The 64,820-nt window shown below is 45.5% G+C and overlaps 1 protein-coding gene and 2 long non-coding RNA genes across 4 annotated transcripts; 2 read left to right on the top strand and 1 right to left on the bottom strand.

Annotated features, from left to right (window-relative positions):
* Window positions 1-4,609: 4,609 nt before the first annotated feature.
* Window positions 4,610-12,012, top strand: LOC130683872 (uncharacterized). The gene is made up of 3 exons (XR_008997911.1): window positions 4,610-4,745; window positions 8,149-9,151; window positions 9,392-12,012. It is a non-coding gene; the product is annotated as an uncharacterized LOC130683872 (long non-coding RNA).
* Window positions 12,013-12,076: 64 nt separating this feature from the next.
* Window positions 12,077-20,242, top strand: LOC118932731 (uncharacterized). The gene is made up of 4 exons (XR_005032862.2): window positions 12,077-12,573; window positions 16,313-16,407; window positions 16,662-16,827; window positions 19,651-20,242. It is a non-coding gene; the product is annotated as an uncharacterized LOC118932731 (long non-coding RNA).
* Window positions 19,172-33,610, bottom strand: PDYN (prodynorphin). 2 transcript variants are annotated; one of them, XM_036926445.2, is made up of 4 exons: window positions 33,237-33,610; window positions 31,966-32,024; window positions 22,356-22,499; window positions 19,172-21,343 (listed from the first exon to the last, which is right to left on the bottom strand). In XM_036926445.2, exons 3-4 carry the CDS (start codon window positions 22,482-22,484, stop codon window positions 20,726-20,728), a joined length of 747 nt encoding a protein of 248 aa, XP_036782340.2. In that variant the 5' UTR covers window positions 22,485-22,499; window positions 31,966-32,024; window positions 33,237-33,610; the 3' UTR covers window positions 19,172-20,725. The 2 variants fall into 2 exon arrangements, with proteins under 2 accessions (XP_036782340.2, XP_036782338.2); XM_036926443.2 differs by having other exon boundaries at window positions 22,356-22,502; window positions 33,237-33,609.
* Window positions 33,611-64,820: the final 31,210 nt, after the last annotated feature.

Raw genomic sequence — 64,820 nt, 5'->3', positions numbered from 1 at the left:
ACCGAGGCATCGAGAAGTTAACTTACCCAAGGTTACAGAGCTGTTCAAGGGCAGAACTGGAGGCAAAGCCAGCACTCCCAGAGCCCCTCCTTTGCAATCACAGTTTCACCAGCCATGGGACATGGAACTGTCAGACTAGCCACGCTTGAGCCGCACATCCCATCATCCTTTTCTCATAGGGTTCTGGGCTGACATTGGCCACATGCAACATTTTGCTCAAGGCTTCAAAAGCACAAGTGCCAAAGTTCCCATCATTTTAAGTTCTGAGGGTCAGTGTGGGGCTCTGGGAAGTGGCAGCATTTCCTTGGCATGGGAGTGGCACTCAGATGCACAGAGCCTGCAGCTCCCATCAGACCTCCTTCAGCATCTCTGCGTCCTGGGCCAGGTGCACGTGCAGCTCCTTGGGAAGAGCACCAGCTTCTCCTGTAGGTTGTTGTGACATTGAGGTTGGGGTGGTCACAGATGGTCCCAGGCTCCAGTTCAGCCTTGCTCTCATCCACAGCAGCCCTCCTTCCTGAGCCACAGAGGCTTCCAGCTCGCAGTGACGCAGAGGTGACAGCCTGCACAGACAGCGCCACCAGCTCCCGACTGCAGAGGTCACAGCCCCAGGAATGAAGCCTTCCTTCTAGGTGACTCCGGAAGGCTCTGCTTCTCTGACGGGATCCTCACTGATGCACAGGAGCTTGAATCTGGTTTGCAAAGTGGCCTGCTCCCCTCTATCTGGGTTTGATAGATCTAGCAAATAAAAGTACAGGACTCCCACTTAAATTTAAATTTCACACCAAGAATGAACATTTTACATGTAAATATATCTCATGTGATATTTGGGACATATTCATATTGAAAGCTTATTTGTTGTTTATCTGAAATTCAAATTTCACTGAGCATGGGCATCTGTATTTTATCCAGCCACCCTATTTCCAGTCTGCCAGGTGCCCTTCCAGGGAGCACAGCTGAGTCTCTTCCACTTGCCAGACATGATCCAAAGAACATTCGAGTAAGCACTTGATCAGCCTGTGAGAGCCTCGGAGGATGGAGTAGGGCAGGCTGAGACTCAGGTCCCCCTTCTTGAGCCACATTCCGATGCTGGGGAATCCCCAAGGGACCCTGAGTCCACGCACTGATCATCATCACGTTCAAGATAAAGTCCCAGTTCCTTATGTTCCAGTGAGGCGTTCAGGGGCCCAGCCTGCCACCCCACCTCTCCTCCTGCCCAGCTCACACAACCATCTAGAAGGATTTAATATTCCCCCAAAGACAACCTCCTCTCACCTGTAGGACTTTATCCTCATTCTTCTCTTGCCTGAATGCCTCTCCCTCCTTTGAGTGCTGTTCAAACTCTTATTCATCCTTTCCACCTTTAATGCCACCTCCTCCCAGAAGCTTTCTCTGATCACTGCAGAGAGATGCCTGCCTTCATGTTTCTGTCCTTTCGGGCTTCTTGTACACTTAGATCACAATAGAATCTCAGCTTACACATGTTTAATATGCTCTTAAGACAAAAGAAAAGAGGAAAGAAAGAAAGATGAATAATTAAATAAAGCACCAGTGATGCAGTGGGCGCATGCATGCTCCAAGCAGATGTTTAATACAGCCCAGATCTCTCCCTGGGGCTCAGTCCACTGGAGCTCAAGTCCCCTGGGGCTTCTCATCAGCAAACACCTGAGGACAAGTTTAGACTTCTAAGATTTTTAAAAATAATTAGCAGTAGAGGGGTCAAGAATGAAGGATTTGGTAGACCAGACTTGCTTAAGTTCAGATTCCAGCTCTGCCACTTACTAGCTGGGTAACTTTGAGCAAGTTGCTAACCCATCTGTCGTCAGGCTCCTCATCTGTAAACTAGGTATAAGAAGACTAACGTCATAACGTTGTTGAGAGTATGAAATAAGTTTATAGCGTGTGGAGTGCTCACAGCAATGCCTGATACCCACCACCTATACAATAAAGTATTATACAACGAAGAGTGGTACGGGAAGACCAAGCTGTGCGGGACCCACAGGAGATGTTCTCTAAGCTGGTGCCTCCTGAGGATGTGCCAAGCGTTATTTTTATGATATTGGGTTTTTGCTTTCCAAGCTGACTCAACCTAATAGCACCCTGGGAGGATTATAACCAGCAGACAGTCCTGGGCTAACATCCCGACTCTGCCACTTGTAGTTGTGTGACCTTGAGCAAGTCACTCCAGCCCTGCTCGTTTCACCTGTCAAATGGGACCCTTACCCACCTTCCAGGGCTGGGAGGAGTTCACATCTGTGCTAATACATTTCATACCTGGCTGTCTTTATTATTCTGTGATTCACACAGCTGTTAGCACACTAGGTTTCATTTTTCAGTTCATGTGTGGTTCTCCTCACAACCTGGGGACGCTTGAGGATGAGCATGAGCTCCAATGAGCCCAGGTTTCCAAGGTCAAGTCTGCGCCCGAATCAAGGAGGGAAGGAGAGAAGGAGAGAAGGAGAGAAGGAGGGGCTGAAGAGAGAGAGAGGACCGGAGGCGGAGAAGATGGGCCATTTCTCCTTCAGCCCCAGGCTTGCCCAGCAGTAAGGTCCTGATCAGAGGAATGGATCAGCAGTCCCATTCATTCTCCTATTGCTTTCTGGAATCACAACTTAGGTTCGTAGCTGTCTAATTTATTATTACATGGTACAGTGCAGGGTAATTATATGCTGTGGTATAATTTGGTATAACTTGGGCTGAGGCCTATAACTGTATAATTTATTATTATACAGTACAGTGCTGAATAATATGAAGAGTGTATAATTTATTTCAGGCTTACAAGCCTAACCTGTAATCCAAATGCAGCACGCAGCCTATACATATGAGTTAATATTTCTACAAAAACCTCAACTTAGAGATTTCTTCATTTCTAACTTTCTGCCTTGGGCTTCTCAGAACTCCTGGCTACGAGCTGCCAGGTTCCTGGCACTCGCTCTTTGGAGTGAGGTTGAGACTCCAGGCAGCCCTGGCCCTGGCTGACTGGGGCTTACACATCAGTTCATGGAAGGGGGGAGCCAAAGCTGTCGCCATGCCCAGGTGATGTCAAGAGGACACAGCTCGCCCAGGCAGAGCTGGCAGCAGGTGCAGAGTCATGCTCAAAACCCACTTTCCTGGGTGTCCCTGTGGGACCACCCCCAGTGCTGGCCCTGACTCGTAGCATCTCTATGCATTTATTTGATCACTATTTTTTTGTTCTGTTCTCAGTGCTTAGAATATATCATGGAACCAGAAAAGGTTTCCTCCCATGGAGCTGGCATTCTGGGAATTGAGAGCATATATCTCTCTGGTCTCTCATTTCTCAGAGTGTGGTCCCTGGACTCGCATCACCTGGGAGCAGGTTGGAAGCACAGCCTCTCAGCCACCTTGACCTGCTGAATCAGAATGCAGTTTAGCAAGACCCGCTGGTGATTCATATGCATGCTAGAAGCACTGTTTGAGCTTCTACCTGATTTAAGAAAATGATTTCCTTCTGTATATTCTCTTGCCCTGCAAATATATACCCAATCACTGAGCTTTAAAGCAGAGTTCCTTCTCCCTGGGGACTTTCTGCTTCTTTTTTTTTTTAAGAAGACTTTTTTTTTCTTGGTCACAAATGTTCATTGTGTGACTTTGGGAAATAACAAAAAATCTCACAAAGAAGAAAACCAAAATCACCCCTAATCCCACCACTCAGAGACGCTGCTGCTAATATTTTAATGATTAAATCACTTGACTTTTTTTTTTTTTTTAACAAAACTTTAAGAAAAGGTACAATAGTGTAGCGTGGTGGTTCTCCAAATTCAGCATCCAGCTGGAAACACACGTTGCTGGACACCAACCCCAGAGCTTCTGATCAGAAGGCAAGGAAGGGGTCAAGCCTAAGAATTAGCATTTCCAACAAGGTTTAGGTGATGTGGAGCTGCTGGTCCAGTGACCACATTTTGGGAATTGCTGGTGTGGTTGTTAAAGGTCTTGGAGCCTGGACTTTCGCATCAGGAGTTGGAAGATGGCTCTGCCACCTACCACCTACCTAAGGGGAAGTCAGCTGGCGTCTCCATGCTCCAGCTTCCACATCCACAGGACAGTACCTGCCTCATAAGACTACTGTAAGGACTAAGTGAACTAAGTAGGTAAGTAAAGCACAAAGCAAGTATTAATTATGATTAACATGCATATAATTCTATAATTGAGTTTCCTTAATTCAGCAACTATTCATAAACATTTTTCAAGTCATTATTCTTCTGCATATTTGCCTTCTGAACTGATGCATTTATCAAGTTTCTGGTTTTTGACTAATATAATATTAACCATGCAGCAATAAGCATTCTCATGGATAAATCATGGTGCACCTGTCTGAGTATCTCCTTAGGATAGAACGTTCTAGATGTGAGATTGCTGAGTCAAATCCCACGAACATATTTAAGGCTTTTGATTAGCTTTGTTAAATGGCCCTCCGGAAAAATGATACTGACTTATATTGCTATTAGTAGCATATGAGAGCATCTTTTCCTTGTATTTTCATCAATACTCACATTCTTTGGTTTTATCAATCATGCTAATATCTTGTTGGTTAATTTGAATATTTTTGGGGACCACTGAATTGACAATCTCCCTCCAACAGCTTCGGCCTTACCATTTTTTAAAATCTCCCATAAGTTGTGTTTACCTGAAGCCAAGCAGCCCTTTTCCCCTCCAATGAACCGACTCTGCCTTGAACTGGCATCATTCCACATGCTCGCTCCTGTGGTGGCCGGGACAGCATCTCACAGGTAACAGCTGCCTGTTTAAATCCCACCTGCGCTGTTGCTGACACGCCTCCCACTTAATAGACAGGGGTGGGCAGAGAAGGCAGGAAACATTAAGGAGGAGGGCGGAAGGAGAGAAGTCGTGTGGTCAGCAAAAAATGCCCTCATCATCTCCTGCTGATCGAGGGCTCAGTGTTGGGGGTGGGCAGGGAGAGGCATTCAGTAAACACACACACACAGTGTGAAATGTTAACAGTGCAGATGGGGACAAAGCAACAGGAATCTCATGTGAGACATGGCACTGGCTTTCAAGTCAGAGAATACCCACGTTCAAACCCTGTCTCTCCTGACTCCCAACTTGGGGCAGGTTGCCTAACTTCCTTGAGTCTCCACTTCTGCACCTGTAAAATGGTAAAGACTATTTATTTTGAGGCTCAAACAATTTAAAATAAGTAAGAAAAATCTGGAAACAAGTAGGATATGAATCTCAAAATGGTGCCCCCAGGGCCAAATGTAATCCATTGGTCTTGTTTGGTCCCATCCAGTGTTTTTGAAAAATATTTAAAGAGGAATTAGGATGGCCTAGGTCAATAGAACCCCATCCTAGTTGCCCAACAGAAATACCTGGAGGTATACGGGTTCCTTGAGAGGATCTGGGCTCATTCACTGACTTATCTTCCAGGCATCATAATAACAGGGAATGAGTTTATCCTCTCACCTGAAACAAAGAACTCGCCAAAATAGAGGAAATAATAGTTTCGAGGACACTGGACATCAGACAAGAGAGGTGGTGATCCCTGAGAGATAGAACACCAGTGAGGGGAGCCCTATGCTTGCCCCAGCTTCCTGTCTGGGGAGCGTTGTCAGGCGGAGAGCAGGAGGGAACCTAGGTGGAGCCCACTGGTCCCTCCGAGCTGAGGAGATGCGGCTGGGAGGCCAGGGTAACTGGAGTTTACAGGGCAGAGTGTCGTGGGGAGAAGGCTGTATAACAAGAGGGAGAGAAAGGGGGAGCGAGGGATTGAGAGAAAGAGAGAGGGAGAACGCAGATACGCTCTGGAGATCTGCAGAGGCCCCGCAAGTCTCCTTCTCATCGAGTACTGCTGAGAACATCTGGATTAGCCAGAATTTTCTAGAGAAACAGAACCAACAGGAGATAGATTTAGACCTAAATTATCAGCACAGGCAGGATTTAACCAGGCAGCTGTTAGACCTAGACAGTCATCAATACAGACATTGACATAGATATAGACACATGGAGAAAAGATTTATATGGGAATTGGTTCACGTGGTTATGGAGACCGAGCAGTCCCACCCTCTAGTGTCTTCAAGCTGGAGAAGGTGGAAGCTGGTGGTATATTCAGTCTGAGTCTAAAGGCCTGAGAACCAAGGAGCCAGTGGGGTGAATCCCAGTCCACGTCCCAAACCCCCAACCCAGGCGTGCTGACGTGTGACGTCTGAGGGCAGGAGAAGATGGATGACTCAGCTCCAGCAAAGAGAAAATTCACCCTTCCTCCCCCATTCTGTTCTCGTTAGGGATTCAGTGGGATTATGAGGCCCAGCCACACCGGTGAGGTTATCTTCTTTACTCAGTCTACCCATTCACATGCTGATCTAGTTCAAAAACACCCTCACAGACACACACAGAAATAATGTTTTACCTGCTTTCTGGGCTTTCCTTAGCCCAATCAAGTTGACACAAAAAATCAGCCATCACATCACGCCTGTGAGGAAACTACCCGAGGCCAGCAAAAAACCACTTAAGGAGATTAAAGGAAACAGTGCCCGCGGCCCTCACAGAGCACAGAAGCACCAGTTAGTCGCAGGCAATAGCTGCTGGCCCCTCCAGATGGAGCTCAGCTGCCGCCACCTTCTTCCCCAGGGCCTTCGCTCTGACTGCAGAGTCCAGCTGACAGCCCAGTGGCTGGATCATCTCTGGGGGGCCCATCCCAACCTCAGGACATTGTTCTGCCCATCAGCCTTAGAGACAGGGTGGGCTTCTGGGAACACAAGCCCTGAGAAACCAGTTCCAAATGCCAAGCAATCAGATTGTGCAAAAGCATCCACAGGTGACAAGAGGTGAGCCTTTGTCAAAGGTGCAGAGAGCTGCTGTGATGGCAGGAGAAATAGCTAGGCTCATCACAAATCTCAGAGGACCCAGGAAGAATTATTGGTCTCATCCAGACCCAGGCATCCGTAGAGATAATGTGTTCATTCGTTCATCCTTCCATAGAAGATTTATTGAGCACCCTCTGAATACCAGGCACTGTTCTAGACCTAAGAATGCTGTGAGGACTGTGAAAAGACTCTGCCTCCCTGGGGCTCACAGTCCAGTGGAGGGAGGGAGAAGGATGATAATTCCTTACAATAAAGCATGCTGACTGGTGAAATGGTGGTCCTGACAAGGTAAATGGATCCACCCAGCACATTTTGAAGGATAAGCAGGAGTCTTCGGGGGAAATGAGGCAGGGAAGGCCGTTGTAGTCAAAGGGCTGGCAGTTGCAGGTAAATAGGATCCAGGTATTTGGGAGAGCCTCTGGGGCTTCAGTGAGCATGGAGGTTATAGTGAGGAGATGGGGCCAGGCGAGCAAGGAGAAATGGAATGTGCCAGATGGGAAAAGATTTTGAATGCCTGGATAGGCAATTTGGACTTGACCACCTGGCCTGGAACAAAATGCCCTTGGAGGGTTTTATGCAGGTGGATGACTTGAGGATCTTGAAGTTTCAGAGAGGCCACTCAGAGGCAGGGGAATGGCCATGTGGGGGCTGGGGGAAACCACCAGAGGAAGAGAGACAAGAAAGGGGTCTGGTAAGGAGATGCTGGCAAGAGACAATGGGGGCCTGAATCAGGTAAATGTCAGTCTGTTTAACAAGAAGATGGATGAAGGGGTGAAGTGACAGAGCCTGGAGACCTGTCGGATGTTCAGAAGGTGGGTATTCATGAAATGCTCTTCTACTCAGGCATTTCAATCTTAGCTGAGAGCCCCCTTCATTTATAGTTTATTATTGTTGCTTTCATCATCATCACTATTACTTAATATTTCTCCCAGAGCTTCAGGCAGGGCTAAGTGACAAAATAAGTTGGGCCTGTTTTTATCTTCATTTTAAATTTTGAGTGGAGAACAGATGGGTTGGATGGAGAAAGAAAAGTGCTTTGTTCTTAAGTAAGACTTAAACTTCTGAAAGCCAGTTGCCCAAGCTCACTCTCCACCAGGGCAGATGAGACCTATGGCAAGTCTCATTCCTTTTCTCTGCAGTGAGGAAATTGCTTTTGCTGTTAAAGAGAGAAAACGGTTATAGCACCGAGGAACAGCCGATTTTAATAGGAAGTAAAGAGAAGCCTTCTCGTCTCAAAGCTAACAGCTACCCTTTTATACTAAATAGGCCCCTGAGCTGCCACCTTAAACCCTCACTTACTTCCTGTCTCCAGGAATTTGAACCACAAGACCACCTGGATGATGGGAAGACCTCCCTCAACATGTATTGCATGTCTCGCCACAAGGGGGCGCTCCCAGATCAGACACAGGTGGCTGGTAGCCACCTGTCTCACTGCTGCCACCTACTGTGAATGTAGTATCTTTGCAGACTCACCCAGAAACGCTGCACCAAGGGTGTCCTGCCTGCGTATGATCTCCAGAAAGACCAGACACAGCCCTGAAGGCTGGCACAGGGTCACAACAGAGGAACAGAATGTCCCCAAGACTTCCCTGGGTCACTACAAAAGAGATGGGTCTTCTGGGGAGGCAATGGGAACTAAACTGAGGGCCAACTATGTACCCAAGCTTTACATAACTCAAGTCATTCACTCCACAAACATTGAGGGCCTTGGTGGTGGCTATCCAATATGGGGCGTGTGGATAAAGTGAAGGTTCCTGTGGCCAGGATTCTCACCTGGCCCTGGTCGGCTAGCTCACTGCACACGTGTGGGCAATATATTACTATTGACTACATAAAGAACTCTGCCCAGTGCTCTGCACTGTGCGTTGGCACAGCTGCAAGGCTGCAAGTGAGCAGAGATGCGGCTGGAGTGGTGGCAGCACCAAGGACAGAGACCAAGATGGCTGTGGAGGCAGAGAGGCCCAGAGACAGAGACCGGCTTGCTGCATGCAGACTCACTCTGAGTGGATTGGATTCTAGTGATTGACCTGCCACTGTGGGAATAAGGTTGGGTATAACCCTTTCACTCCAAGAACGTTTCACTGTCATTTCTTTGGTCTCATTGAATCCATAGTGATCTTGTCTGGGGCTGAAACCCATTGGCAAGACCGTGAGGAAGTTGAAGGCCAAGCAGGAGACTTGACCCTCAGATGAGTTTTTTGGCAGTCAATCCCACTTTCTGCAACATGTTGCTAAGCAGGAAAGTGGTCTCAGCTGTGGACTAGCTTCAGCCTGCTCCCACGTGAGCTTTGGAATATGAACTGCAGCCGTATGAGGTGAGGCGCTGGCCTTTTTGCACCCCAGGCCTGGGGTGGGGGAGGGTAGGTTTGCCGGGTACAGCCGGAGGAATGGATTTTCCAGAGAAGGCATCAGCGGTGAGCTAGATTCAGAGCAATGGAGGAAGGAAACACCAGCCAGAAATGAGGATCTGGGTGCCTCTCCTACAGCCTTGACTACAAAAGTTAGGGGTGATTGTTTTCAAATTAGTATTATGTCCAGGATTCCTTTCTTCCCAGGTACAGAGGGAGGAAATGGCTCCGGGGACGCCCTCTCCTCCAGAGCTCTGCCGAGGGCCTCAGCGTCAGCGTTGATTCATTCACGAGGTCTCCCAGGACCTCCTTCCTCTCTCCAAAGGGGGAGTCTCCAGCGAAGATCGCTGTATGAGCTTAGGAGGGCGAGATGAGTAAGACGGGGTGGTGGGGATCCTCTGAGGGGCCCTGGCAGCCTGCACGGGCAGAGGTACACCTGTGCGCGACCTGCAGGCGGTTCATTCTCGATGCCTTTTCTCTTGCCTTCTTCCCATCCAGCCAGGTGCCATTCCTGACAATTCCATCCCCTTAATTTTCCCACCCGGGCTGCCATTGCTGTGTGGACAGGACACAAGCAGGGACTTTGGGATCACCAAAATCCCAACTCAGCTCTCCAGTGAGCTTGAGAATGTCAGTGTTGGAGAGATTTTTGTCTACAGAAAAGGTTCCTTGCAAGAGCTTGTTATTTAATTAACGTTCAATGTATTACAGTAGCTTTAAAAGGAAAAACCTAGTCATTCTTAAGCCTTTAAGTTAAATTTACAAACCATTATTCTATTTCTATACAGGTACTTTCAAGGGGCTTTTGATTAATGGTCAGTCCACTAAAACTCAGTTCAGCGATCCAGCCATTTGCAAAGTTGGTTAATTGAATTATCTTCAACATTTTACACAGGACTTACTAATTTAACACATCCAGTTTCCCTTTTTAAACACTTCCACTGCCTGACCTGACAAGCAAACTTTCCAAAGTACTTAAGCCAATTTGGAAAATCTAATTTAAAGACTTATACATACAGTGAATCTCAAGTTCTCTTACAGTCTTGTATCATTTATAAAATAAGTATAAGAAGGTTTGTATGCGTTTCAACAAAAAATCCCAAGCCTAAAATCAATTATGCATTTTAAATTGGAGTCACAAGGCTAATGTGTTCATACTCTAATATGCCCAAAAAAGTCTCTTCAATGTTATGAATGCTTTAAATATCAAATACACAATGATGTGCATTTGACTCCTAAAACCTTTGCAGGGTTATGGGCATTTGCCTAGTAGAGAAACAGTTCTCCACCCTAAGCGGATTGGGGTGACTTCCTTCAGTGCCTTGTGCCATCTTAGGGGTAAAAGTTTCATACTGTGGCAGAAACTTCTGGGTCCCAATGTGCATGCTCTGCTTCCTCCTTAGAAATAGAACCTCAGATTCTCAATGAGCATTTGGCCACCTGGAATAAAGACACTATCTCCCAGCCTCCCTTGCAGTTAAAAGTGGCCATGTGACTAAGAACTGGCCAGTGAGATATAAGCAGAAATACATGTGGCAATTTCAGAAACCTTTCTGAAAAGACAGCTGGTGTGTGTGTCCTTTCCCCCTTTCTTGTCCATGCCTCCATCTTGCCACCCAATGATTGTGATGGTTGGCATCTAGCTACTCTCTTAAACCTGGAGGACCAGGGCCCTACTCTTGGGGTGGTGGAGTGGTGAGCTGGAAGGATCCTGGGTTTCAGATGACTCCATGGAGTAGAACATTCATTTCAGCCGCTGATAGATTGTTTGGAATGATCTCTCCCATCCCAATGCCCCTTGGCAGTGTGACTTTGCCCTCTTCCTGTCAAGAGCTGAAGTCTGTTTCCCTCCCCTGAATCTGGACTGTTCCAGTGACTTGGTCCGGTCAACCAGGTTGGACAGAATTGGCATTGGGAGACTTCTGAGGCTAGGCTATTAGGGGCCATGTGGTTGTACATTTGCCCTCTTGGCGTGCTGACCCCAGACCCCAGGTGGGGGAACCAGTCCCAGGATCAGGGGAGGGTCCCAGCGAGGGGCACCAGCCACCAGGCACAGAGTGAGGCAACCTCCCAGCCGACTGCAGCTGCTGGGGGAGCCCACGAGCAGCTCAAAGGGAGGGCGCTCCAGCACCACATAGAACAGAAGACATAAACTGTCATCGTTTTCAGCCACTAAGTTTCAGGGCAGTTTGTTTATGCAGCAAAAGCTAAATGGAGCACAGCCTTAGGCTGCCCACCTCTGGCTTCTTCATGAGAAAGAAACTGATCTTGTTTAAGTCATAAATGTTGTGGGGCTTGGGTGAACTGAATCCTGACATACCTGTGGACCAGGGATTCTTGCTGGGACATGATACTCAGCATCCAGGGCTGTTCCTCCAGCTGCTGATAGACATGCTGAGCTCTTTTAACTGGTTGCCATGACAATAAGGGACTCCATTTCCTCTAAAGAGATTGGTCTCATGGGCAATTAGATTCTGGCCATACCCATTACCTAATTCTCCTGTCTGATCTAAAACTACCACCTCCCCCTCTTGCTCCCTGCCCACCCTCTGCCCAGGAGGTCAAACCAGCTTTCTTCACTAGTCTCCTTACAGCCTAATTGAATTCTGAAAGCTGTTTCTTACCCTTGCTGCCTGCTAGGCTGCAACTCACACAGATATTCAGAGGCTTCCTTTTGGATTCTGCATCTCTCTTCTTCCGTGCTCTGCGCTACAACATCCCAGAAGGTGAGGTAGACAGAGACTGTGAGCTTCTCGGGCACTGCACTTTAGTTTCCTGATCTGCAAGTTGTGACTGTGTTCTGAGCTCATGCGGACGCTGGGAGATCCCTGAGACACTGTTCGCAAACACCTTGCAGGTTTCCGCCTCTTCGATCCCTAATTGGAGGCCCAAATGACTTCCCTGGGCACTGGCCATAAAATCTGATGCTCACTGTGGCCTGGGAGCCCGCAGAGCTCTCTACTTCCTCTATTCACACTGGCCTCATGGTGTGTGCAGCACAAAGAGGGAACCCAAATAATGTACCAATATTGGCTCATCAATTACAGCAAACGCATCATGCTAATTAATGCAAGATGACAATAATAGGGGACACTGTATATACCGTGGGGATGGGGGGCGGGGGTATATGGGAACTCTGTACTTCCATTCAATTTTTCAGTAGACCTAAACAATAAAGTCTATTTTTTTTAAAGTTCTTATAGAATTTAACTTACATAAAGTTAAAATGGAGTTTGATTTGTTCATCACTGTCTCATCCTCTAGCCCGTGTACGCCAGGAGAACCAGAAGTGGGCCTGAATCTCCATGGTGAGTGAAGAGTGACTCAGTGAGTCAGTCGGCAGACAGCACAGGGCATGGTACAGAGCGGCTTCCAGTGTGTGGAAACAGGTTATAACCCCACCACTCTCACCCCTGGAGTAAATTCCACACTCATTACCATGCACAAAGCCGTGAGCTGAGGTTACTTCAGCCCTCAACAAACACCATTCGGCAGCTTCACCCCCCAAAACCCCAGGGGGAGAAAGTTTGTGCTCTTTGAAACCTTCTGAGTTTATTGAAGAGAAAGGCTCTGTCTGGTGCCACAGCAGCCCTCTGAGGCTTGCGGATCTTCCTTTTCTCCTGCCTCTAGCAGGCTTCGGCCAGAGCTAGTCCCTCATAATAATGTTCATTGAATTCATTGTTACACCATTTCTATGAATAGAATATAATACTGGCTTTTCACTCATCATAGTAACTTAAAGTTTCCTTCTTAATCACCTCATTCACAGAAGTTTTAAAAAATGTGAGGCAAGTTCAAGAAAAACATTAAGTACGATATAGTGTGGGTAATATGTGTCTGGGCAGGTGGCATGTGGACGTCTGAAGTTTGAGCAACAAAATGAGATGAATTCTGAGGGTCATTTTTAAAGCAAGGACTGCTTGCGACTATGTGGTTTGTTTAAGCTGATTGCCTAAAATATATTCATCACAAATGAATATATTTTTATAAAATGATAATAATATCAATAATATCATGAGCAACTCAAATGCTTATCCTATAGGAAGGGTGTTGGTGTGCTTTTCCATTCAGTACTCTTAAAAGTGAAAGAGGTGCTATTAATAGTGACGCTAGAACAAAGGCACAACCTCGGGAATGTCCCCAGCAAACAGGGATGTTCAGTTCCCAAACACTGGGAAATGTTTGAGTCAATTATGGTTATACCCAATTTGTGAACTACTATGATTATGTAAGTTTACACATAATACTTATGAAAAAAGTGTAAAAACTGCTTAAGATTTATGTTCATTCATCGCAGCTGCCTCCAAGAGGTGGGCTCGAAAGTGGTATTTGGGTTTTTTATTGTAAGTTTACATAAATATTTATGCCTCACCTTGTTCCAGAAAACTCTGATTTGGCACATCTGACCATGCCACTTCTTTGCTTGAAATCCTACACTTGCTTTCCTTGTTCTTGAAATAAAGTCACCACAATACAGCCTGCAGGTCTAGTGTGATCAAGCTCCCTCTCCATGTCCCTGTGTGGCTACCCTGGCTTCCTCTAGACTCTCATGCAGACAATGCTCCTTCCACCTCTGACCTCTGCCCATGCTGGTCCTTCTACTGAAAACCCTCCCTGCGCTCACCCCCAGTCCTCCCAACCTCCCACCCCTAACTCCTGCCCCTCCTTCAGACCTCAGCTTCAAAATCTCCTCTTCAGTCGGCCTCCTCAGTGCCTCCATCAGGCCAGGCAGCAACCTTTGTTACACATTACTCCCCAAAGTAACGGAAGTTAGTGCTCCTTTATTTTTCACAGCTACTTGCTCTACCAGGCCATCCCTGATGAACTGTAAATTCCTTGAGGGCAACAGTTGTGCATGTTCGGATTGCCACTGTGCCTTGGCCCAGGGCAGGGGCTCAGTAAGCCTTTGACATCTGAACTCTGATTGTTGGTTCATTGCACACGAGCCCTCTTGATGCTTTCTTGAATTTTTCAAATGTTTCTAAATGAGCAAGAGACACTTGTGATCTATAAAATCAATAAGAAAATTGAATAGCAATATTCCCCAGAGCATTACAATGCAATTTCATTTGCAAACATTTGATTTATACACTTTCCAATGATGCATCTTTTCCATAAAGCAAGTCCCAATTCAGGGACTTTTCTCCCTGGAAACTTAAAGCTCAGATCACCAAGGCTACATTTTTCAAGGCTGAGATGGGGCAGTGGGGGTGAAGGTTGCTGCCAGCTGGCTTCTGCAGACTGCTTTCCTAAGTACAATCCACACACCACCTCTGGTGGCATTCTGAGGGCCTGCCTGTGCCTGACCGCAGTCCTGATGCCATTGCTGCCTGTTAAAGAGAGAACATTGTGCCTGGAGCCTTGATCCCAAGAAAGAAAGGCTCCCTTGCCATTCCTGGTACCCTGCATCGCTCACATTCACTTTGGAGAGCGCAGTTTGCTAACAGGACTACAGAAGGTCCCCCCACGCTCCCTGCGGCCTGCTCTGCACACAGCAGCCAACCTGATCCTTCTAAATCCATGTCAGAAAATGTCCCTCCTGCACTTAAAGCCCTCCAGTGCCCTTACCTCACCCACACCAAAAGTCAAGGTCTTTCTCATGGCCCATAGATTGAGCGAAAATCTCATGTACTGTCCAAACTAGGGCACTTTGACAGTAAAAGGGGCTCTTGTCATCCCACGGGGTAATGGTGCACATGGGCCAGGGTCTGCTTCTGCAGCCTGTCCTACCTCTGCCGCGCCCCTCCCTGGCTTCCCTGCTCTCCTTTACACCAACAGCCGCCAACCCTACTCTGGGCTTCACACTTGCTGCTCCTCTGCCAGGGATGCTCTCCTGCGACTCTGCACACACACCCTCAAGTGCCCCTCCTACATACCTCTGGCCAAGTATCTGCCCCTCAGAGAGGCCTGTGGGACTCCTCTGAGCACCACCTCCCACCTGCCATCACTCACGCCGGCACCCTTTTATTCTCCTCGTAGTGCTCAGAACCGCTGGGAACTGACCCATTTGCTCATTGATAGGTGACTGGTCTCCCCTAGTAGGGAGTGAGCCTCATGAAGGAGGGACTCTCTGCCTGATCACCATTGAATCCCCTGCCCCCATCCCAGTGCAGGGCACCCACCAGGTGCTTAGTAGGCGATCATCAAGAGATTAGATGGATTTGGGTGGGGAGGGCATTAGTCCTGATAACACAATTTTGAACCAGACAGTGTCCCTATGTCTTCTCATGTGACCTCCATTACCTGCCAGAATAAACTCATCACCCTCACTTTCAGATGAGGAAACCAGAGGTCATTTGCTTTATTCATCACTTATGGGACTCAGTGACTGAGGCAGGGCAGGTATAACATGTCAGCTCTTGAAAGGACAAAGGCCCTTACAATATTATCCATGTCATTTTACAGAAGAGAAATTTGTGTCCAGAATGCAAAGCCCACCATCCATGGCCAGCTAGCAGAGCACGGACCACACTCAAGTCCCCAGTCCCTGGACTCTCAGTCCAGTGCTCCATCTCCAGGCCCAAACACCACACGGCTCTTCCCAGTGGCAGGAAAGCCCTCCCGTATTTCACAAACACGAGGGCAGGTCCTTTCAGAGCTATACCAGCGAAAAGGTGAGTTAAGAGGGAGACAGGTCAGCATTTTTCCAACGGCAAACTTCATGTCAAAGGCAATCAAGGATGCAGCAAGGCCTGGGAACAAAGATAATGGGGCTTGTCTTAAGCTAGATGAAGACAAGACAGGATGGGAGTGCAACTTACATGCAAATTTACATATTAGAAGAGTAATTATCAATCTTTGTTATTAATCTCCACAGCTATAACGCGAGGCCACGTGGACCCGCACATGAATCAAGAATGCCCCAAATGACATCTATTAGGGAACCATTGTTCCTGGCACTGTCATGGGGACTTGTTGCCTTCACTTTGGGGCCTTTAATTAATAGACAAGCCCCATTGCTGGGCTCGTTTGTGTGAAGGGCTTGGAATTGGGGGTGGGGGAGGGGTGATCCACATCTGAGGGATCATTATGATTGTCATGATCATTATAACAAGAGTTTCCTCGCTGGCAATGGTGCGCGGCGTTGTCGTGGAAACGGCGTGCTTATTAGTAACACGCTCTTTTAAGGTTACCGGGATGTTGGCATCCCCTCACCAACGCCTGCTCTGTGATTGCTGCACAGTGGCCTTTGTGACATGGACAAAGAATCAGTATTCCGCAAGGTCTGTGATGTTTTTATTCCAATTCTTCCTCTGGCTTGCTCTCCATCCCCACAAACAGCTCATAAAAAAATGATCGCCCCTCTGGGGTTGCTGAAAATGTTCTATATTGTGATCTGAGTGGTGGTCACATGGGTATATACATATGTAGGAATCCATTGAGCTGCACGCTTAGGATTAAGTGCACTCTGCAAGCAGGTATGTTATGGCTCAATAAACAAACAAAAATTTATATTTCACCCTTTTCTTGCCACTAGGAAAATTTTGTCCTTTCAGTAAACCTGTGTCTCACTCAGCTGACATGTGGAGAAGCACAGCGAGAGGCACTGCCCTTGAGGACAGGCAGCAATTTGTGTCATCCACCTCTCACGTGGTGTCACGTGCATCATAGACTTTAAATCACCGAACCTTCGCTTCCATCTAGTAAGTCGGTGTTTTTCTCCCCATTTGACAGATTGGAAACTGAGGCTCCGTGTAGTGCACTGTCTTGCCCAGAACCACCCGGAGGAGCGGGATCCGCCTAGGTCTCTGGGACCCCTAGCCATACTCTTTCCTTCTTATAGGGGCATGCCTCCTTCACCCAGTGAAATGGGCCCAGAAAAGGGAGTCCAGGGCAACACCACCTGGAATCGATAGCATATGGGGAAAATGTGAAAACCAAAAAAGAAGTGTTTCTCATTAAAAATAAAAAGATTTAGAAAGAAGTCACCAAATACTGGTGAGAAAGGGATGTATCTCATCCCAAACATGTTATTGCTTGCCCCGTTCAGTACTTTTTAAAAATTTACTTGCCTACATGGAAAAAAATGCAAATCCAGATTTCCGTGGCTTCTTGACCATCAATCCTGGCTACTCTGGGCCTACGCTCCCCATGGCACACACACGCCAGTTTGCCCAGCTCCCACCCGGCCACCTTCACTCACTAGGGGAGTGACCACCTACTACTTGGCGGCTGGCATTTGTTTGTTCTCCTCCTGGGAACCACACTCCAATTTTCCTCTCAAAAACCACCCTGCTTCCCATTCCTCGTCCAGCTACGTTGAGTTGGGTTGACTCCATCCCTGGTTCCATGTGGTTCAGTCCTGACCAGAGCATCACATAGGCATTAGTGCAGGATTGGACACTGATCCCATCATAGTCAATGAGAGACAATGAATGTCTATTGGGATTTGCTATGAAAATAGCATGTTATACTTGCATCTGCAGCGTAGAGCCTGGAGCTGCTGCCAGGTATCTTAAAAGCATGTGGAGTCTTAGAATGAATTCAACACGGAGGAGAAAAGAGCCTGGTGGCAGAGAGGTCTTGGTGTTATTGAGCGCCTTGATCAAGCTTTAGATGAAGCTAACTATATTGTATTTTTCACTTATGTGCACTAACAAATTATTTGGTTTGTTGTTTATTTCTTTACCTTACTTGAGAGAGTTTTGAGCCATTTGTTTGCAAGTAACCAAATAGTCTTCCCTAGAGAAGCTCCTGGGATAATAGACAAGCAGCATTAGGAGCCAAGGCATAAAAGTAACAGAAACCTAAATTTCAACCCATCATAAAAATGGAACTTTCCAACCGTGAATCCTTAAGGAGCAGCAATATGTTGTGAAATCCAAGTCAACAAGTGTTCAACAGATGAAAATTTATTATCAGTATGTCAAGTTTGACACAGGTTAAAGGGTTGGAGGAAACAATCCCCACCTTAGGTGCCTTTCAACTTGCTGACTCTGAGCCAAGAATGGAATATTCCTCAAGAAGGATTTCCTAAATACCTTAGGAAGATTCCTCCACTACCCCTATTATCTGTTATTGCTAAGTCCCAATTGTTTCCTTCCCAACAGTTACCACTATTTTAGATTTCATTAAAATTTAACGTTTTTAATTCATTTAAATTTTTATTTTTAATTTTAGATTTATATTTTGGTTTCCTTGTTTATTTATCTCCCCCACTAGACTTCAAGTTCCACAAGACCTGAGACCCTAGGCATTTTATTTTCCTGTACTTCCAGCACCTAGCAAAAGGCCTACCACTTAGTAGGCCTTCAACGAATACTTTGTTGAATGAATGAAGGAATGACTGAAACCTCCCTGACCCTGTGTTTTCTATAAAATCATTCGGAAAGCCCGTGGCCAAATGGAAGCCATGGGGTCTGGTGCCACAGTCTCCTTTAAAGACATCTCATCAGTGTCATTTAGTGAAGGATGTCATTTCAGCAAAGGACGTTCTGTCACCTATTCTCTAGTGTTCTTCATCCCTATCACATTCACCTTTGTCTAGGAACATTTCTGCTTCCCACTGGGTCACCCAGCATAGGAGACAGCCCCTGGGAGTTAGGCAGGGCCCAGCCTTCCTCTGCAGAACCCTCCCTGCTCTCCCCACTGGGTTGCTGGATGCTTGAGCTTTGCCACTGTCCCTTGAGACAACATAGGAAAAGAAACCCTCATTTACTGAGCACATACTATGTACCAGGAGCTTCGCGCCTATGATTGCATCTAATCCTCACATCCACCTTACAAAGTTGGCACTATTAGTCTTTATTTTGCAGAGGGTAAGACTAAGGCTCAAGGAGATCAAATGACTTACCCAAGGTCACACAGATCTCAAATGTAGGGCTGCGGCACTCTGAAGTCTTTGTTCCGTTCTCCTACATTTTGTTTTCTAACATGAACGTGTGTGTGTTTGTGTATTTCTCATTCCCCAGAACCCTTTTCTGCAAATGGTCTCTTCACTGTCTGCGGACTGCGGCGCTCACAGACACACACCCCAAGTCATCCACATCTTTTTTTAAATTTATTGTACTAGAAGAGTAGGAAATAACACAGGCCTGTTGAGGACTAAGCGAATTCCAAGTAAATTGCATAAATGGGGTTTTTTTAAAAGCACACAAAGTAACCCTAAAACAATCTATACATTTCAGGACATTTTGAGAGACGTGGGGCTTGCACATAAAGAGGTGTGCTCAGTGGTGTTTTCTACAAAAACTCATGTCTATTTCTTCTCCTATCCAGCCTCCTGGACCCACAAACAAAACCATAGTGCCTGGGGATGAGTGAGCAAGAGAGCAGGGTGAGAGAGAGCAAACCTGATTGAAACCAAGGCATTGGGAGGTCTCTGCCTCTGATTCTGGGTTATTGGAATCAAGGGAACTCATCTGTCCTCAAGCACTCAATCATTTCATTCCCCTTTCTGGTTTTATTTTGAGACATTAAAAGGAAAAATCATCAGGGGGCTGAAAAGGGTCTTTTTCTCTTTCTAGCTGTTGCTTCTGGATTCCCTCACCCAGTTCCCAGGGCATATGTTTGACCAGATGGCTTGGACTTCTGGTGGCCGACTCAGCTGCTCAAGAACATGGTTGTGCTTAACCTCATCAACTTGACTCAGCTTCAGTTCATCCTGGGGTAGGAGCATGATACTGATCAGTTTAATTAGTTTAATGAGGGCTGAGGGAACTGGTCCAGATTTTGAGTTTGTTGCACAGAACAAATTGGTTTGCCTCCTTCCCTCAATCATTTTAGCATTCGGAGGGAGAACTGCTCTCATTAACCACTTAGGAAAAGGGCTTTACCCTCTTCCTCTCCTTTGAGGACTTGAGCACTGCCCAGGGTAACATGGACTGGAGTCCAGGAACTTAGTTCTTCAAAAGGTGTGTTCCTAAACAAAAGAACTCAGAGTACACCAACTGAACATTTAATCTCCAGAAGACTGAACTCTCTTCCGTAGGAATTTCTACTCCAATAATAGGCAGTGTTTTTGAGCATTTTATCTAAAGCATGGTGTCCAAAGTGGGGTGCACAAGGAGATCCTTTGAGGTTTGGGAATAAATGTTAGGATTCCTTTTTGTTTATTGATCTTGTTTAAATTTCTATCATCTGTATGTTTTTATTATATGTATATGCTAGCTAAATGAATATATCTGCATGGGAGGGGTTCTGCTTGTTTTTCTTCTTCAAGGGGCATGTGATCAATAAAGTTTGGTGATCATAGAGGTAGAGTGAGGAAGAACAAGGCAGTCTGGATTCCTGGAACTGGGGAGTCACATGAAAGGGGTGAAGGGAGTAATGTCAAAAGCTGCTGCTGGCGCTAGTTCTAGAGCTCTAAGATCTGAGGCAACACTAGACCTATTGGAGGGGCGAACCTCCATCCCTCCCCCTCACTGGCCCCAGACACTGCACCCCAGGCAGAAGAGAAAAGTTAGGCTGGGTTTGGATGTTTTTTAGACAAGGCTGAACTGGGCGTGGGAACAGGGGACATAAGGGAGGATGAATGGGGACACTCCAACGTGGAAGGGTGTCAGGGGGAGCTCCTGACTCAACTCCATGTTGGGGGACAGGTTACACATCAAGAAGCTCTCCAGAGTAGGCACTGGGGTCTTCCTGAGACCGAGTTACCACCTTGAACTGGCGCCGGAGAAAACCTCCATAACGCTTCTGGTTGTCCCACTTGAGCTTGGGACGGATGCGCCTCAGGAAGCCCCCATAGCGTTTGTACAAGTCCTCGTGGCCCTCCTGATCCCCGTCCCCCTCCCCAGCCACCTCTGAGCTCCTCTTGGGGTACTTGCGCAAGAAGCCCCCATAGCGTTTGACCTGCTCCTTGGGGTCCTCCTCCTCGGAATCCAGGGCCCCAGCATCCATGGCACCAGCTTTTGGCTGGGGGGCACCCATCAGCTCAGGCTCTGCTCCCTCCCCCAGCCTACCAGAGAGACCCCCAAGCTTCTCTGCCAGGCACCTGCTCAGAGCTTTCTCCTCTGCTGGGGTGCTAAGAAGGAGTCTGTTTTTCTCAAGCTCCTTCAAGAAGGGCCCAGAGCGCTTGGCCAGCTTGCTATAGGGCTCTTCCACGTCTTCCTTGCCATTGAGCCCAAAGGTAAAGGGGGCAGAAAAAGACAGAAGTCCCTGGCATCTCTCCCACTCCTCAGCAGGTAGCAGAGCGGCCTGGCATTCCAGGGAGCAAATCTGCAAAAGACCCAAAAAGCCCACAGTGATAACCTCACCCCCATCAAGCCACATGCAATCCCCTGCCCCAGAGAGCCCCCTGCCCAACATCGGGGAAATCTAAAGTAGCTGCCATTACTAAGCCCTGGGCTGCCCACTTTAATTCGAGCACGTTGCTCACGATGATGACAATAACAATAACCATAGTAATGGCGACAGTGGGAACACTGGACAGTTCTGGAACTTGGATCCAGGCAATCCAATGCCATAAGTCCTCATGCCTAACCACTGTGCTCCCCTGAGATCGTGTATGGGTAGCACCTGGCCCACTGTGTGCATCTCAGTAAAGAGTGGCTGGGATCATATATTTCATACTTTGCATCATTATCTTATAGAATCACTCCTATTTTGTGATGGAAACTGAGGCTCAGAGAAGGGGTTCCAGGGTCATGGAACCAGAAAATGGCAGACTAAAGCCTGTGTTCTGTCCCCACCACCCCTAGTACCTCTACGCCAGCTTAGCTGCTATCATTCAAAGCAAAGCCAGCAAGGCCGAGTCAAGACATGCTAAGACCCAGAGGAGGGGACAAGGCTTGAATCCTGTCAACTGGACCCTGACACTTAGGAGTGGTGGAAAGAGCTCCTTCCACGAAAGTGACTAGATTTGGACCATCAGCCTGGTGGAAGGCAGCCCTGAAAGCTGACTCCCAAAGTCAGTATCACCTCATGAATGACAGTCTGGTTGCCAGGCAACAGGCTCCCCGGCAACCTCAGCGGTCTGTCCCAGCCATGAGTGAGCCCACGGTGGTGAGGTGTGGGTGGGGATGTGAGTTGGGAGATGGAAAACAGAGGCCCCCGGTGCCCAGGCTGACCACAGGGCAGGACACACCCCGTGTAGGTGGAACGAGTCTACAGGGCAGGGGCACAGCTGTCCAGGCCTGCTACCTCCCCTGTCTGGGCTCCACACACAGAAGTTCCCTTCCGCACACTGGCCCCAGGACCTGGGCAGCCAGGAGGCTTGCCTGAAACCTACCAGCGGGTTGATGGGTTTGGGCCCGTGCTGGGTCTTCACAGCACACAGGGCGCACTGGGACACGCAGTCCACTGCAGCAGAGGGGAGCACAAGGAGGCCAGCGGCCAGCAGCAGCCCCTGCCACGCCATTCTGTCTCAGCTTTCCTGCTGGGGAGGGAGAAAGGAGGAGGAGGAGTCTGTAATCGCCTGCTCTGCGGGCAGTGCCCTAAGCCTCCCAAGTCATCCCGCCAGTTCCTGTGGGCAGCACTGCAGGGCAAGCATCCTCATTCCCATGCTCTAGGCAAGAAAAGAGAGACCCAGAGTGGCTCAGTGGGGACCCAAGGCCAAAGGTCAACAGAGGGAATTACCATGCTCTGAGTGCCTGCTGGCTGCTAGAAACTTCCCTCGGTGTTCACATTTAATTTGCACGACAGCGCTGAAGGTGGGTTGTGCTATTTTCATTGGATATGGGATGGGGAGGTTGAGGCTCAGAGAGGGGAAGTGACTGCCCAGACAGCTGGGCAATGGACAAGCCAGGACTTGGCCTCGGTCTGTCAGACTTCAAAACCCACCCACTTTGACTACCCACCATGCCAGAAGACACTTGGCTCTCTGCTTTTCTGAGTTCTCTGGAGCTTCCATCACCAGCTTTTGGGCCCAGCTCCCTATGTTGTCCCTAGAGTCCTTTCTGCTTTGTGAGTTCTCTGGAACTTGCCTTTCCACCCCAGCACTTTCATGTACCCCTGCCAGAGCTCCACCTCCCCTGCCTCCATCACCATGCCAGCTCCCCTGCCTCTGTCCTCCTCTGATCTCTCCTGCCCACCTTGTCATGCCCTTCTCAGCATATCAATTCTGTGATCAGATCCATTGGGCTGGATCAAGCTTGGCCCTTCTCCTAAGTGACAGGGACACCCTCAATTACATCCATATACACTTCAGCTCTGGGTTCCAACCACATCCAGCTACTTGCAATTCCCATAGAGAATAATACATCAGGCCCCACCCCACCTCTGGGCCTTTGTACATGCTGTTCCATCTACCTGGAAAATTCTACCTCTCTTCTTCTGTTATCTGTCATTTAGGTCCTAGATTAGATATCACTTCCTCCATGCAGCTTTGCCTGATCTCCTAGGATGGATTGGATGGTTCTCCTTTGTATTTTCCCAGAAATTTGTGCCTTATCCATTAAAATATTCCACTATTTGGTAATTATCTATGTGCATCTTCAGACTTTGGTTCCATAAAGGCAGGAGCTGTGTCTTGTTTTCATCTCTGAGATACTTTGTGTTCCTTAAACATACCAAGCTTGCTCCTACCTCAGGGCCTTTGCACTTTCTGTTCCTTTGTCTGCAATACTCTGATCTCATATTTTCACATGGCTTGCTTCTTCTTGTAACTAAATGAATTAAATGTCATATCGCAAGGGAGACATTTGCTGTCCCTTGTACTTAATGCAGCTTCCTGGGTCTCTCTCACATCGCCCTGCTTTGTTTGCGTCAGAGCACTCACCTGCTCATTATTTTGATGTTTATTTGATGTTTGTTTGTTACTGTTGCTTGTTATCACCTCCCCTTTAGAATGTTGGCTCCTCAAGGGCACAGATGCTAACTGTCGTAGTCCCTGTGTATCCTGGCACCTGCAGTGCTGACCAGCCCATAGTAGGCACTCATTAATGCTAGGCAGATGAATTAATGCTTCACAGACAGTCTGCTAAAAGCTGTCCCTTTCATAATTAACTCCTTATAAGCCAAATATTAAGAGTCAAAGCCATTCAAATGGGGATGCATTTGTCCAGTTCTCCCAACTGGAAAGGGGAAGTTCCCCTGAGACACCCACCTCAGCAGGAGGCTCCATGCTCTTCCTAGCTGGGTCTTTGTAGCCTAACACCTCTAATTCTATCCACAGGGATGGGCATCCTCTTTCCCTACTCCAAGCTCCCTGTGCCTGCAAAGTGCCCTGTTTGCTCAGGTCTCCAGGGGGCTAAGAAGATTCCACCCACGGTCCCCACGCTGTAGCCCAGAGCCGGGTCTTCCTCCTCACCACACAGGGCAGGTCCCCCCACCAGTCTGCCTAATAGTGATCCCAGCCACCACTTATGGAGCCCTTCTGTGCTTCAGGCCTCAAACTAAGACCCTAAGCCCATCACATCACTTATTCCTCTGCAGTGGGGTGTGGGGCACTGCCAGTTCAGTGAATTGCCCATGACCTACAGTGAGCTGTGAAGCTGGGGCACAAGGCTGTTCTGTTTGACTTCCTGCACTTGTGCCCTTAACTACCAGAATTTCTAGAACAACTTTGGTTCATTAACAGCTGACCCCTCTGAGCCCAGAGGGCCCTATTCATAGGTCCTGTGACTTGTATATTGTTCTCAGTCCACAAGACAGCTGTGAGAGGTGGGCATCTTTATCTCTGCTTTGTAGATGAGAAAACTGGTGCTCAGAGAGGCGTGGTAAATCTGAAGTGACACAGTGATTAAAGGTGAGAACTCAGGTCTCTCTTGAGGCTGGGCAAAGGTCTGCTGCCCTAAGCAGGGAAGTGGACCCATGTCCATCCCATGCCTCTCTGCTCCCTTGAGCTTCTGTCATGCTCCATCAGCCACTGAGCGGATTTGGGTTCCAGGTGAGTAAGTGTTGCCATTTACGTGCAGAGTCAGAGCAGGCAGCTCATGTTTTCTCTGGTATCAGTGATGGCTGGGCCCACCTGTTACAAGATTAGCAGTGAACTCATCCCCCTGGGGAGGGGGAGCTAATTTCTGGTCAGAGGCTACCTGCCCAGCTTGGCTGCCAAGGTAAGAGGGCCCATTTGAGATCTCTTTGTCCTATGCCAAAATACTGCTAGCATCCCTTCCTTTCAGCCATTAGCTTTATATTTAATAATAATAATTCTAGATGATCTGATGGTTATTAAGTACTCATGATGTTCTGAGCAATTCTCATGAATGAACTCATTTATATTCATTAGCAACTCCATAGGGTGGATACTATTGTCATGCCTACTTCACAGATGAGGAAACTGAGTTACAACACCTGCCAAGACCCTAGAGCTAGTAAGTAGCAAAGCTGGGATTTGTGCTCGGCCAGTCTGGCTCTCCACCCCACCTTCTTAGCCACAGTGTACTTGCCCAGGCCCCGCCCACCCCGCTCCTGCCCAGCCCCCAGCTTCTCCCTCCAGGGGTCCACATCAGCCTCCTCCTGGCTCCCGAGCAGCCTCCAATCTTGCCTCTGAGACACTCTCCTCACAGCAGCGAGAGGACTCTCCTGAAATGCCAGTCCGACTGCATCCCTCACCAGCATGCCCTCTCCATGCCTCTAAGAGGACGCCAGCCCCTTAGTGAGGCACTCAAGGGCTTTCTTACTGGGGGCAGCTGACATCGACTAGGTGCCCACTGGGCCCCAGGCTCTGTGCTGAGCCCATCCATGTCTTAATGTTGGGGTCCTCATAACAACCCCACAAGACCCTTCTAATATTCTCCCCACTCTATAGAGGAGGAAATGGAGGCACAGAGAGATCCTGTCATCTGCCCAAGGTGTCCCAGAAAATACACAGCACCTAGCCTGGGCGTGCGCTGCCTGACACAGACCTGATCCACAACGAACGCCCCAGGTATCCTGCCTCCCACGCCTCCACACGGGGAGTTCCGCCTGTGTGGAACACCTCTGTCAGCCTTCCCACCCACTCTCTTCTCCCTCTGACCTGACTCTTATTCGTTCTTTAAAATTCAGCCTCAGTGGCCTCCTCCAGGGAGTCCACCTGGATTAGGCCCCTCCTCTGAGTTCCCATAGTCACCTGTGCTGGCTCTACCACATAAATGCCTCTTATTTTCTGAGTCCCCTACCAGGGGACTTCATAAGTGCAAAGGCCCTAAGGTAAGAAAGTGTGTGGGATATTTGAGGATGACAAAGGAAGGGGGGTGGGGTATAAAAAGCAGACAGGTGGGCAGTGGCCAAATAGTATTACCCTCTAAGGCCAAAGTAGAGCCCCCATGTCTTTCTAATGTGAAGGAAGACCAAGGAGGTTTGAGTGGTTGAAGAATGAACGAATGGTTCCCCCAGGCTCGAATGAGAACAAGAGCTCCCTCCGCCTCTCTCGGAAGCCTCTTTGGAATTCTTCTGGGTCACACCTTCATGCCCCCAGAGAAACCTCACAGGGCTGCAGGTGGCCTAAAACCTGCTAAAGGGAATTCAGCAAATGTTCAGAAAACTGCAGAGAGGGGTGGGTGGAGGAAGTGGCAGGAGAAGAGGGCAGACAGGAAAGGGAGCTCTGAGGGAGGGGGCCGGGCCAGGGGAACAGTGGATAAGGGGCAGGGGAAGAGGGAGAGGGGGAGACCACCAGACAGTCCAAAGAGACAGCGAGGGAGCCGAGGGAGAGGGAGCGAGACTAACGTGAAGAGGCAGGACAAAGGGGGAGACACAGAAGGAGGGGAGGCACTGCGGGCAGAGGGAGAGGGTGTCATTCCTGAGGCAGCTGCTTCCTTCCTGATTTGCTAAAGGCAGTGATCATGAGCTGTGGGTTCCTTGCCTCTAGGAGGAGCTGGGCCACTGAGTCACTGTCTTCTCACAGAGCCCCTCCCACCCTGACGGCCCCCCCACCGTCCAGACTCCACTGCCGGGCTCTCTGGGCCTCAGTGGGTTTCCCAGGAAGGAGAACTGGCAGGAGGGACTTTGAGCAGACAGCCGCCCAGGACGCTCTTCTGATGGAGCGATGGTGGGGAGGTGGGTGGGACAGGGCTCAAGCTGGCCACCTGCAGAAGGGACTCAGCAGGTGGGCCCTGGGTGTTTTGACTTGCATGGGGTTTTTTTTTCTTTAATTTGTTGTCAACATTTTAAAATTGGGAGTTCTACACTTAACAACTCTCAATTTCCAACTTGGCTTTTTAAAAAAAGTCCTGGAGACATCAGGCCGGCATTCCAATATGGCAACAGTCATGGAGCCTGGTCACCACTGTCCCCACCCGGCAGCTACCCCCATGTCCAGTGCTGAAGCTCTTCTTGAGTTTAAAATCTGTGAATTGCCTACTCTTCCAACCTGAAGAAGCATCACAGGGTAGGAAGGTATGGTTGGTAAGAAAGGAGAGGTGAGCCTGCGCTCCTTCCTGAGCCAGAAGCAGGACCACCAAGTGGTTAGTAAGGTAGATTCAGATCCCAGCCCACCACTAATCACCTGTTTGGGAGAATTACTTAATTTTGCTCTGTCCCAGTTTTCTCAGTGATAAAATGGGGCCACTAATAATGCTGCACAGGCTTGGTGTAGCAATTAAATTAGAGGTTATGTATGGGGCATCTGGCATGGTACCTGGCACATAGTAGGTGCTTTAAATAGCAAATGAAGACTCCGTTCCATCTGACTTGGGCTACAGGAGATGGGAAAAGAAAAGGGCAAAAAAGGGTGATAATAGAGAGCCTGGAACCTAGGGAAACTCAAAGAAAAGTCATTGAATGAATTAACTGCCATGCGTGGAGAGCCTGTAGTGTGCCGGGCAGGGTTGTGTGCTCCTTACTCATGGTCACATCGATCCAGTAACAGCCACCATGTCTCAAGAGGTTACTAGGTGCCAGGCTGTGAGCACCACTTTACCCATATTGTTCTAATCCTTCCAACAGCCCAGAGGTGAGTGCCTTTAAACCCGTTGTACAGAGGGCAAGACTGAGGCTGAGAGAGGAGAAACCGCTGGTCTGAGTTCATCTGCCATATAAATGGGAGCGTCAGGCTTCTGGCCAGATCTCTGTGGGTTAAAAGGTGACTCTGATAGAGACACTTCAGCCCTGAGATGTTCCTGAGTGATCCTGTATCCTTCCTCTTGTAGGATAAACAAATTATTGAGTAATGTCAGATGGGTCCTGTGGGGAGCATTTTCAACTTTGCTGTGGGGATTTGCTTGGAAGTCGTACACCTGAGATAATCCTGCCTGGGCATCATCTCCGATTTGGGATGAGCTGGGGAGAAAAGGCACTTGGGCGTCATCAGTGTGAGAAGTGGGAAGCAAGGCCACTTGGTGAGCACAGACCCCAGGGGAGGGCTTGCACGGCTTCCCTGAGGAGAGGCCCGGGTGGGCGGGGGGCCTCCCAGTGGCCCTCCCAAGAGAAGGCCTCAGCGCTTGCAGGTTTGTGGAGCCTTTCTGCAGCCACTACCCCAAGGTGCATGGAAGGCCCCTGGGCAAAGCCTGGCTGGTGGGGAGGAGGGAGGTGAGAGGAAATTTTGAACTCACCAGCCTCCGTATTCACACGATCCAATTCCTTATATTAAATCTCCTCCTCTCTATGTACATATCCTATGGTTCCTGTTTCTCCGGAGAACCCTGACTAATACAATTCCCCTCCAGTTTGTTTGCATGTTGTGGATGGCTGCTTTCATCCTACAGAAGCACAGTGGGGTGTGAAACAGGGACAGGGACCCTAAGTGCTAAAAATACAGGCCACCTGGTCCTTTACAGAGAAAGTTTGCTGACCTCCACTTTCATTAATTTTATAACCATTTTATAATCCTAATTATCCTGAGTGTTTTGAGCTGATTTTCTTGGAAAAATCAGAGGGGAAGCACTCCCGTCTCCAAGCTCAGTCTTCTCATCTGTCCATGGGCTTGTGTCACCTCCGGCCCTGTCTCCCTAGGGACTGCGTGACACAGCTTCACGGAAAGGGCCGCCACGCAGAAGGCCCTTCCTCACCGGGGCCGGAGTTCCTTGAAAGGGGAGGGAGTCCTGGCCCTCTTATCTCCCCAGGATGGCATGGCCTATACTGTAGTCTGAGGGCTCAGAGGAGCAGCAAACATTTTTATTCAAAAAGCCCATACGGAATAATAATGGCTGGATTTAAAACTGCAATTATCTCCTCCAGGACTTCATTGCATATGATTATCCCTAATTGATAGAAGAGGAAATGGGAAAAGGTAGAAACGAAGTCACTTGTTTAAGGTCACATCATGAGTCAGGAGGCAAATGGAGATGGAGCTGGGGCCTCCAACACCCCGGGTGATTTGCACTAAGGAAATGGCGTCGTTTCAAAGACTGTCTGACGGTATACGTCACACAAGCCCAGGAGCCCTGTGCTGCTGCTTGTGCCAGGCCCTCAGCCCCGCGTGGGCCCTACGAGGCAGGTGTTGTCATTACAGGCCGAGGTCCAGGTGGGAAGAGTGAGGGACAAGTGACAAAACGGCCTCAAGGCCCAGAGCCCTATGCGGCAGAGTTGGAATTCTCTGAGTCCATGGAATCCCCTGTTGGGGCGCAGCTATGGGGCCAAGTTCATTGCTGTGCATTTGATCTCAATTATTACATGTTCACCCTGTGGAGAATCCAGTAGGCTGGGCAGTACTAGCCCCATTTTCCAGATGAGGGACAGAGTCTCAGAGAGGCAAGATGACTGATCAAGAACAAGAGGCACAGATGTGGCCGAAGCAGGCTTGAGGTCAGGCTGCGACCCCACGCCACAAACCACCCCTGAGGTTAGGTACGTGTTGAAGGTTCATCAGATCCCCCACCAAACCCACATCCCTGAAGATAAGACGATCTCAGGATTTCATCCCACCCGAAAACATATAAAGTTCATGCCCATGGGTCTCCAGTGGGCTGGCAAAGGGAGACCCCCAAAACTGGAGGACAGTGTTGTTGTTAAGCCTTTAGTGTCATTAACAAGGGACGGGTTATTAGCTTGCGGGGAGTTGACGGGGGTGGATGAGAGGCTCGGGTTCTGGATAGGCAGTGTATGCACCACTTAGTCCAGTAAGAGCTGAAACACGCAACAGGATGCGCGCCCCTCTCTGCTGGGCCATTTGCTGTGCAGAGAGCAGAGAGAATGACAGGCCTGCATCCAGAGCCACAGTGGGCCCAACACCTGCATTTTTAAAAGAATGCTTTTTTAAGAGCAGGATTCACAGGGACCCCCCACTTTTGTCATTTGATGCATTTAAGGGATGGGGAGAAAGGCAAAGGAGGGTGGACCAGAGAGACGGAGATGAAGAGACACAAAAAGAGAGAGCCAGACCAGGAGAGACAGAGAGACAGGGACACAGAGAGAGATGAAAAAGCATGGCGGAGACTCTTACCTATGCAGAGAAAGAGGAAAGACACCTAGAGAAGCAGAGAGAGATGGCAGACTGTGTAGGAAAAGAAAACGGAGACAGGGGGAGAGTGAATGGGAATGAGGGAGAAGATACAAGGAAGAGGAAGAGGAGGCAGAGGACAGGGACTAGAGGAGGGCAGGGAACAAGGTGAGAGAGAGGCGGCAGAAGAAGTGGACTTGGACTCAGGAGGATGCTGTACTACAAGCTAACCAGATCTCTCCTCCCACCCGTGGACCAGGACCCACCCACATAATAACTGCTCAGTAAACCCCTGTCAGGTTGAGTGGACTGTCCCACAATAGGTCAAGGGGCCAGTGGACGAATTTGGCCCCTGGAGAATCTGCCTGCAGCCGACCCCTATGGCCATTGGTCAGCCAGGTGATCTCAGGGATGTGCCTCCTGAGCCTGGGGATGTGCCCCATGCATCTGGGCCATTTACCCTCCTGTCAGGAGCATCATCTGGACCCAGTCTGGGAGGGATGAATGAGGTCCAGCCTCCGAGGACCTAGGGACACCTCTCCATCTCCAGGGCCTGCTCCTGGGCTTATCTGAGCATCTTCAGAAATGCTTGCGGCCTGCCACAAAGGCCAGCTCAGTGAAATCGTTTTATCTGTCTGTCAGACGCAGTGAGATTAACCAACATTTATGGGCCAAGATGGGCAACAAGGGTGAGAGAAATCAACTAGCTGACGGCACTGTCTCAGACATGCGTTGAAATCAGACCACTAACTATTGATCCTGCTTAGAATGATGGAAGACATCTAATAAATACAATTGTGCAAGAATGACCCAAGGAGGTGGACAGCGGGAGGGGGAGTTGGGGAGGATCGATCCAGAAGGGACTTCATGATCCTGAAGCAACAGATGAAGAAATAAAATGTTCTGTTGGTAGGGAGAGAATGGAGTGGGGAGGGGAGAGGAGTACTGGCCCCCCAAACAGAGGGGAGGGGAGAGGAGTACCAGCCCCACAAACAGAAATATTAGACGTTAGTTAGGTCATATGTCCTGGACACAGCACACAGCACGATGGAGTGGGATGACCAAGGATATTATACTAGATGGGTTGTGGGGGGACCCAACTCTGCCACTTTGGACAGCAAAAACTTAAACAATCCCTCTAGCATTTATTGAGCACCTACTAAATGCCAAGCCTATTATAGTGTCCCAAGGAGTCTCACAATCACCTTAGGAAGTGTTACTATTACCTTATTGTACAGGAGAGGAATTAATGCTCAGAGAGGGACAGCTACTGTCCCAAAATCACACAGCAAATGAATGGCGAGACCTAGGACTCAAACTCCAACATTGCCTCAAGTATCATAAGACACAAATTTAGATAATATGTGGAAAATTCCTGGTTCCCAGGGATTTTAATCCCTTTCCATGTGCTTTATGGTGATTGCAAATTTCTCAAACAGCCCCAGAGAGGGTCTCTTTGCTGCTCTGTGCTCCCCAGGAACCACAGTAACATCCCACTCCCAGCTGCCAACGGACATCACACCTCTAGCTCATCTGGGGCAGAGCAGTGTGCTTGAGATCCCATCAGCAAACGCAGCCTCCCCCAGGCAGCATAACTCACCCGCTTGGGCTGCTGCAACAGCTCCCCCACGCAGATCTCAAAGCCTGGAGATAAATGACCTGCAAAAATAGAACAAAAGGCAAGGTGGGGTGGGACTGGGGAGAGAAATGAGGGGAAAACAGAAAGAAGATGCAGTGGTGGGAAGGGCGGTGGACAAGAAAGTGAAGAGAATTGACATTCTGAAATGTTTTGCAATGGATCTGGACTGGAATGCCTGTCAAATTAGAAAGACGAGCCTTGTATACTTTACCAACCCTTGGAAGAAAGATGTTAATGAAGACTTTTGTCTGTGGAAGGGGAGCTGAAATCAGATACAATAACCTGAAGAGCTCGTTCCTCCTGGGAAGCTTGCAGGCTTAATTAAGGAATGTTTGTAAAGCTTGGAGAGTTTATAGATAAAAGACACCTGGGAAAAAGTATGAGGTCTCAGAATTTACTAGTCAACCTTTTTTTTTTTTCCGTGAAGCTCACCAGTTTTTTGCTAGAATCCAACTTTGGGATTCTGTGATACTTTCTTGGAATGTAGATCTCTTTATAGGTGAGCAAATGCCTTTCCCATCTGAGTGTCTTCCTTACCTAACTGGGACTTCTCAGATTGTAATTTACATGAAAGCAACAAGTCCTTTCAAAGCAAAATTGACAAGAAAAATCCTCCTATGCCTGGCATGCTGTCACTCTCTTTCCCCAATCTCTCCCAACAATACAACCCCAAACTTCATTTCTGCATCAAATTACATCTGAGGAAGCCCTCAAGCCAGCACCCTGTCAGCAATTAAACAGGATCTAAAGAAAATGAAAAGGCTGAACTTGGTTGTACATTGATGTACATGATACGTGGTAAATGCCAGAGTCCCAAATCTCATTAATGTACCCAAGCCCTTGTTCTCTTAAGTCCGATGAGAATCACTGACCTTTAAAATCACCCTGTTCAGCTAAGCCTCTCACTGCTTCCGTCCAGGGCAACCGCTCACGAGGGGGCACACTGCACAGGGAAGACGATCCTGGAGCTGAACCTGAGGGGTGGTCCTCTCAGGAGAGAGCTACCCACCTGCTTCAGCCGTGGCTTCACAGAGAGGGAAATTCCAAAGGGCAGTCTGCCTCGCGCTGATCTGGTGTTTGTAAACGGGCCCCGTAACTGCAACCTCCTCTGCCAGATACTCAGACCCAAACCTGAAATCTCCCCTCCCGAGCTGCCGCCACCTCCAGCACCAGAGGACCCAGAAAAATTAATAAAACCAAGAGAGAGAGTCCAGTGCCTTTCTGGATGTTACCTGGGCTCTTCTTTGTCCCTGAGCAGCCTCCGGTCCAGCAGGTTGGAGGGGTGGTGGCAGGTGGCCGGTCCAAGACTCAGGGGCCTGCCTGACTCCGGTTCGGCAGGAGGCGCCACCGAAGCCCCTCGGAATGGCAGTTCTGGTGCCTCGCCCCCCCTTTTATGGACTACCGCCTCCCCCTGCCGCTGAGCCCGTGCCGAGCACAAGCTGCCGGGAGCCAATGGGGAAGTAGCTCAGAGCAGTCAGAGGCGCGGACCCCGGGCACTTCAACTCCAACTCCCTGGGCCCGACACAATAGGCTTCTCTTCCTGACGGGATGTGGAGGAGGCAGGCAGCCGGGCTGGAAGGGGGGGGATTCTGGGTGTAGTGCTGTTTGTCACTTGAAATCTGGCCACTTCAGTCTTTGATGCATTTCCAGTAGAGTGTCTCAGAAAAAAGGAGAGAGAGGTAGGGAAGGACAGAGGCAGAAAGAGTTAGAGGAAGACAGACAGATGCAGAAAGAGAGTCAGAGAGACAGACAGAGAGATATGGGAAAAGAGACAGAAAGAGAGCATGTCAGATAAAGAGAAAGATGGAGATAGGTAGATGTGGAGACAGAGACAGAGTCTCAGACAGATATAGAAACTGATGGAGACAGAGAATCAAAGAAACAGAGTGAAACAGAAGATTAAGAGAGAATCAGAAAGAGAAAGAGACAATGTCAAAGAGATAGGAAGAGAATACAGACAAAGCATGGAAGAGGCAGAAAAGCAGGCAGAAAGAGTGTCAGAGACAGGGCAACCCAGAGACACCGGCAGAAATAGAGAGAGTCAGAGAAAGAGAGATAAGGAACCCAGAAAACAAACTCAGAACCTGCGTGGAAACAACAGACCTCGAGACAGACGGGGGCTGAGAGTCCCACCGCAAGGGGAGGCATCGGAAGCAGAAGAGGCAGAGGACGCCAGCGTGCACTGCCCGTGTTGTGTGCTGGGATGGTGCATGCGTGTGTCGGAATGTTTTTGCACATACATTTGCCTGCAACTGACAGTTGGCTCTGGGACATGCCTGAGTTGGTGCCAGGCACAACCATCCCTGGCAGAAGCAGAGCTCTTCCCCGGCAGCCAGGAGCCGCAGTTTACTTTTCTCTGGCAGCAACACAAAACGAGTATCATGAAATCCCCCTCAAAATATGGGCTGCGATGTGCCTTTGCATGCAGTCCGGATGGGGGGGCATGCCCACCTCATGTGTACCCTTGGCCAGTGCCAGCAGCAGCTTGAAGGCTGCACTTGTCATGGCTACAAATACCTTCCAGAACCTTGGGGGCGTGGAGGGTGAGGGGAGCTTTGATTTGGAAGAGAACATGCTTCTCTCCTCAGTCAGCAGGAGACTCAGTCAAGCAGTTTATGGTGGGAGGCACAATTATTTCAGAAGGCTGGCAGGGGCACCTAGGCTGCACCAGGCAGTTAGCCAAATTGAGGGGTTTCATCCTCACAACGTGGCCAGCTGGTGAATATTATCCCCATTTTCCAGATGAGGAAAAAGAGGCTTGAGAACTGAGAAATTTACACAAAAACATGCAGCAATTTAAGTCATCAAGCCAGGATCCAGATCCCAGGTTATCTGACCCCAAAGTCTCCATTCATTCCTTCACCCCTCTGGGGCAGGAAGCCTTGAATCTGCCCAGGTGAGGGATGGGGGCCAGGAGCCTCCTCCTCTGGGACTCCTCTCCTCCTCGTAGGAAAGGGCTGCGCCTAATTATATTTAAGATGTGGGTTTGGGTCCCAGCTCTGCCACTCACCAGTGGGGAGACCTTAGACAAGTTTTCAACTTCAGTTTCAGTTTGCTTATCTGTAAAATGGGGATATTAGTGCTTAGCTCATCAGGCTCCTGTGAGGTTGGAAAAGAGGGCGTGGGCAGCCGGCACTTAATGAGCACTCCCTGCCATCTGCCCGTGTGATGAATCACATCACTGTTGCTCTGACGCACCAGGATTCTCTGGGGCATTGTTCCATGCCTGCACCTGGCCCATTGCAAGGAGGAAGACGCAAGGGACCGTTTGCTGGGCACCTGCTATGGTTCAGACACTTCCAAGTCACTGTGTCCTCACAACAAGTAAATGTGCGGTGTGGATTTCACAGTGTATCCTTGAACTGATAAGGCAGCTGAAGTTCAGGCTTGCCCCAGAAACACAGGAAGGAGGAGGAGCCAAACCCAGTCCCTCTGGCCCTAAAGCTCAGCCCCTGCCATCCCCTCCAGCCTTGACATGGGGTCTCCTCCCTCCCTCTCACAGAGGACTCTTCGGTACCTGAGTGGTGCCTCCGTCTCCTCCTTGTCCCTCTTCTCAGGCAGCATGTTGGGTCTGACCAGCAGGTGCAAATGACTTGGGCGCCTTTGTGGAAGTCCCCCTAGCCCCAGAGTCTGATGGCTGTAGCCCAGGTTCAACGAGGGCTTGGCCACACCACAGGCTGCTTCCTGCCTAGCCACCCAAAGGACTTGGGCAGAGTCTGGTCACTGCCACCCTGGGAATCTGGGAGTCCGGTGGAGCTTCTTCACCCCAAGGCCAAATCCTCAGCCCGGTTTCTGTCTGTCCTTTACCTTTTGCCTCCACCTCCCCTCCTCACCTCTACCTCTATAAGCTCTTGGTAATATCCTTGGAATAGACAAAGGCTCTAAGAGAGGCGTAGGGGCCTCTCTTGACTATTGTTCATCACAAAGAGAAGTAAAAACAGAGGGTAGAGATGCTGCTGATAATCCTGCTTTAAGCCATTAATGTTTAACAACTTTCACCCCCAACCCAAGTCTATTGTCAGCCTCAAGAGCCAATGGTTCATTCATTTGCTTTTCCTTTCCCTCTGCAATGTCCTTTACACCCACACACGCAGGAAAAGGCCAGGAATGGCTTTCTCCCCGAGTCCTAGAAAAGCTCCTCATAGAGCTCACCCCTCTCCTGGGCTCAGTGATGCTCAGGGTCACGTCACAGGTCCCATGAGCAGCAGCATGTAGGAGGGGAAACCATGGATTCAGCGCAGGCTCACTTGGACTCATACCCTGACACTAGCTTACTTGCTGTGTGGCAGCTGATGGATACCTCACCTCTCTGAGCTCATCTAAAGATAGGAGGGCAGTACTAGCTTCTTGCAGGCATTAGGACACATTCCAAAGCTCTATCACCCTCCCTTCCCTGCATGCCCCCGTGCACAATGAATCTCTAATTCGGATGTTAAAGAGGACAGAAAGCAAAGACGAAAAAGAAGGACATGTATGAAACATCCAGCCCTTAAATCATTCTGTTAGGTAGGAACAAGAACTTGGCAGAAGACAGAAAAGTAACAAAATAAAGCCAGCATTTCTTAAGATCTCCCTACATTCCAGGCCCTGTTGTAAACCATTTACAGTTATTAACACACTTGGTTTTCTCAATAATTAGGTGCAATTCCTACCCCCAATTTACAGGTAGGAGAGGCCAGGAGAAGGTAAATCACTTCCACAAAGTCATGCAGCTAGAAAATGGCAGTGTGCAGCCTGAAACCAGGCTGTTGGACTCCAGGCATATGTCCAATCATAAGCTGTATTGCTTCCCAGCTTCTCCCTGCCAGAATGGTTCTGTCTCAGGCACAAAGCACTGTGTATTTTCCCTGGTCACCTTTTGCAATGGGAAGGTAGGAGCCGCTGATGTGGGTCACTCGGGAGATTTCAGCGGCACCGAGTCCCACTCTCTGGTCAGTGTCCGGGCTCCTGGCTCGCTCTCCATGCTGCAGTGTACCTGGAGTGACTCCTGCCAGCTGTTGGAGCCATGTGTGTGTGCTGCCACGGGAGCAGTTTGAGGAAGCCAGAAGCTGTGCTTAAAGTGTAGCAATGCTTAGTCTCTCTCTCTCTCTGTCTTTCATGCTTTCATATTGAAATGTCACAATGTGCCATTCTGTGCTTGGCTTGGGAGTGAAATATGTCACACCCAATTTTGCTCCTTTACATTCATGGTCCAGGCTGGGGACAGATGTAAGAACAGGCAACGGCCAGCAGCATGGCAAGCACTGGGCTGGGACCTAGGGTACTGTGGGAATGCAGAAGAGGGGCTCCTGGCCCAGCCTGGTGGAAGGGTGGGAGGAGGGAAGGAGGGAAAGGGAGAGCCATGTGAGAACTAACCCACAGCAGGAGTTGTCCAGGCAAAGGAAAGGAAAGGGCTCCCAGGCAGAGGGAGTGGCTCAGGAAGGGACCTGGGTGCAGGGACAGGTGAGGAGGGTGTCATCCTTGACCCCCTCTCTCTCTCTCATCCCACATCCAGCTCAGATGTCTTCACTGTTCAGACCTCTCTCGCCCAGGTCAACCGCTTTCTACTGGACAACTGCACCCACCCCACGGCCTCCGGCTCCCACTCTTCCACCCTACCTACTATTGGCTCCTTAGCAGCCATAGAGGTTCTTTTAAAAGTGAACTCTGACTGTACTGCACCCCTGTTTAAAACATGCTGGTGGTTTGCATCCACTTGGAATGAGATCCACACTCCTGCCCTGTGGGACCTGCTCTCTAATCCTACTTCGCATTTGTTGCTTCTATGAGGCACCTCGAGTAGGCAAATTCATACAGACAGAAATGGGATAGAGGTTACCAGAGGGAAGGGGAAATGGCAAGTTATTGCTTAAATGGTACAGAGTTTTTGTTGAGGATGATGAAAAAGTTCCAGAAGTAGATAGCAGTGATGGTTGCACACATTACAAAGATACTTAATGCCACTGAATTGTACACTTAAAAATTGTTTAAATAGAGTGAGCAGGAAAGACCTTGGAAGTAAGGTGTCTGTTTTCCTAGTTGAGGAGAGCTCTTGGGTAGCAATGAGAATTCAGAGGAAAAGCAGTTGTGTTCGTCTAGCCAAGAAGTGCAGACAGATGCCAGCAGCTGAGTTGATGAACTGGAATTGGAAAGAACTTCTCACATCTGGAGCCCACTTTTGACCTCTGCCACTAGTTGAAAAAGCAGTCAGTGGTGGGAAATGTTTTTGTCCAAATGAAAGAGAGAAAAACCTTCAATCTCAAGTCACTGAAATGTTATCCTAGCCACCGTGTATCAAGTCCCAGCTAGATGCTAGGCACTTCTAAACCCTTCACAAGACTATGATGTAGATGTCATTAACTCCACTTCACAGAGAAGGAAAGAAACTCAGAGCAGAGCAGACACTTGCCTAAGGATGTACAGCCAGTAAGTGGTAGAGCCAGGCTATAAACCCCAGTCCATCTGCCTTGTAAGCCAGGACTCTTCACTCATCACACTGCCTCTCAGAAGGTGCCAGTTCTAAAATTCCTCAGAAGCAGCCTGGGCATCAATAGGAGGATAGATCCATTGAGGGATCCCAGATATTTGATCTGAAATGAGACCCTTGATCTGAGAGCTGCTCCTCTTCATTCCAGGAGCTCCATGAGGTACATCGCTCCTAATAATAGTCCTTAATAAGAACTGAGTTTCTTTTTGCCAAAGGGGGAGATTAAATTGCTTTATTCTCAGTCTATGAATCTTACAGCATCTCCTAACTGCTATTGAACTGACAAGTTGCTACCTTTTCTCTATTCATCCCACAAAATGCTCCCAGAATCTCTGCCATAGGCCAGGTTCTCTGCTAAACATTCAGATGCATGGCTGAGAAGACTCATCCCTGCCACCTGAGGATCACAGTCTGGCAGAGATGATGGGAAGTAAGCAATTAATTTCAGTACCATATAGAAAAGTCTGAGATACAGGGTGACTGTGAAATCACAGAGGAGAGGTACCCACATCAGCCTGGCTGACGAGGGAAGTCAACCTGGAGCCAGAGGCTAAGGCTGGGTTTTGAAGGCTAAGCAGATACATATACATAACCTTTCTGAGCCCCAGTTGCCTCCTCTATGAAATGGACATAATGGTAGCACAGAGTTGTGATGAGAATGAAACTAAGATATAAAAAAGGGTATACAGCAGGTGTTCTCTAAATTGACCTAGTACAACTAGTTCTACAACATATTATTAATTTACAAACTGCTATTATTATTAATAATAGATAATCTTCCCCCATTCAAAATGAAAAGTTCTTTTGAGGTTTTTAGTGGTTTAACCTGCATTTCTTTTTCATCTCTCATGTCCCAGCAGCATCAAAAGGCCTGCCCCTTAACTGCTTCCACCTTCCTGGCCTACCTTTAGGATTCCTCCCTTCCTAGAGGTCCTCAGAAATACATAGGCAGAGACCTACGAGTACCCCAGAACCACATGCATAGATCACAGATGCACACACATAGACACCAACAGATACCACAGTCAAGTACATAGGTGCTCACCAGCACTTCCAAACACATGCAAACTCATAGAAACATGACCAAACCCGAATACACACACACATGGAAACACAGCAGCAGCACACATGGAAACACCCCTTCCAATATGCACACATCACCCCTCCCAGTTCTGTCACAATTGAGGGATGTTAGAAGTTGCAGGGAATGGAAGCTGGGACCCCTGTTCCTGACTTCCCTTTGAATAATTGGTTGGTGACAACTGAGAACTCCTCATAGCCCTCGTTGAAGAGCTTATATCAGTAATTCTGAGTCTTCAGCCTGGGTCCCATCTCTGATAAAATAATTAATTTTCCATTAGAGCTTCTCCCTCTCTGAGTCATCCTTACAAGTCCCTGGAATAATGACACTTAAAGAGGAAACTTTCTGAACATCCCCCAAAACCCTACAGAAAGGTTCAGCTTCCTTGGTGAAGCATTTATGTGCTGGGGAGGGTGCTTGGAGTGACATGGTTTCCATATTTGAGGAAAGTAAGTGGGTGGGAGTATCAGACAACTGCAAAGTGCAGATCATCATTTAAATGAAATCCCCACGGGGCTCCATGGCAGTGTTAAATCACTCTGTGCCTCTATGGAGGTGACACACAACAGGTTCTCTTTTGTTCTGCTTTACCACTGAGAAAGGCAGTGTGGAGCAGTGGAAATATCCAGGGGTTTGATCCTGGATTTGAGGTTGAGCCATCATTTCTGGACTATGAATAACTGGGCAAGTTGCTTACCTCTCTGAGTGATGGCTGTTTTATCAACTGAGTACAATGATTAAAAGCAGAGTATAATGATTAAGAGCACTACATACTCAGTGCCTGATGAATGCTAGCTATCCTTATTCTCATCACTGCTATTATTCTCATCCAAATTGGGAGGATTAAGAGATTAAGAAGGAAACTGTGCCATGGAAGAAGCTGAGACTGTCAGATGCTACCATTATCAAAGCTGGCTCTGTGTATCCAGAGGATTGGTCTTTTTAAAAAAAGTCAAACATAAACTTCATGCTCAAGATCCAAGAAAACAATTAGGATTGCCAATGGCTTTAGGATCAGATGGACTTGGGACTGAGGCCTATTTCATCTCTTCAAGCACTCAGTGACCCTGGGCTTTTCCAAGCCTTTTTAACTTTTCCAAGTTTTAGTTTCTCATTTATCAAACTGATAAATGCTACCCTGCCAATATCTCAAAGATGCTGAAGATCCTGCAGCTACAAGACAGTGTGTACAAAATGATTTTGCAGTCTAGGACCAGTGAGGGGGAGGTACCTCTCCTTGTTTGGCAGGATTTTGTTCAGGGACTTGGGAGTCTCCTTATAGGAATGATAGGAGATTCCCACCACCTCATGGAGCTGATGTGAAGACTCAATGAAATTCTGAGCAAAGGTGCCTGGAATAGGAATTCCTTCCCCTTTGCTGCTTGGCAGGAAGGAACCCACACTACTTCACTCTGAGAACTAAGCCTCAGTGGGGAAGGCTTCCAAAGCATCTGCTTCTAAGGTGTAGCCTACTCTATGCCACTGTTGTTCCTGTCACTCAAGAGAGCCTACTGGATAGCAGATGAGAATCAGAGGGAAGTGGCTTTGCCTTGTCTTCTGCTATCTGGAGCTTCCTTCTTGCATTTAGACATTCTGGTTCCATCCGGTGACTCATCACAGGTGCTCCTTTTCCTTTTCCTCATCTCCTAGACCTGAGACTTACATTAGATAATGGTCTTTGGGTGCATAGTAGGTACTCAGAAAATGTTGGCTGAATAAATAGTGCATTGCTAACTCTCACTGGTTTCCATTTATTAGATCTTTAGCCATGGTGAGATCTACATAGGCAGGTGTATATATTTGATGTGTCAGAGCTTCCCACATTCTTGGGTGTTAGACATGGCTGAAATCAGCTGGGGGGAGACATCAGTGCCACCTTTTCCTTGCCCAGAAGAGGCTGGGAAGAGGGTCCACCAGTTTTCAAGGACACTTTCAACTAAGGTTTTATAGGGCTCTGGGCTACCAGTACCTGCCCATTTGTAGAGATTATTACCCTGTGTGGTTATCAAGGAGAACACCTATCTGCCCTGTGTTTCCAGATAGCAAGAAATGCCAAGTGGGGGCAGCTGGAGAAAGAAATATCAGCTTTGAATTACATGATACGAAAAAATGAAGATGTCACTAACAGCCAGTGAAAAATTGGCTCATTCTTCCCCGCTCTACTCACTTCCCCTGGGCTCCATTTTCTGCCTCAGCACCTGCGCTGCCTCATGCTGAGTAGCAGGAATTTGCTTTTCAGCACCACGGACAGCAATTGACTGGCAGCAGGGAAAGCAAAGGGAGCCAGAACTTGGAGCATCTAAGCCGCCAAAGAAATATTTACTGAGCACATCCTGTGGCCAGGCACACTGGAGAATATAAAGATCTGTGTGGTCTTAGCCTTCAAATAACTTAATCTCTTCAAGTCATCAATATTCATAGGCTGATACGGCTGGGGCAAGGCTCCAAGCCTCCTGATACTTGAAAATTGGGGAGAATCAGAAGAAAAATGTTTTCTTTTTCAACAGTTGTTGAATTTCTGCTGTGTGTTGGCATATGTCATCTAGGTTTTTCCCTCGACTGCCATCCTCAAAAGGAACAGTTACTGAAACATCCTATGCACTGTTGGATTCCAAGTATCCAGCACAATGCCTGGCACATAGCTGATAACTCAATAGTTTTTGAATGGGTATGTGATGAAGGAATTTTTACAAAACCCTGTTTTATCCCTTGTCTTTTTACCCTTATTTTATAGATGAGAAATCTGAGGATCAGAGAACTGTCTCCTCATGACAGATGTTAAGTAGTAAAACTTGGATTTCAGACCAGGATCTCCTGATTTCATGCTATGCCACCAATCGTAGACACTATGTGCTAGGCACCTTAGAACCTAGAAAAAGTACTAGCCGTGGAGAAACTGGTTCTAACCTTAACATAGACTTTGAGTAAATCACAATCTTGAGTATATCACATTTTTTCTTTCTGGCATCCCTTTTTCCATTGTAAAATAGGGAAGGATGTTAGTATGGCTAATGGCTCCCCTCCCTCTGCATCTGGCTTGTAAGCGCCACCCACTCACCCACCAAGCTGGATCATGCATCTGTTGCAGTTGGGCAAGAGGACCAGCAGGGGGCGCTATGAAATGAATTTAAAACACTTCCTTCCTCTGCTAGGCATCAAATGAGAAGTATATTGATACCCAACAGACCTCAGGCTCCCTTTTCATCTTCCTTCTACAACCAGAACGTGTGAACAAGCAGTGCAGCCTCTTCTTTTTAGAGTGCAGCAAATGAACTTCAACCTCTCTTGAGAAGAGCGTAAAGAGGCAACCCCAGGACACAAAGACAGTGGAGTGAGGCTGCGGTGACTTATCGCCCAGGAACCCACTGGTTGAGTAACTTTGGACAAAGCCCTGAGCAAAGATAACTGCTTAAATGGCTGCAGCAGCGGAAAAATCAGTATGGTTGATTGATGTCCTGGGTTTCTAGTTAGCGGGTGGCTTCCAGCCATGGCTCTGCCTCAGCTCCCAGAATTACTCCAATAAGTGATTTGCTCATCCCTAACTCTTCCCGGGAGGCAGGGGAGGGCGGCTGAATCAGCTCTCTCTGAGACATTGGGATTTAATAGAGACCAGAGGGTATTTGTGCACTGGGGGCCGTGTGGGGAAAGGAGGAGCAGATCTGTCAGGGTTAGCACAAGGGTCTGGCTCCTGCTTGGGGGTGTGGAGGGGAAAATAAAATCAGGAAAGAACTTATTGCAGAGTGAATGTGTTCAATTATTTGAAAAGAATGTGAATCAGATGTTTTTTTTCATAAAGTTTCTCTAATTACATTTTAGTCCTTGAAATCTAGATTGACCAAGGAGAGTCTCCAGATTGAAGAACAATAATAGTGGACTTGGGAGATTTTGTCAAGGAGCTTAACTCAGTAGGAGGCATCTAAGATAATTAGAAAAGAGCCAGCTCTGCAATTAGCCAGACATTTCAGGTCTTGGCTCTGCCACTGACTACCTAACTTGGATCGAATTACTTAACCTTTCTGAAATCCAGTTTCCTCATCTGTAAAATGGGATAATAATAATACTCTTCTAGCTATCTGTTTCTGCAGAAGAAACCACATTAACACTTTGTGGCATAAATGGCAATTTTATTATGTTCAAAATCCTTGACCAGGAATTCGGACAGGACACAACAGATATGGATTACTCCACCTACCATGCATGGATGCTAAGTGCTTGACACCAACTACTCCCGTTTCCCCAGCGGATTGAATAGGTCATTGTGAGAGCTTTTCATTATTTTTAGATGGAAATCTGTAAATCCTTACCATGGTCTACAGGATTTACCATGATCTGGACTTGATTTCTTCTCCCGCCTCATTTTGCTCATTTCTCCTCTCAAATGCCTTGCCAGTTGCCTTCCTTAACCAGCTAAAAGGCAGCATGCACCCTGCTGCTTTCTAAGTCTCTTAGTTAGGCTGCTTCCTCTGCCCAAAACATTCTTTGCTCATTTCATTGCTTGGCAAAAAAATATGTATTCTTAAGGTCACTGCTTCAGAGAAACCCTCTCTGATTCTTGAGCCCTGCATGAGGTCCTCTTTTCATATGCTGTTAGAGCACCCAGTACTTTCCTTCATTGCACTAACCACAATCACTGAGTAATTATTAGGTAGTAGCCATCCCTTTCCTCATGCTCAACCTGACTACCATTGTGTTATCTCATGGACAGGGACCCTACCTGTCTTGTGCCCTTGGCCTCTAGTAATGACTGGCATGTAGTAGAGGCTCAATAAATATTTGTTGAATAAATGAGAGAATGGGTGATTGGACCTTGAAGACCTTGGATTTGGACTTGAATCACATTTACTAATAGTAATTAGCTCAGGCTAATCAGAAGATCTGATTGGCTTCAATGTCATCATGGGGCTTACTGGTGCTTAAGGGCTAAGTTTCCAGTATTAAAAACAATTCCTGGGGTAGACTTTGGAGGTTTGGTCTCTTGGAGAGGCCTTAGTGGTCCCCATCTGGGGTATCTATCTAGCACTTTCTGAAACAGCAAAGAGAATTTAGGGGATATCAAGCTGGATTCTGTAAGGTGCAGTAAGAATGTTTCAATATTAACTCGTCTGAGCTCAGTTCTTTTCAGCCATTTTGTGCCAAGAACACCATAAGCACTAAACAAATCATTAAACCATAGAATTGTGTACACTTAACACACACTATGTGCCAGGCAATAAGAATATAGTGATAAAGAGGGCAGGCATATTCCCAGTTCTCATGGACCTTAAAGTCAAACAGTGGAGAAATATTCCAAAATGGATAACTAGGAAATGGTAAAACTTCTGCAATGGAGGAGTGTCAAGGGCCCATGAGAGAAGAGGGGTGGCACCAGTCCTGCCTGTGGTGGGAGTAGTCAGGGAAGGCATTCTTGAGGAGGTGATAGCCAAAGAGCTCATAGGTATTATTAAAGGGAGGGAGGTGATGCAAAACAGCTCCAAGAATGGGAATAGCATGAAGTGAAAAGGAGTAAGAGAGAAATACTGCGTGATTTTTTTCAAGGAGGTGGAAGCCATGAGTGCGAGAAAGGGAGAAGAGCAGGCAGAACCCCCAAGATTAAGGGCAAACTCTAGGTCATGTTAGGGAGCCTGTATTTTTTCCTGAAGGCAATGCTGAGCATGGGCCAGATAATGCTTCCGTGTGGAGAGCGGATTACACGGGAAGACACTGGAAGCAGGACACCAGTTGAGAGACTGTTCATGGTCCAGGTAGAAGGTAGGGGTGGCCTCTGCTTGGGTGTGATGGTAGAAGAAGGAGAAGTTGACAAGTCCCAGGCATACCTGGGAGGAATAACAGTAATCCGTAAGAAACCAATGGCAGAGAAGAGAAAAGGAGACCTCCAGGGTTCTGTCCTGAGCACCTGAATGTAAGAGTCAGAATCTCAAGAGTAGAATCAGGTTTTAGTAGAGGAAGGTGATGAGTTTAACTTTGGGTATATTGGGTTTGTGGCACGCACATAGAAATATTATGTTGGTCCTGAAATATCCTGGTCCCAGAATTCCCTAAGAATTTGGCTTTATTTAGGGAGTGATGGAGTCATGAAGAGAGGGGTCCATCACAGTCAAAAAACCTCCTTAAAACTCACAATCTAACTTAATCTTCTGCGTTCCTTCCAGTCAGCTTTCCCAGGAATCAACTCAGGATGCATACACTCTCCAGGCATGTGTCTGCTCTGTGGCATAAAAAAGAACATGGCATGAGCAGTCAGAAACAGGGGGGTTCTCATTAGACCTGGGAAGTAATGAGTTCTTTCTCAGTAGTTGCACTTAAGCATAGGATTCAGAGATGTCGAACAAGAGATTCATGCATTAGATAAGTAATTGGATGAGGTGATTTTTAAGGACCCTTAGAGCCCTGATCTTTACTTACTGTAATTTTATATCAACTACCAAAAAAAATAATCTAAGTATCTCATTGCCTCAATTTCTTCATCTGCAGAAGAGTGTATAAAAAAATGATTTCAGAGGATCCTTCTAGCTTGGTAACTACAACAGTTTGGTCAACAGCCTCCTTGTTGATAAACCCAAAGGGCCCTTCTCAGTTTTATCTTGACTGATCCCCCGTAAATATTTTACACAGCTAATTACTCTCTGTTTCTTGACTTACTGTATTTCTGGGTCTGCCAAGATAAAGAATTCTCCTGTCTCTCTGAGCATTCATGTCATGCTCCTTCATGGACTCCTTTTCTCTACCTACCCCTTAAATGGGGCTCCTCTTTCTTTTCTCTCTCAACACACTTGTAATCCACACTCTCATTCACCACCATGGCTGCCATACCCGCCAGATGCTTATGTATCAGTCAGAACTCTTTCACTCAAAGATATAGAAAGCCCGATCAAATATAATTTAGGAAATATGGAAAGTTGGCTCACATAATTGGGAAGTCCAGAGATTGAGCACCGATTGACCAGGAGCTCAAACAACATCCCCTGGGCCCACTCACTCCCAGCACCCCTTAGGTCTGCTTTCTCTCTTGCTGACATATTTTCAGATGGTTTGTCCTTCAGGCAAGCAAGATGGCAGCACTATTTTCAGATCTTACTTCCTATCAGATTAACTCCAACTAGAAACAAAGCATGTCTCCCCAAGATGATAGAATGGAAGTATTGGGCCTCATTCTCACTGGCCAAATATGATTAACCCTGAACCAATCCCTGGAATATGATAGTTACTTGAGTCTACTTAAGGCCCATTTCTAGAGTTAAGAGTGGGTTAGTGTTATGTGACCAAAATTTGGGGATGGGTTGAAGAACATAAACAAATGTTGAGTAGCAAAAACAATAGATACCAACTGCAACTGAAAACTTTCAAATCTACCCTTAAGACCAGGACACTTCTCTTAACTTCAGACCCATTTGATAAATTGTCTTCCAACACCCCACCTGAATGTTCAACAACTATTGCAAACTCTACATGGTCCAAACAAAACTCATTTCCCCTACATCTGTTCCTCCATTAAAATTTACCCCGGTGGTGAATGACATCATCTTATACCCAGTTGCCTGATCCAGAAACTCCAGTGTCATACTTACCTCTACCCTTTTTGCCCTACCACATCCTCTTGATTCTAGTAAAATGTTAAATGTCAAGTACGTATTTTGTAACCCCTAGAGCAAACACTAAAAACTGTATGCAAAGAGGTATAGTAAAATACAAATAGAAAAATTTTAACGGAAGACTAAAAAATATTCAAAAAATCCAAAAGGAGTCAGGAAAATGAAAACAAAGCAAAGAAAAACAGAAGTCAAAGAAGGAAAAAAAATTATAAAATAGGACATGTAAATGCAAACCTGTTGGTAATTACATTAAATGAAAATAGTCTGAACATACCAGTTAAAAGACAGAGGATGTCAATTTGGATTTTTAAAAAAAAACAACTATAGTCTGTCTATAAGAATCCTGTTTTAAATTAATGACATAGGTAGGTTGAAAATAAAACGTTGAAAAATAATATACTATGCAAATACTAATAGAAAGGAACCTGGAGCATCTCTATTAATATCAAAGTATCCCTCAGAGAAAAGAAAATTGCCAGAGATACAGAGTCAATTCACCAAAAAAAAAGACATAAGTATCTAACAACAGAGCTTCAAAATACACTAGGTAAAAAATGTTGGAGCTGGAAGGAGAAGCAAACAAATGCATAATGATGTTTGGAGATGGGAACACTACTTTCTCAATAACTGATAGAACAAGTACAGAGAGAATCATTGAGGATAAAGAAAAATCAAACAACACTATCAAGGAACTGGATCTAATTGACAAACGAGACTACTCCATCCAAGAGAACAGAATATACCTCCTTTTCAAATGTTCAAAAGTAGTCACCAAATTAGGCCATATTCTAGGTTATGAAAAAAATTTCCCAGCATAAGGACTTAAATTAGAAATTATTAACAAAAAGACATCTGGAAAATCCCCCAAATACTTAGAAAATTTAAAAAACAAATACACTTGTCAGTAAGTCATGAGTCAAAGAGGAAGTCTCAAGGGTAACTGGAAAATTTTGAACTGAAGGAAAATGAAAATACATCTCAAAATTTGAGCGATATAGCTAAAGCAGTGTTTATGGGGAAAATGTGTGTTGCTAAATGTGTATGTGTGAAGAGGAGAAAGGTGTCAAATCAACAATTTCAGATTCCACCTTAAGAAGCTTGAAAAAAGGGAGCAAAACAAACCCAAAGCAATCAGAAGGAAGGAAATAATAAAAATAGATATAAATACAGATAATAATAAAAGTAATAAAGATAGATAATAATAATAATAAAGCCCAGAAATCAGTGAAATTAATAATAGAGAAAATCAGTCAAAGCCAAAGTTGCTTTTATGAAAATAGCAGTAAAATTGATAAACCTTCAGCCAGACTAACAAAGAAAAAAAAGAGAGAAAAGATATAATTACCAATATCTGAGTTAAATGGAGAATATCACTACTGACCCCACAGACATAAGTGGATGAAAAGAAAATACTGTAAGCAACTCTATGCACTTGAACTCAAAAACGTAGTAGAAATAATCAAATGTCTTAAAAACCACAAACCCCCAAAAACTTACCCAAGAAAAAATAGATGACTTTCATATTCCTATGCCTAAGAAATAAAATAAGTAGTAAAAACAAAACATTCTGAACAATATAACTTCAAACCCATAGAGTTTCAGCAAATGTTAGCAAATGATATATATATATGTATGTGTGTGTATCTATATATAATATATATGTATACACATGCACATATGTATATCTTCACCAGGTGAGGATTCTCTTGGCAGTACAATGCTAGTTCAACATTTGAAAATCAATGTAATTCACTATATTAACATAGTAAAGAAGAAAACTGCATGATCATATTAATTAATGTAGATAAAGCACTTTAATATCCAATATCCATGCGTGATTTTTTTTTAAGGCTTTCAGCAAACTAAGATTAGAGGGGAGCTTCCTTAACCTGATAAAGGGCATCTGCAAAAAACCAACAGTTGATATTATAATTAATGAAGAAGGATTAAATGCTTTCCCTGAGACTGAGAACAAGGCAGGGATGTCCACTCTCACTACTCGTATCAACATTGTGCTGGAAGTCCTAGCGACTGCAAAAAGACAAGTAAAAGAAATAGAAGGCATATATATTGGAAAGGAAGAAATAAAACTGTCCCTATTCACAGATAATATGGCTGTCTGTATAGGAAATTCCAAAGAATCTACAAAAAGAAAAAGCTTTGCAAACGAATAGGTGAGTTTGTCTAGGTCACAAAATATAAGGTCAACATGTAAACTCCTATTTAAATATGATTATTTATCATATTTCTATATATTATCAATGAATAATTAGAAACTTGAGTTTTAAAAGCAATACCATTTACAGTAGGTACTAAAAAAGCACAATATTTAGGTATAAGCCTAACAAAATACATATGGGATCTGTATGCTGAAAATTTCAAAACACTGATAAAGACCAAATAAATGAAAAGACTTACCACACTCATTTACTGAAAGACAATATAGTTAAGATATGAATTATTCCCAAACTAATTACAGCAGGAATTTTTCTGTAGCTATAGACAAGATGATTTTAAAATGTATATGCATATACAAAAGAACTAGAATAACCAAAGAAATTTTGATGAGAAAACAGTGTTAGAGGCCTCACACTACCCAATTTTAACATTTATTATAAAGCCATAATAATAAAGACATAGAGGTATTAAAAAGGAACAGACACATAGATCAATGAAACAGTATGGAGTACAGATATGGACCCACAAATAAAGTCAATCATTTTTCAGCAAAGTTGCCAAAGCAATTCAGTGGAGAAAACAGTCTTTTGAACAAACAGTGTTGTAATAATTAGATATCCATGAGCAAAAAAAAGAACTTCCATGACCTTTAGTTACGTAAAGAGTTCATAGGTATAACACCAAAAGCACGATCCATTAAAAATGATTGACAAATTGGATATCATGAAATTTTTATTTTACTTTCTTTAACCTTTTTTTATTGAAGTATGGTTGATATACAATCTTATATTGGTTTCAAGTATGCAACACAGCAGTTCAACAGTTACCTTCATTATTAAATTCTCACCCCAACTAGTGCAGTTACTATTTGTCAACATAGAAAGATGTTACAGAATCTTTGGCTATATTCTCCATGCTGTGCTACCATCCCTGTAAACAACTTATATTATGATTGAGAATTTTTGTGCCTCTTTATCCCCCTCACCCTCCCCACCCATCCACCCCAATCCCTCCCCTATGGTAACCACCAGTCACTTCTCAGTGTCTATGGGTCTATTGCTATCTTGTTCAATTTGTTTTATTTTTAGATTCCACAAATAAGTGAAATCATTTACTATTTGTCTTTCTCTACCTGGCTTATTTCACTTAGCATAAAACCCTCTAAGTCCATCCATGTTGTTGTAAATGGCAGGATTTCTTTACTTTTTATGGTTGAATAATATTCTACGGTGTATATGTCCTACATCTTCTTTATCCATTCATCTACTGATGGACACTTTGGTTGCTTCCATAACTTGGCTATTGTAAATAATATGGTAATAAACATAGGGGTGCATTTATCTTTTCAAATCAGGGATTTTGTTTTATTTGGGTAAATTCCTGTAAGTGGAATTACTGGGTTGTATGGTATTTCTATTTTTTGTTTTTTGGGGGGACCTCCATACTGCTTTTCCCAGTGGCTGCACCAGATTACATTGCCACCAACAGTGTAAGACGGTTCCCCTTCATCCACGTCCTTGCCAACCCTTGTTATTTTTGTCTTTTGGATAGTGGCCATTGGCGTGAGGTGGCATCTCATTGTGGTTTTCTTTGCAGTTCCCTGATGATTAGTGACATGAAGCACCTTTTCATGTGTCTGTTGGCCATCTGTATTTCTTCTTTGAAAAAAATTTCTGTTTAGGTCCTCTGTCCATTTTTTAATTGGGTTATTTATTTTTTGATGTTGAGGCATATGAGTTATTTATATATTTTGAATGTTAACCCCTTATCAGAAAAATCATTTATGAATATATTCTCAGGTTGCCTTTTCATTTTGTTGATAGTGTACTTTGCTGTACAGAAGATTTTTAGTTTGATGTAATCTCATATGTTCATTTTTTATTTTGTTTCCCTTGCCTAGGGAGATATGTCCAGGAAAAAATTGCTCATGTTTATGTTCAAGAGATTTTTGACTATGTTTTCTTCTAGGAGTTTTGTTGTTTCATGACTTATATTTAGGTCTTTAATCCATTTCAAGTTTACTTTTGTGCATGGAGTTAGAATCCAGTTTCATTCTCTTGCATGTAGCTGTCCAGCTTTTCCAACACTATTTATTGAAGAGACAGTCTTTTCCACATTGTATATTCATGGTTCCTTTATCATATATTAATTGACCATATATTTATGGGTTTATACCTAGGCTCTCTATTTTGTTTCATTGATTTATGGGTCTTTTCTTGTGCTAGTACCATACTATTTTGATTACTGTAGCTTTGTAGTATAGTTCAAAGTCAGGTATCATAATACCTCTATCTTTGTTCTCTCTTGTCAGGGTTGCTTTGGCTATTCTAAGTCTTCTGTGTTTCCATATGAGTTTTAGGATTATTTGCTCTAGTTCATTGAAAAATGTCATTGGAATTTTGATAGGGATTTCATTGAATCTGTGAGTTGCTTTGGGCAGGATGGCCATTTTGATAATATTAATTCTTCCTACCCATGAGCAAGGGATAGATTTCCATTAATAGGCATCTTCTTTAACTTCTCTCATGAGTATCTTATGGTTTTCAGAGTACAGGTCTTTCACATCCTTTGTTGGTTTTATTCCTAGGTATTTTATTCTTTTTGGGACATTGTGAAAATTTTTAATATTTGCTCTGCTAAGAGAATGAAAAATAAACTACATCTGGGGAGAAAATATTTGCCAATCACATATTCTGTAAAGGCCTTGTATTCAGAATATATAAAGAGCTCTCAAAATTCAGCAATAAAAAGACAAAAAATGGGCAAATATTTGAACAGTCACTTTACCAAAGAAGACATATGAGCAACAAAAAAGCATCTGAAAAATTGCTTGATGTCATTAGCCATTATGGAAATGTAAATTAAAAGCATGTTGAGATACCATTATACACCTATCAGAATGGCTACAACTAAGGGAAAAATAAACAAACCTAACAATAATAAGTGCTGATAAGGATTCAGAGCAACTGGAACTCTCATACATTACTGGTGGGAATGAAAATGATGCAGCCATTCTGTCCAACAAGTGATAAGCAAATTGTGGATCATCAACACAATATAAGAAGCAAAAAAAAGAAAAAAACAGAACAAACTGTTGATGTACATAGCAATATGGGTGTATTTCAGAAGCATTATTCTGAGTAAAAGAAGTCAATGTCAAAAGGTTATATACCATATAATTCCATTTATATGACATTTATATGGCAAAATTAGAGGAACAAAGAATAGATCCATGGTTGTCAGGGATTACTGGTTGGGGGAAGGTCTGACTATAAAGGGGCAGCATGAGAGCATTGGGGGGATAATAGGACTCTTGCAATCTGATTATGGTTGTGGTTATATGAATAAACATATACATGTATTAGACTTCATAAAAACAATATCAAAAAAGTTAATGCCACTGTATGTAAAATTTTTTAAACCCTCAATGACAGAAAATGGTAGAGCAATGTCAACAAAGTTTGGAACCACAGCCCCATAAACTTAGACCCAGTCAAGTTTTCATTTGTATAAATGAAATGGCAATGGATGAAATGGCAACCCACAGACAGCTTCAAGTGTGCATGAGCCCAGGAAACAGAGAAGCAAGGAGACATTCTTGAAAAAAGTACTTATTTATGAAATCCAGTCAATAAAGAACTAAAACCAAAATAAAGAGTTCAGGAAACAAAGGGCTGGTGGTGAGCATAGAATTATTTAAACATGTAATTAAGATTAAATAGATCCAGCAATAGTTATGATTGCCAAAAAGATGTCAGTGTTCTAAATTTTGACAAATAATTAACAAAAATTTGCAAGTTTGGGATGAGAAAATAAAAAGAATTGTAAGGATGCTAATGCCATCATGTTTAATAACACAGTGATTCCATACTCTTAACAGTAAAAACATAATTAAAAATTGCTCTAATCTCTTGTACTTTATAAATTTTTTCTTTAAGTGGTTACAAAATCTTTTTACTTTGAAATTATTTCAGAATTTAGAAAAGCTGAAAAAGTAATACAGAGGATTTGGTATGTCCTTCCCCTTTTCCCTGATGTCTGCATTTTATGGGACCATATACCAAATTATCAAATATCAAATACCATAGACCAATTATCAAAACCAGGAAAGCAACATTGATTAAACACTATTTAAAAAAACTATAGACCTTATTTCCAGTCCAGAATCCAGTCTAGGATCTCACATTGCATTTAGTTGCCATATCTCCTTAATAATTCCCTTAGAGTGATCTGGTAAGAAATAATTTCCCTTGGGTAAAGGAAAATTATTTGAAAGTCAGCAATTATTTAAATTTCACTTAAGTTTCTTTTTTTTCTCTAAATTCAGGTAAAGTTAAATTTAGTACTTTTTAAAAATACTATTACAATAACACTAGTGTCACATGAGTTGAACAAGGGATTAATATCTCAATATTCATCAGAAAAAAAGCTGATCAAGATGCTGAGATGCTCTCTGAAAACTGTAATTTAACCAGAAAATAACACCATGACCAGGGACTGTTGTAGGTGATGGGAAATGTTTGAAAAGTTCTCAGCACAGCGATGACCATACATGTATATTTCAAAACATACCAGTGGCTGCCATGCAGAGAATGAATCAGAGGGCTAAACCTGGAATAGGTATGCTGGGAAGTTGTTATAATAAAACAGGTATTTAGGAACTTATTCATTTCTAAGGAACAGAAAACTCAAATAATAGTGGCTTATACAAAAGAGGGGTTTATTTCTACAAGAAGTTCAGAGGTCAGCTATTACTGGTGGTGCCAGCTATTTCACCAAGGACCCAGACATTGTTTTTATTTCTTCTGCTCCATTATACTGGCTTTCATCCTCATGATTATCACTTCATGGTTCCAAATAGCTGCCACAGCTCCAGACATCAATCACTTCCATGTTCAAAGAAAGAAAAATTCAGGACAGGTATAGGGCTCTACATCTATCCCTTTTACCTCCAGGAGACTTTTGCTCCCATCTCCTTGGTCATAACTATCATTCCTAAGTGCAGGAGAGCCTGGGAAAGTGAGTATTTAACCTGAGATTATGCACATTACAGGCATAAATACAATCATGATGCTTTTAGTATGGAAGAAGGAAGGGATGTGCATTTCTGGGTAAGCAGTTAACAATGTCTGTCAGGCAGATATGACACTGAGCACCCCTGACTATGACAGTGAGTGGGGACTGGAGATGAGTGGATACATTTGAGATTTTTAGAAGGGAGGGAGGGCAGAACTTGATGATGGAATGGCTCTCAAGTATGATAGAGAGAGGCATCAAGGATGCCTCTCAGGTTTCTGAGTTGGTAGAATAGGTGAATGGGAATGCTAGGACTCAGAGGAAAAATGCTACCCGCTATTGTCAAGAGGTTCCCAGTATATTAAGGAAAGTGTTCCTTTATTACATTTTAAATAATAATCAAAACCCCACCATCTAATAAGCACTTACAATGAACCAGGCATGGTGCCAAATGTTTTATATGCATTATCTCATTTAATCTTTATAACAACTCAGTGAATTTGGTCTGTTTTGGTCATTGGAATATCACCAGTGTCCAGAAAGCACCTGACACAGAGTAGGTGCTCTATAAATACTAAAAAAAGAGGAAAAAAGCAGGGTTATCATTATTTTATAGGTGAAAAATAGGAGGCTCATAGAAGTTAAATGGCTTGCCTAACTAATTCTGTACACCTGTAGAATAGTAGGGCCATGGGTTCAGCTTCACCCTGTACTTGTCCATCATGGTTTACCATCTTCCTGTTAAACAAAGCTATGAAACTCCCACTCCTTCAGAGAGAATGGAACCACAGAGAAACTGGAAATTTACAGACACCAAATCCTCCCGTTACTCCCAAAGCCCTGGGTGATCTGGGTTCCCAGTGCTTCCCTGATCCGATCTCCCGGCACTCTCCCCTTCTGCACTCAAACCATTTTGCTCCTCACTCACATGGAAGTCTCAACTTCAGAGGTGTTCTTCTCTCTGTCTGGAAACCTCCCTTGAGCTCCCAGATGGATGGATGGCTCTTTCTGATCTATTAATTCTCAGAATATTTCCCTGACCCCAAGACTAGGTCAAGTTACCCAGGTACAGGATCTCTTAACACCACATACCCCTTTTTTATAGCACTTGTTGGAGCCTATAATTAAAAAGATATTGGCATGATTATCTGTTATATGTCTGAACTCATGATAGAATATAAGCTCCAAGAACACCTGACTCATTCACTAAATCCCCAGTGTTCAGCACAGTGTCTGGCACATAGTAGATGCTTAGTACATATTTTATGCCTGAAGGGATGGCCAAATGAATATGATGAATGGGTGGATATAATGGATGAATGGATGAATGAATAAACAGGTGGATGGATGGATGGATGGATGGGCAGATAGACGGATGGAGGGATAGATGGATGGATGGATGGATGGATGGATGGATGGATGGATGGATGGATGGATGGATGGGTGGATGGGTGGATGGATGGGTGGGTGGATGGATGGTTGGATGGGTGGATGGGTGGATGGGTAGGTGGGTGGGTGGAGGGATGGATGGAAGTCTTCCTCTAGACCACCTATCCCAGAGGGATCTTCATCTCACATTCTCAAGTTTCCTGGCAGGCTGCCTCCTGCTGCAGCTTTTGATTACTCCTCCTTCCTTTGCTGACAAAAGACTGCCTGGGTTGGATCTTACCTGGGCCCACACTGCTGGGAAAGCAGCCAAGAGACTCCAGATCCAACTTGGGTACGAGCAGCAGGAGATTGTGGGCCGATGTGGAAATATCATCTCCCTGGAGAGAAGGTGGGCTCATGGCAATTACGCAGCAGAAAGGGTTCTTGAAGTAAATCTGTCTTGCACAAACAGGTTAGAGTTAAATTTGACCTGAGCCATGAATCATTCTGTCAGTCTCCCATTTAACTACATCACTGAGCCAGCAACCTTTGTGAGTGCTACTATTTATATAGATACAAATATATGTATTTATACAGACAGAGGTATGTGGGCAACTGAAGCATTCTGATTAATTGTATCCTTGGAGAGAAAGACGTTTTTTTCATCATCCCTCCTGTTGTGTTCAGTAAAAAGCTGGTTCAAGGATGCAGAGATGGAGGTCTTTAAAGGGCCAGGAGGGGCAGCTGTGGGAGGAGAGATCCAAGGTTCATTCGGCAAACATTTCCAGATGTCTGCTCTGGGATGAGCACTTGGGAGTGGGAGTGGGGTGGTGGAGGGTATGAAAATTAATAAGACTCACTTTTTGCCTCCATGTAATTCAAAGTCTGGTGGGACTGCTGATTGACAAGAGGAAGGACAATGGGTGGTTAAGGATTTCAACTCTGAAATCAAGCAGATGGAGATTCAACTAATGGGAATGCTGTGTGACCTTGGCAAGTTACTTAATGTCTCTGAGACTAAGCTCTCACCTCCTCACCTCCCTGGGTAAATACATGTATACTCATTCTACCTTCTAGAGTTTGTGTGAGTCTTTGGTGGCAAAGCCCGGCAAAGAGTAAACACTCAAGAATCATGATCACCACTGTCATCACCATCATAGCTAATACTCGTTCAGCATCCAGTCTGTGCCAAATACAAAATGCACTTGCATGCATTAACTCAATCCGCACAGTGAGCCTAGGTGCAAGATATTGTTATTTCCCCCCATTTTCTCAAATGAAAAAAGTGAGACACAAGGAAGTTAAGTGACTTATCCAAGGTCACACTTCCACTAACTGGTGGAGCTGGGCCTGGAAATCAGAGTACACACCCAGACCCAGGGCATCACAGGCCTAGCCCAGGATTTCTTGAGCACATGTCAGGCACCCTTTTCTTAACTGTGAGGATCCCCTTGGCCCAGCCAAGGGGGATGACAGAGGAGGGATTGCTTCTTTGATCATTAATTATTGTGAAGTGTCAGATACCTTTCTATAGGAGAAGCAGTATTGTGTGGTGTTTATAGTTTGAATTCGTGCTCTTCTCTCACAGGAAAGGAAAGATCCATAGCAACAGTAATCAGATAAACATTCTACCTTGGAAAGCATTGCACAGGGAAAGGTTTTAACTCACATCAAGTTCTGATGTCACTGACCTGCCATGCAGCTTTGGGTGGTCAATTCGCCTCCAGTGCCCTTCCAGCTACCATCAGATACTTTATTTACTTAACAAAACCTCTCTAGTCACTGTTCTAATATTTTTACTAATATCCTATGATGTAGGAACTACTGTACCCTATTTTGTGGAGGGGGAGTAAAGCACAGAGAGATCAGTAACTTGCCTTAAGTCAGACAGGTAAGCGACAGAGCCAGGATTGAAACCAGGTAATCAAGCTCCACGGTGGACGCTCTTAAGCACAACACTCTCCTTCTTTGTTTACCCCATCACATGGTATCCTCCCAGCAACCTGGAGGGTAAATATTGTCACCCCTATTTTACAGACGAGGACACTAAGAGAGTTAAGACCACTTACCCTCGTCCTGTGGTGAGAGGCAGTGTCCCAAGACAGAGGCCAGGTCTGCCGTAGGCAAGGTGCTCTGCATACAGCAGAACGGGATCTTTCTGGACCATACATCTGATCAGGCCACTTTCCCCATCAGACACCCTCACTGCTCCAGGAGAAAGTCCAAGCCCTTCAACCTGGCTTGCGTGACCATCTGACCATGGCCTCTCTGGCCCTGTCACTTGACAGTCCCTCTCCCACCACTCAGTCAAATGAATAACAAGCCAAATGCACCAGACCCTCTGTCCGGCTAAACAGGCCTCCTGCCCTGATGCCCTCAAAGAGCCTGTTGCCCCCAACTCCACAGCCTGTGGAAAACCAGCCCCTCCCCTCAAGTTCTTGTGACTTCTGTGAGACTTTGCTTGGTCCGCTCGGCTGACTATATAGGCCCACCATCTCTGATATCTCTGCATCTTCCCCCCGGTGCAACCCCCCCAGTGGGCTCCAAAGGCCCTTCAATCACAGAAAACTTTAAACAAAGCCAGGGGTGAGTTCATGGGCAGGCGTCTTGAAGGGCTGGATAGTGGCTGAGAACATGAGGCCCTGGTAGGTGCCTCCTCACCATTCCTAATGCGTTTCAGAACTGGAATAGATGCCTCTCCTTGTCTCAGTTTTATATCCTGTTTATAGTGTACTTTATCAATCACCTCTCAACACACAACGGTCCAGTGGTCTTGAGGGTCTCAATATTCCACCCACCCTAAGGAGCTTATCAACTTCTTTCTTTTACACAATGATACAGCTCTCCTGAGACACCCTATGCCCAGGTTCCACCCCAGTCCAAGGGAAACCAAGTATGCAGGAGAAGGATCCAGGCATTGGTATTTTTTAACTTTTCCCCCTCTATCACCCACCGACCCCCACTACCCATAACCATTTCCACTCCCTTCACGTGGTTAAGGGACAACTTAACCTTTCTTCACTGGTCTTTTTGGTCTCACTTCCTCCAGAAAGACCTCCTACTGTCATTCTCCAATCCAGGGTGGGCACACCTCCTCTAAGCCCCAACAGCACACTAGGTCTGCTGTGCTCACACTTATTACCTGGATGAAACCGTGCGTTTACCTTCTCTTCCCCTCTGAACCTTGAGTGTTACATCCAGATTGTGTCTTATTACTTGAGTGTGTCCCCAGAGTCTAGAATCAATGCCTATCCCTTTGTAAAAGAGGTCAATAACTGAAATAAATGGGCAAATTAAACACTGAGGATGCTTCTGGCTTTTTAGTATTGTTAACAACACTGAACATCTCCATAAATCAGCCTGTGTTTTAGAATATTTCCCCAGAAGTAGACTAGTGGGTCAAGGATGTAAAGATTCACGTGCCTCTTGCTGTAGGTGAATGGGTCTCACTCCCTACTTTTCCCTTCTCCCTTCCTAACAAGACCTGGGATGTGTTATCCATAGAGTCTGGGTAGGATTGACCAACCGTCAATCCCTTGAGTAAATCTCTGGTTTATTCCAAGCAGGACATCCTATCAGTCCCCACATCCACGCACTGCCGCCCACAGTAGTGGATTTAAGGACAACCTCATGATCAAAACTAGGCCCTGTCAGGGGCAACCTCAGATCCCATACTTTATTTTTTTCACTATCAGAAAAATGTACTCTTCAGACTGGAGCCGAAATGCATATAGCCCCTACGTTGGTGACACCAACTTTGTGACCAAAAGGTGAAACCTCATTGCTTGCCGAGGATTAGTACACCCCTCCCTGCCACAAAGAAGCACAGGAAAATATTTCATAGAAAGAAACTGACTGGGTCACATGCTGCTGGATTCGGCTTCACCTCTCCACTTCCCTTTCACCTTTTTAGTTAGGTGGGTCGGTAAACCCCCTTTCTTCTTTAAGCCACTGTAAGCTGCATTTTCATTTTCACTTTCAAACATTAGCAACTTAACTCACGGGCTACAAGCTACCAAATGGTTTTTGAAAGAGTTATCAACATTTGCAATTAGGCTGAAATTGTTTTCAACCTATGAGATAAGACAGCCACTTCTAAGAATTCAAGAAATCAGTACACCAAGGGTCATAAAGACTCCAGGATGCTGACTCATTCATATTCCTGCACTCAGTGAACAGTAGATATATATAACATCAAGCAATACCTGTTGCCCCTGACCTGGAGGAACAGGTAGATGGGAGACAAATTTCTGTTCTGAGATGGAGCTGTTAATTTTTTTCTATGCAAATTTTAAGAGTAACTTTTTCTAGTTCTTTTTTTTTTTTTAATATAAACCAACTCTTGGTAATCACAGGAAAAAAAACAGAAGACATCTATGTTTCATCTGTCTATTGCTGTGCAACAAACTATTTCAAAATTTAACAACTTAAAATAACAATATTTTTATGCTCCCACATTCTGCGGGTTAAGAATTTGGAAAGGGCACAGGGATGGCCTGAATTTGCTCTACCATGGGCCCTTAACTGGGAAGCCCAGAAGCTGGGATTGACTTGATTGTTGGGGGCAGATCTGGAGGTGTCTGGACTTTCATGTCTGGCTACTGATGTTGGTGGGTAGCTGAGACCTCCGCTGGGGCTGTCAGCTGGAACACATGCATATGGACTGTCCATGCAGCATGGGCTTCCTCATAGCATGGTGGCCTCCAGCCTCTTATGTGGAAGCTCAGGGCTCCAAGGCTTGTGCCCAGAAAGACCAAAGCCTCATGGCCTTTTATGACCTAGCACTGGAAGTCACGTAGCATTATTTCCACCACACTCCAATGGGCATTCAGTCACTGTCACTTCAGATGCAACAGGAGAGGACATAGACCCCATCTTTTGCTGGCAGAGATATCAAGGAATTTGTAGACATGTTTTAAAGCCACCACAACATTCAAACAAAACGAAGACAGTAAACAAGAACACAACCCTGCGCATCCAGAAAAAAACCACAATCAACGTTTTGGTGTCTACCTTTATGGATACTTTTTGTTATTGATTTTTATAAAACTGGGTTAATTTTAGCCAAGACTCTGGCTTGAAAGTGAGAGTAATTTAATTCAAACTAATATGAGCAATAAAATAATGTATTGGCTCATAGAGTTGAAAATCCCAGGGGTCTGACTTTAGGAGCAGGAGGATCCAGGCTTGATGAATGTCATCAGGATCCATCTTACTACATCTCTTGGTTTTACTTCCCTTTGCTTGTTTTTATCTTTGTTTTTGCCACGTGGTGGTTAAAAGGGAGACTCACCAGTTCTTGGCATGCATGGTCCTCTGTCCTTATGCCTGGAAAAAGAGTTGCTGCTCTCCAGAGCTTTCTCATCATCCTGGGGATGGTCTTCATCGACCTAGCTTGAGTCATGAGCCCAGGCAGTGCTCTAATGATGTGAACTGCCCAAGAATATCCGGGGGACATGAAAAGCTCACGTCCCCATCAGGGACCACACCACACACACAGTTTTGTTCCCTGCTTTTTTCCAATTAACTTTACATCTATGCCATTGAATGTGCTTCCAACAACATCATTTAGAATGACTGCTTTGTAACCCTATGTAGGGATGCCCCCTTCAATATTTAAGTTCCTGTTGTTGGACATGGAGCTATTTTCTATTTTTCACTGCAACAATTAACAGAATGCTTTTTAACTAAATCTTTGCAAACATCCACTAAATATTACTTCTAGACATGGAATTGCTGAGTCAAGGGACATGCATGGCTTTTTTATCAAACTATCTTCATGGAAAGTTATAACAACTTACACTCCTGCCAACATGATCTAAAATTGCTGATATCCCCCCACCCCTACCCATACTGGGGAACTAACACTTTAAAAACAAAATCTTTGCCAAACAGACAAAATATTTTGTGGTTTTAAATTTGCATTTCTTTTATTGCTAGGGAGGCTCAATATATTTCAATTCTTTCCATACAAATTGCATTTCGTGGCAGAAGAGCAAAATGCCTATAAACGTAGACTGACACAAGGCCCACAGACCCCAGTCCCTGAGAGACAGGGGAGAGAAACAAGAGCACTAATTGGATTGATAATTTAAATAATAATAGCTAAGGTTATAGAGTATTTACTATGACCAAGCTTTGTGCCCAACACTCTCCATTCATCACAATGTTTAACTTCCCCGACGTCATTTGTCAGCCCTCTACGTGGGCCCCCTCTAGTGGATGGACCCACTGCATGGCTTTAAAGTCCTCCCTGAGGATATCTGCAAAGGGATTTTCTTTATTGTGCCCTTTGTTTGCAGGAACGTCTCTGTTTCTTTTCTCTCTCCTTCCCAGGAGCAAACTACATTCCTCTCTCTGTCTGCACAGCAGTATGGGAATCGCGTTTGATGGGCAAAACGTGCCCTGATGAAGGTGAGTATGTGTCTCTCATCCTCCACAGGCTCTCAAAGTTTTTATTTCCATATAAACACCGGGAAAAAAGGAAAATAAAATTTTCCCTCTGGCATTTAATATGTATAAGGTAGGGGACTAATGAGGCTCCATTTTAGAGATGAGAAAACTGAGGCTAATAGAAATAAAATAATTTTGAGGTCTGAGGTCCTACATTTACACAGCCTAAGAAACCCTAAGGGATGCTGCCCTGGCAACCAGAACTACCTTCTTACCCTAAGCTTCAGCCCATCTTCTTGCCCACCCTGCCTTCCCTTCTGCTGTTCCATGCTCTCCTCTCCGACTACCACATTCTCCCATCATCCCAGTGTCTTCAGTATGAATGGCCATCTTCCCATCCTTCAACGTGCAAAGCAGAGCTCAGCACATAAAAGCCAGAGAGATCAGCCCCAGACACATGTCCATCTCGGCAGGAAACATAAGACAGTTGTGACCTTGAGACCTCTCCCTCCTGCACCCCCAGCATCAGCCTTGAGCACAAGGGCTCCAGGAGCAAGTCTTGAGAGGAGCGCAGCTCCCCAGGACATGGGTAGAGATCAGCCTGTACCAAGGCTGGTGACTGACTCATTCGCCCAGATACCTTCCCATTTTCTCAGCTCAGGCAGTTTCTGATGCAGAGCTAAAAATTCTGTGCTTCATTGTGTACCTGTTCTTGGGGGCGGGGGCTTCGGGTAGCTTTCTGAAAAGCAATTATGCTTATTACTGGTTAGGATTTCAGAAACCTTCTCTGTTTGCTGAGTGCATTAATTTTCAGCCGTTTCCATCACTCATTCTTCCTGACAGCCCCATTTTGCAGGTGGAAAAATGTGCAGGTGGTGATCAGTGGAGAAAGGCTGTAACAAAAAACCAAAGATGGAAAGAGAGATTCCTGACAACATTATTGATGTCCATGGAGTTCCCAGACCTTCACCCCGGACCTTTCGGTTAAGTGAGCCCATAAATCACCTTCTTTACTTAAACCAATTCAAGATGAATTTCTCTCACCTGCGCAATCAGAAGGCTTCTAACTATCACACCTCTTTTATGTGGGGTCTTCAAAAAACTGTGTATATATATACACACACACAAACTACATGCTAATGTTATGGATATATAACACTTTGATTTCTTTTATAAAATAAGTGCTCATTTTAAAAACTGAAGCCATGTAAAATAATATAAGGTATAGATTGAGGGTTAAGCCTTACCAGTGAAGCATGTGGATTTGCTCTGCACCCTTCCAAATTCCCACTAGAATTAAAGTAAAGAGATGAAAGAAGTGACCCACAAGGGTGTAGAGAACAAAAGAGAAGAAAACAGCAATGAAACACTGAAGCTGTGCAGGAAATGGATGAACAGTGACTGACAGCACGTCTAAGGGAGCTGAAACCATGCAAGGCAGTGGAGAAGCAGAAAAGCCATCTAATTTATGCTATGTGTGCCCTGAAAGGCTCAGGAATTAGAGGTGTCATGTGCCTCTTAAAATGGGGTACAGATAGGACAGGAAATGGCAGGTGTGTTAAAAGTCCATAAAAAGAAGTGGTTAGGCCTCTGGGTGATTAGAGGGTGTCTGTCTGGACCGGAGCAAGAGCCTCGGCGGGCTCTCTCCAGAAACCAGGACTGGGCTGAGTTCAGTGACAGGTAGAATCTGAAGGCTGAGGCCTCGTTCTCTTCTCTACACAGAGAGAGTCAGGCTTTACTCCGCCAGGCAGGCACCTGGAAGATTCCACTCTGTGAAAAATGAATGGCCCAAGATAAAAGATCCACAGGTACTTACAGCTGGAGCTTCTCCAAAATAAACAGCCCAGGCGGGTAAATCCTTCCCTTATCGACACCTTTCTTTATGTGTTTATTTACATGCCGAATTGCTTACAAAGAAGGGAAGGTTGTAATTACCCACACTCTCCTGCCACTTGCCTTTTAAATGTAATAATATACTATGGACACATCCCGTGTCTGTACATGTAAATCTATAGGTGCGGTAGACTAATGTGTATGAAGAATAAGATATTCACACAGTCTCCAAGTAATTCCATAGGTTGTCTACATACAGAGGGAGGAGGTCCCTTACAATGGGAAATCTAGCTTTAACCAAAGGACCAAGTCTGGCAGCATCACATGCCTTTTGATATCATGCACTAACGAGGATCCGACATTACTTCCCAGGCATTCCCACCAAAAATGCACACCCTAAATGTAACCAGGAGGAGACAGACAAATCCAGAATGTGAGCTGGTCAATGTTATGAGAGGGGAAAAAAAGCTGGGCATTGTTCTAGATTGAAGGCAACTAAAGAGATATGATAACTAATTGTAGTGGAATCCTAGATTGGAAAGAAATTAGCTAAAAAGGACATTTTGGGAACAACTGAATACAGGATATAAATTTGAATATATAACATATGGAATGCATTAATACTGAATTTCTTGAATATGGTGCAAATATGGTAAAATGTTAGCAATTTGAAGGGCATGTGGGTGTTCGTGGTATTCTTGTCAGTCTTCCATAGGCTTGAAGTTTTTCAAAATAGAAAACTAAAGGATAAGGGAGTTGGCTCTCTGGAGTCTAATCTACATGACCCATTTGAGAAGGTGACTCAACTTATCCAATTGCCTTCTCTGTCAAGGGTGATAATAATAGAACCTACCTCCTGAGCCTTTTGAATTAAATGAGATAATGGCTGCAT

Source organism: Manis pentadactyla, chromosome 5 (assembly GCF_030020395.1).
Source record: "Manis pentadactyla isolate mManPen7 chromosome 5, mManPen7.hap1, whole genome shotgun sequence".
NCBI lineage: Eukaryota > Metazoa > Chordata > Mammalia > Pholidota > Manidae > Manis > Manis pentadactyla.
The sequence above is the reverse complement of the archived record's forward strand: the minus strand, read 5'-3'. Positions and strand labels throughout refer to the sequence as shown.

Bases quoted from the DNA above. Each gene is read 5' to 3' on its own strand.
- PDYN (XM_036926445.2), bottom strand. From the start codon at position 22,484: ATGGCGTGGCAGGGGCTGCTGCTGGCCGCTGGCCTCCTTGTGCTCCCC. The intron at 21,344-22,355 runs GTAGGTTTCAGG...GGTCTTTTGCAG, and splicing joins CCAAACCCATCAACCCGCTG to ATTTGCTCCCTGGAATGCCA.